The sequence below is a fragment of the Pleurodeles waltl genome, unplaced genomic scaffold (genome assembly GCF_031143425.1).
Source record: "Pleurodeles waltl isolate 20211129_DDA unplaced genomic scaffold, aPleWal1.hap1.20221129 scaffold_37, whole genome shotgun sequence".
Taxonomy (NCBI): domain Eukaryota; kingdom Metazoa; phylum Chordata; class Amphibia; order Caudata; family Salamandridae; genus Pleurodeles; species Pleurodeles waltl.
Window position 1 is genome coordinate 10,979,316 of NW_027150076.1, and position 72,089 is coordinate 11,051,404.

Sequence of the window (72,089 nt, forward strand, 5' to 3'; positions counted from 1 at the left end):
TATGGCCGATTGAGCTGTATATGCAGGAATCATATAGTCAACTTTCAAACTGAGTGCCATAAAAAAGATGAGAAGGCATATTATCTGAAGGAAAAACAAGATTACACTAATGACTTAGTGGAATGAAGAGATCAAGGACAGATTAGCTAAAAATGAATTCAGATTTCTTAAAACAGATTATCTGAAATTGCCTGTTTTTACCTTATCCCCAACGTTCACAAGGACAAGAGGTTGCCCCCAGGGAGGCCTAAGATAGCGGCACAGGAAGACCAATTTGGGTGCACATCAATCTATGTAGGTAGCTTTTTTAGGCCACTGGTAGTGACTGACCTTCCTATGTAAAGGATACCTCTGAGTTTCTGAGTTGTGACATCAACAGGGAGCGTGATATGCTCTTGATGACCTGGGATATGTCTTCTTTATACACCAGAATATGTCATGAAGATGGCATCCGAGAAGTAAAACATTTCCACAGACCTAGATGGATATGCTGTTAAAGATAATTCAATGGTGTCTTACTAAGAAAACCTTTGTGTTTATCAATGAATTGTATAAACAACAAAGGGGGACTTCTATGGCTACCTGCCCTGGGGTTACCCCTGCACGTCAATCAATCAGTATTTGTAAGGCGCAGCTACTCACCCGTGAGGGTCTCAAGGCACTGTGGGGGGGGGGTCTCATTCGAAGAGCCACGGCTTGAGGTTCTTCCTGAAGATGATGGTGAGAGACGGGCTTCGTCTGAGGTGCAGGGGGAGGTTGCTCAAGCTCTTCGCTGCAGTGTAGGTAAAAGATCGTCCTCCGGCAGTGGTTTTGCGGATGCGAGGGACGGTGGATAGGGCCATCCAGGTGGAGCGGAGGGATCTGGCGGGGGTCTGGAAGGAGACGCGGTGGTTCAAGTAGGCTGGTCCTGCGTTGTGTATGGCCTTGTACGTGTGGGTGAGAAGCTAGAAGGTGATTTGCTTCTCGACTGGTAGCCAGTGGAGGGTCCACAGGTGTTGGGAAATGTGTTCCCAGCGAGGGAGGTCCAGAATGAGTCTGGCGGCGGCGTTCTGGATGAGTTGAAGTTTTTTGATGTTCCTAGTTGAGGTGCCGGCGTAGCGGGCGTTGCTGTAGTTGAGCTTGCTTGTGACTAAGGCGTGGGTGACTGTCCTGCAACAGTCTGCTGGGATCCATCTGAAGATCTTTCGGAGTTTGCTGAGTGTTTGCCAGCAGGAGGAGGTGACAGAGTTTACCTGGCGGGTCGTGGATAGGGACGAGTCGAGGATGGTTCCTAAGTTGCGGGCATGCTCGGTCGGCGCAGGGGGGTGGCGCTGAAGGATGTGTGCCACCATTAGTCGTCCCAAGCTGAGGTGGTGTTTCCGAAGATGATGAGCTCCGTCTTGTCGGAGTTGAGCTTGAGGCAGCTTTCTCTCATCCAGGTGGCGACAGCTTGCATTCCTGCATGAAAGTTCCTTTTGGCCGTGTCCGGGTCTTCGGTGAGGGAAATCATGAGTTGTGTGTCATTGGCATATGACACGATGTTCATACTGTGGCTTCTGACGATGGCAGCAAGAGGGGCCATGTATACGTTAAACAGTGTAGGACTCAGTGAGGATTCTTGGGGGACTCCGCAGTTGACTCCTGTGGGTCTGGAGGTGTAGGGCAGGAGTCTGACCCTCTGCGTTCTCCCGGAGAGGAAGGAGTGGATCCATTCGAGGGCTATTCCATTGATTCTTATGTTGTGCAGTCTGGTTCGAAGAGTGCTGTGGGAGACCGTGTCCAAAACTGAAGAGAGGTGAAGGAGAATGAGTGCTGCGGTGTGGCCGCAGTCTAGGAGTAATCGGATGTCATCAGTGGCTGCCAGGAGTGCTGTCTCCTTGCTGGGATTGCTGCGGAAGCCAGACTGGGAGCTGTCCAGGGAGTTGTTGGCCTCAATGACATTCCGTAGTTGTGCATTTGTTTATTTCTCTAGTACTTTGGCGGGGTAGGGTAGCAGCGAGATGGGCCAGAAATTCTTTCGTTCGGATGGGTCGGCCAAAGGTTTCTTCAAGAGAGGGCGAATTTCTGCACGTTTCCAGTCAACAGGGAAGGTGCCCGTGCTGATGAAGCAGTTGATTGTGTTATGAAGCTCGGGGGCGATGGATGCACTGGCTCTGATGTATATGTGATGTGGGCAGAGGCCCGAGGGGGCTCCGGAGTGGGTGCTGTTCATCACGATGTTGACTGTTTCCTTTGTGGTGAGCATGGACCAGTTGTGGATGGTCTGTGCGGGTTCTGGGGGGGGTGGGTCGGGCGCAGGTTCCACTGTCAGGTGACAGAACTTCCACACGAATAAGGAGATGTGGGTTTCCCTGGTGGGCACTTACTTTTGAGAATCAAATGCCAGCTCCCACCATGGTGGTGGGTGGAGAGCCAGAGAGGCCCATGTGGGCCTTGGGGCCTCCCCCGGCATGCCTCCACAGTTTAAAAAAAGTGGGTGCCCCAGGCCAGGCCCTAAACCCAACCTCACATTGTACATGGTGATGGATATCTTCATATTAAAAAAACAGAAATTCACTGGAAAAAACAAACGTTAAAGTGACATTATAGTTAGCCTATGGCTACTTTATACATTGCAGATATAATATGCCTCATTCTAAATCTCACCGTTGCCCTAGACTGGCATATAAGAGCATATCCCATTCAGTCAGCCAATGCCCTATGCAAGATTTTTACAACACCCTGACCATGTATTTCAAATCGAGTGTCGACAAAGAACTGTTCATGGTTGATTGCCAGACTGCCGAAGCGAGGCCAAGACTGAAGGGTCCAGTATTTAGTAAAATCTACGTATGTTTAAGGAGGTTCTTCACTGTATGCTAAACCTATTTTGATCCCCATGTATCAAGTTTAGTTGTACTGAGAAAATGTACATGAAGTTAAACATACACCATAGCTGCTAGGCATCTGTTTATCTTTATTATGTTGCCATGTGCTCGACAAACCTCCTGAACTTTGATGATTGACCTTGTGTTCACAGCCTTGGGCTGCAATCTGTTTATCGCTGTAATTTACTTGTTCTAACCGTAGTTCCGAGAATGTTTGTGCTTAATCAGTAACTGCCAGAACAGGTTCGTACAGGTCGTTGCCACCTCCTGCCAGCTGCATCTGTACCTTCTCCCACCACATGTGTATCCCTGAAATATTCTGAAGGCCGCAGAGGACCTTGAATACGCTAGGGGTGGAGTTGTCCTCTGACTAAGCAGTTTTGTGTGTATATAAGGTTGGGTGCCCCAGAGTGAAGGGGCAGCCTCCATAGGATAGTCACTTGACTGTCCTGGGACTCTGTATTAGCTCGAGCTATAATCCATGTAATAAACTTCTCTTTATTCCTCCAGTTGGGGACTCCGCTTGATTTGTGTACTCTCTGCTAAACGTACCCCGAGGACTAGGGTGTCCCTCCACAGCTGGGAAGAAGACCCCGGGTGGGGATACTATCTTTCCTGGTTCCTCAGTACTTGCCATTGGTCTCTCCTCTAGTATTCCTCCCAGTATTTTATACTTTGCACTTAATATTGACAGATGGCGGTAAGGCTATTAGTGTCTCACTCATCGATAGAAGACAACCTCGATTCCTGGCAGATTTGTATAATTTATTTAATTGTGGTATCAACTGTGCTTCATAATCTGCAATAAATCTATTTGGGAGGCCATCGCTACTTGGCATTTTACCCCTTACTAAAGTGGAAATAGAGCTTCTTACCTCCTGAACCATGATGGCCTTATTTATTTATTATTTATTTCTTCAGTGTACACCTGGGGTGTCTGAGTAAGATCCACACCATTCTGGAATTCATTGCATCATTATAACCAGTTGGAATGGTGCATAGTGTTGCATTGTATTCTTCGAATGCTGTATTCATCTTGCCTTGTGTATGCATTAATTTGCCAGACCTATTTTTGACAGACTGCAGGTGGGTGTCCAATATATTTGATCAGGCTTATGTTTAGTTCCCTTGAGTTTCCACCTTCGTCCTGCAGTTATCGCCATCTCTCTCTAATTCTTGCACGGAGTCTTCCTCTCGTTTGACATACTCCTATCTTAGTTCATATACATATACCTCTAACCGCAACTTTAAACTCCACCCACTCCAGGAGGGGCGTGCAGGCAGTATTATTATTTTAATTAAAGTAATTAGTGATTGTGTCTCTTAAATGTTTCTGTAAATGCAGAGTCCTGTAGCCAGGAGGGTTGTATCTTGTAGGTGTATTTGGGAGTGTGGATTCTTCCCTGCTGTATGAGTAATTCGAGAGGGTTATAGTCTGACAGAATCTTGCCTCTGTAGGACACATTGTGTACATAAAGGAGTAACATAGTGGGATCAACAAAGCAGTCCAAGCATCCGTAGCATCTGGGGGACAGAACATGAATTCTTCCTCGAAGGAAGGGGTTTAAGAGGCAGGGAGTGAATGACAGTGCAGGAAGGAAGTGAGTGAGAGGCAGTGCAGGGAGTGAGTGACAGTGCAGGAAGGAAGTGAGTGAGAGGCAGTGCAGTGAGTGATTTAGAGGCAGTGCAAACAGTGAGAGGCAGCGCGGGGAGTGAGTGACAGTGCAGGAAGGAAGTGAGTGAGAGGCAGTGCAGGGAGTGAGAGACAGTGCAGGGGGTGAGTGACAGTGCAGTGAGTGAGTGGCAGTGCAGGGAGTGAGTGGCAGCGCAGGGAGTGAGAGGCAGCGCAGGGAGTGAGAGGCAGCGCAGGGAGTGAGTAACAGTGCAGTGAGTGAGTGGCAGTGCGTGAGAGGTAGTGCAAACAGTGAGTGAGTGACAGTGCAGTCAGTGAGTGAGTGACAGCGCAGGGAGTGACTGCACAGCAAGGAAGGCACTGATTTCCTCTCGGAATGTTCCTGCTCCCTTCGATTCTGCTCCAGTTTTTTATTTTGTATCGATAACAAATGTGTTGTATTCATGGTTTTTGCTTCTTTCTCTTTTCGTGAGTTTTCTGCCTCTTTTCCTTTTGGGGGCACCGGGTGCATCACCCCCGAGCCCCCCTCAGTCCTGTCTGTGGAGGGGCTGATGTCTGGTGTTTGTCTCTGACATGAAACGCAGGATGTAGATTCCTGGTAAGAAATGATTACCTTTTTAGTTTCCTGTGAGTTTCTGCCTCGTTTACATGAGGCCCAAACAAAGGATTCTTTTCAACTTGCGGCAACTGGAGCAGTCTGCGCATGTGTGGAAGAGTAGTGTCTGTTCACGTCTGGTGACTGGGGCAGTGTGCGCATGTGCGAAAGAGTAGTATTTGTCCACGTACGTTGACTGGGGCAGTCTGCGCATGTGTGAGAGAGTAGTGCCTGTCCACGTCCGGTGACTGGGGCAGTCTGCGCATGTGTGAGAGAGTAGTGTCTGTCCACGTCCCTTGACTTGGACAGTCTGCACATGTGCAGGAGAGATGTGCCTGTCCACGTCCGGTGGCTGGGGCAGTCTGCGCATGTGCGAAAGAGTAGTATTTGTCCACGTACGTTGACTGGGGCAGTCTGCGCATGCTGGGTGCAGTGTCTGTCCACCACCGAGTGATTGGGATAAAGCCTGCACATGTTCGAGAGATCAGTATCTGTCACTTATCGGCGACTGGTGCAGTCTGCACATGCGCGGGAACTGCCGAGTTCAACCAGTCACTTCCAGGTGTGAATTGTGTTTGAGCAGTGCTTCCAAGTCAACGGCGGCAGAGCCAGCACAAGCAGCAGATGCTGACATCACTTCCGGCTTCTCCCTCTTTGTCTAGCCTGCTGCAAGGGAGGAAGGATCCTCTGTCTGTGCAGTTATCCTAGTCTTCAGACCCTCACAGATCCCAACTCTGCACCTGCCCCCGCCCCCCCACCCCCCCCCCAGCCCCAGGAGGAGGAGAGAGCCTGGAAATGTCTGCACAGGTTTCTGCTCAGGTAGGAGATTGTCAGCACCTTCTGCTGTGTTTGTAGAAATAGACTGAATAATCCTGGAGGAAATCTCTGCCAGGAGCCGGGCTGAGCTGGGCTCTTCTATCCGGGGACCTCTGGGGGGCTTTCCTTCTGGGCCTGAGGGTGTTTGTGGACATCATTTGTGTTACAGAGGGGATCTGTGCACTGCACCCTACTGCACTGTGAGGAATGTGTGTCACTGCATACTATTTCACTGTGAGGAATGTGTGCACTGCATCTTCCTGCACTGTGAGGAATCTGTGCACTGTACTGCATCTTATTGTACTGCGAGAAATCTGTGCACTGCATCTTACTGCACCGTGAGGAACCTGTGCACTGCAGTGCATCTTACTGCACTGAGGAATCTGTGCACTGCCCTGCATCTTACTGCACTGTGAAGAATCTGTGCACTGCATCTTACTGCACTCTGAGGAAACTGCACTGCATCTTACTACACTCTGAGGAGTCTGCACACTGCACTTCATCTTACTGTACTGTGAGGAATCTGGGCACACTGCACTGCATCTTACTGCACTGCAAGGAATCTGTACACTATACTGCATCTAACTGCACTGTGAGGGATCTGTGCACTGCACTGCATCTTACCGCACTGTGAGAAGTCTGTGCATACTGCAGTGGATCTTTCTGCACGATGAGGAATCACTGCACTGCATCTTATGGCACTGAGAGGAATCTGTGCACACTGCACTGCATTTTACTGTACTGTGAGGAATCTGTGCACTGCACTGCATCTTACTGCACTGTGAGTAATCTGTGCACTGCATCTTACTGCACTGTGAGGAATCTGTACACTGCACTGCATCTTACTGCAATGTGAGGAATCTGTGCACTGCATCTTACTGCACTGTGAGCAATCTGGGAACTGAATCTTACTGCACTATGAGGAATCTCTGCCAGGAGCCTGGCTGAGTTGGGCTCTTCTATCCAGGGACCTCTGGGGGGCTTTCATTCCAAGCCTGGGGGTGTTTGTGATCATCATTTGTGTTAAAGAGGGGATCTGTGTGCTGCACTGCATCCTACAGCACTGAGGAATCTGTGCTCTACACTGCATCATATTGCACTGTGAGAAATCTGTGCACTGCGCTGCATCTTACTGCACTGAAGAATCTGTGCACTGCATTGCATCTTACTGCACTCTGAGGAAACTGCACTGCATCTTACTGCACTGTGAGGAATCTGCACACTGTACTGCATCTTACTGCACTGTGAGGAATCTCTACTGCACTGCATCTTACTGCTCTGTGAGGAATCTGTGCACTGCACTGCGTCTTACTGCACTGTGAGGAATTTGTGCTACTGCACTGCATCTTACTGTACTGTGAGGAATCTGCACACTGCACTGCATCCTACAGCAGTATGAGGAATTTGTGTCACTGTACTGCATATTACTGCGTTGTGAGGAATCTGTGCACTGCACTGCATCTTACTCTACTGTGAGGAGTCAGTGCACTACACTGTGAGGAATCTGTGCACACTGCATTCCATCTTACTGCACTATGAGGAATCTGTGCACTCTGCACTGCATGCTACTTCACTGTGAGAAATCTGTGCAATGCACTGCATCCTATTGCACTATGAAAAATCTGTACATGCTGCAATGCATCGTAGTGCATTTTGAGTGTGCGCACTGCACTACTTTTTTATCTGGGTCCCCGGAGCTGTAGACACGCTTTATCTGTCGATCATACTGTGACCACAAGTATCCTGGCAATAGTGGACCAAGGAAAGACACATGGACCTAAAACAGACAGGCAAAGCTCAAGCCAGTAGGACAGTGCATCAGCAGAATTGTGAAATTTTGTGTGGTTATCATAGTTGAGCGTTGGTAGGAATCTGCTTTCTGGGAACTGTCTGATGATCCGACAGACATCACCTATCAGAGGAGTTCAGTCTAGGGCGTATGGAAGTATTCTAGTAGCTACAACTGTGACACGCCCTGCGAGTCCATACCTATGATAAATACAGAAGACTAGACGGAGCTCTGCTAGTACATATGATGCTGTCACAGCAACTGATTGTGAAAGCAGTCAGTATGATTTATAGGACACTGATTAAATTACTTAGAATATAGGAACAGCACAGTATTAAAATATAACACAATGCTGTGTATTCTGGCACTTAGGACTGTCTGTAAGATATAGCCAGGTGCTGGGGAAGTCCAGAGATCTTGCACCTGACATTGGTAGTCGAATATTGATTGCTGTATGTTCGTGTAAACATTTCCCACTCTATTGGGATTAATGGCTTAATTAATTACAACTTCAGGGGTTTAATGAGGAGTGTAATGAATCCCTTGATATTTTTTTACTAATCAGAATCCTCCTCCTTTTTTTATCTACAAGTAAAATGTTGCTGAAGAAACCATTGGGATGAAGGGTAGAAGGTCGGATGTGAAAAAGAGAACAAATCTCCTGATCTAAGAAGATTTGGTTCTGCTCTGTGAAAGAGATCTTTTTGATAATCTGGTTCGGATAGGATCAATTAGAATTCGACATGTAAACCTAAATCCCATGCATCTTTTGTAATTATTTCCCAGTTTTGTAAAAATGATGAATCATACCGCCTAAACCTAGAGGGAAGAAGGTTGATAACTCACCTTGAAAGGAAGAGTTTGTTGAAATTCCACAGATGTTTCCATGTAGAAAGTGTCCTCTGTCACTCTGATCTCTGGAAGGAAAGAAGAGGGTGCTGCTTTGATTGTCGTTCCAGGTGGTCCTGCGACGGGTAAATCCTCAGTATAGTCTGGTAGGAGAGGTGGCCCCTCCCATCCCTAGTAAAAAGATTTGACTGGAAAACGCGGTTCAGGGTTGATTGGGCCTTATCCGAAGAAGTAAATATGTGGACAAACTTATTTACCTTTTCAACCAAAGGATCTGTGAACAGGAGGTCTCCAGCTGAAGAACCTAATTAATTATTTGCTAAATCTCAAAGTTTAGGATCGATACTTAAGAGTATGGATGTACGACATCCGGCCAGTAGGGCCCAGTTAGCATCGCCTAAGACACAAATTACTCTTTGAGCCCAACCAACTAGAATCTGAGAATCAATGGGGTACCTTGATCTTTTGCTGTGAAGGATAAATCTCGAATCTTGCACAGCGGACCAGACAAATTCAGTTTATGGTTCCAAAATCTATCAATACCCTTTTTGGGTCTTTTATAAATTCACCCAGGAGCACTGACAGCTTAGCATATATTTATGGAGTTTGTGAAAGTTGTCCTAGGAAGGTAAGTCTTGGGCATCCTGTGCAAAACCTATTACAGACTTCCTTTGGGGATGGTTTTCATAGTCTGTTCTGATTGTCTGCATCTCCTCTTGGAGAAGTACCACTTATATGATCTTGGATCACAATTTATTCTGAATCAAAAGTATCAAGCAGAAAAAAAGAAGGTGTTTGTGAGTTAGATCATTTTCCTGCGTCCTCATTCTCACCCTCATGAATTGTTTTTCAACATGTTCCTGTTAAAAGTATACTTTGAAAACATAGAGAAGTATCAATCCCTGCAAGGCAGGTATCCACACATGGTCCTCACAACCATATCATCCACCAAGTGCCAAAGCATCAAATCGATCAGTATGTAATCAATAAGGGTCATCCCATGAGGTCTATTAAAAGCAAAGGCACCCTGCTCATCAGACTTAGTTCTCCTATTAACAGTCCTTACTTCTACCCCAGATGACCTAAGTGCCCCTACTTCTGCCCTTAGATCACAAATACATTTAGACAACTCGGGTTGGGAAAGAGCAGGTTTGGCCATGTGTACAGTAGGGCGCCCCACCCCATCACAAAATAGGGTGCTACCAAGAGTACTCCGGAATGGAGAGTTTGTAGACAAACATTGGAGAGACAAAAAGTGATTGCTGCAGGGGATATAGGAATCAGGAGGCACTGTTGAAGACCGGGTAGCTGTCTCTAGGCCTGCCACTGGGCCATTATTGCTGCATGATGATGATTTATCTATGCTCTGAGCCTTTTTTCTACTTCTCAAAACATGCTAGGAATGCTGTCTTGCTTTTTAGCAACTGCATGGGACAAGGGGCTCTGAGAGGGGCTCTGGGAGGGCAAAGCGTCAACCCCTGGAGCTAAAATCTCCTCATAATCTACCAAAAGGTTGTGAATGCGATCAAGCACACTGCTTCCTCCAATTTTCTTCAAACTCTTTTTACACTTCTTTCCCACCACTTCAGCCCCTCCCTCAGTTGCCTTCCTTTTGCCCATCACTTTCCATGGGCGCTCCCAATAACGTTGTAGACTTGCACCAAAAAATGAACCAGCAATAGAATACATGACTCAATGACACCACAGGGGAACTCCAGATAGATGTGTCCTTTTACATGCATGTGTGTTCCTGCGTTTGCATGCCTCACTTGTGATTCAGAAATTGCAGGAAGCATGGTGGGTGCCCATTTGGGACAAAGTTTCTATGACTGCACAAGATGGTGGGTGTAGGAAGCTGGCTTTTAATGCAGTGGTGCCTTTGTAAAGGTCCACACAACCCTTATTGCTTTACATGGCTTACTTTAATTCCCCTGTGAATAAGTTTAAAATAAATATTTTTTTGCTTGGAAGCGAGGTTAAGGATATGATGAAATGTATGCACCTCAACGCTAGTATTACCAACACATTCTGAATCTGTTGCCGTCTCGCCCATGCAGCCTCCAGCAAACTGAGATAGATAGTCTAGCCAGAAGACATAAATACTTTCACCCCCTCCATTCTTTTAGAAATAGGTGGAATGCAAAATAATTTCAATGATCCACAGTTTGAGGATGAAATCAGAGGTCACAGTCAAATGTGCTGTTCAGGTTCTTAACTTCTTCAGCCCGACCGACGTGGGCCAAAGGTCTTGCTTCCCATTTGATGATGTGCCACCGAAGAAAATAATTTGTTTTATCTTTGTTCATCTTTAAGCATTTAGTATTCATTAGGACATGAGTGGGTGTCAAGCAGATCCTCAGACGAGCAATGGAATAGTCAGAATCCTGGTCCAGCCTTCAGTGATGCCACATCCAGAGTAAGAAAAAGGTTGAAAAATCACACAGATATCCATAAACTATCACCTGCATTGCTGAGGAGAAGGCCGGAAGAACAACAACCTGAACTGCGCTGCTATATAACATGGCTAAAAGAAATTGACAAAGCCAGTAGCTCTCAGACCTATTAGCTTTGCCAATGCTTGTTGTACCTCTTGATGAATTTATCTGTTGCCAGTGCTTATTGTACCGGTTGATTACCTGTTTTTGAAGCTGTAGGACTGTTAGGACATTTGTCTTATTGTGTGTGTTTTATTAAGTTGTGCTGTATCTGAATTCTCACCATTCACCAGAGGATGCAGTGACTGATTGTCTTTACTACTTCACCGCTCCTGGAGAGTGAATAACTCAAATGAATAACTTGCTCACCAGCTCTTTTACCTGACAGCTCCTACCTGAGAGTGCCCAGGTGGGATGTCCAGGAGAGTGTTTTTAGCTGCTGTGGTCAGCGCTTCTACCAGCTCTTCATCCTGAACGTTGTGCTAGGTGTGTTCAGCTGCTGTGGTCAGCGCTTCTTCCAGCTCTTCATCCTGAGCGTTTTGCTAGGCGTGTTCAGCTGCTGTGGCCAGCGCTTTTTCCAGCTCTTCATCCTGAGCGTTGTGCTAGATGTGTTCAGCTGCTGTGGCCAGTGCTTCTTCCAGCTCTTCATCCTGAATGTTGTGCTAGGTGTGTTCAGCTGCTGTGGTCAGCGCTTCTTCCAGCTCTTGATCCTGAGTGTTGTGCTAGGTGTGTTCAGCTACTGTGGTCAGCGCTTCTTCCAGCTCTTCATCCTGAGCGTTGTGCTAGATGTGTTCAGCTGCTGCGGCCAGCGCTTCCTCCAGCTCTTGATCCTGAGCGTTGTGCTAGGTGTGTTCAGCTGCTGTGGCCAGCGCTTCTTCCAGCTCTTCATCCTGAGCGTTGTGCTAGGCGTGTTCAGCTGCTGTGGTCAGCGCTTCTTCCAGCTCTAGATCCTGAGCGTTGTGCTAGGCGTGTTCAGCTGCTGCGACCAGCGCTTCTTCCAGCCCTTGATCCTGAGCGTTGTGCTAGGTGTGTTCAGGCGCTGCCCCAGCGCTTCTTCCAGCTCTTGATCCTGAGCGTCGTGCTAGGTGTGTTCAGCTGCTGCGGCCAGCGCTTCTTCCAGCTCTTGATCCTGAGCGTTGTGCTAGGTGTGTTCAGCTACTGCACCCTGCTAAACTGTCTACAGCAATGTCCAAACATCCACGCTTTAGTTTTATATCTATTGCTAAAAGTGGCTGCCACAAAGTCTTGCAAGAGGTTGATCTTCTTAAGAAATATCCAGTTCCTCACAAGATTTCCTCCAGGATGCTAGTGGTCTACCACACAAGTCCGTACATTACTGCATGCGCCCAATGGCAGCAATCCATCTCTTGTGCTGAGGTGTTTCCTTGTTTTCATTTAATGAGAAAACATGAGGTATGATCTGTCCATCAAAGAATGTGTATATCTATCCCTAAATAAAGTAATTGTTTTTTTTTCAGCTGCAGAATATCACAGCCATTTTACCACACACCACCTGCACAGTCATATGACAGAGGTTCGATCAGTAAATCTTCTGAGATGCAAACTCCACACGTCTTGCATCTGGTAAGTCATATTAGTATATAACTGGGAGTAGCTCTTAATATCAATAGAAATAGAGGATTGGATTGGACCACCACACTTCCTCCTAAGTCATAAGTCTACACAACAAGTTGTGATGTTCCAGAAAAAAGACATTAATTTTTAGGGCTACAATTATCCCTATTGCGATTTATCTCATTAGGCCCAGGGATTATCCTCATCACACGCTCAGACCCTCACCATCCAAGGAGGCATGCTTCATCGTCGGGTCACATTCCACATTTATTGTGGTGTACAGTACCTACTGGGCTACATCAGCAGCAAGATTTTAAAGATCTTTTTTATTTTTTATGTACAGAGGTCGAAAGATCGATGCTTTTAATCCCTTCAAAAGTGTCAAGAGTGGAAGCTTTTAGTTTGGGTGATATATATCTCTATAATTAAATAGTCTCTGCATCCTGATAAGAACAATCCCTGGACCTAATGAAGTAAATCATTACAGTGATAATTGTAGCCCTACAAATTGCTGTTTTCTCTGGGATGCTACACCTTGTTGTGCGTACCACTCAGAATACCCCCAGCTGATCGCCCTCCTAGGAAGACTGCTCCCTTTTCGAACCTTTTTCCCAGCTCTTTCTGCATAGATAAATATATGCATACAGAGGTCTGAACCGGGTAGTGGGAAACAAGGCATCATCTTGCCCCAGTATGTTGGTCTCGTGAGACATTTGGTTTGCTTACAGGGGGCTTAGAGACCATCCATTGCGTACTATTGGTTAGCTTTGTCTTCATTTTTATTTCCTTTCTTCTCTTCTAAGTACTGTTTCCTTGCCCACTGTGTGTCCTTCCATTGCTAGTTGTCAGAATTCAGAAGTAATATGTTTTCTTCCCATCATTGCTTGCCCTATCACTTGTGTGCTTTCCTCACCCCCCTCCCTCCTGCCTTGTTGCTTGCCCCTTCCTCCCAACATTTTATTGATTGTCCTGTCCTCCCACCCACCTTCCACATTGTTGTTGCTTGCCTGTCCAGTTTCTTGCTCTGTTGTTGTTGTTTGCCTGTCCAGTTTCTTGCTCTGTTGTTGCTTGCCCGTCCAGTTGCTTGCTCCATTGTTGTTGCTTGATTTTTTTTTTGTTGGTGCTTCCCCCTTTGTTCCTGTTTGCCCTGGGCCCCATGCTCCCCTTCTGGGTTGAATTGCTGTCCCATCCCCCACCATCCTCCCTCACTACGTTGCTTGCCTTGTTTCCTTCCTTGCATCCGCCCTTAGTTGTTGTTTGCCCCAACCCCCTGCCCACTTACATTGTTATTCTATTATATATGTTATTATATTGTTACTCCCCCTGTGTTGTAACTTGCCCTGCCCCCCCCTCCCATGTTATGTTGCTTGCCCTGTTCCTCCCGCCCAAAATAAAGCGCCATGATGTGGCCAGCGCTGTTCGCATCACAGCACTATTTTTCTAACTTTCAGCTATACTGTGAAGCACTAGGCTTCTGTACAACAACATTGACAAAGCCAATAGGTCTCACATAAGCAAGAACTATTGGCTTTTCTAATGCTTGTTCAAGATAAAGGCTAAAGCCTGATACTTCGCTAAAGCAGTTAATTTCTTTTATACGTGCTGGCAGAGACTTAGGTCCTGACTTAGAACTCAGCGGATGGGTTATTCCTTCACCATGGTGACAGATATCCCATCCGCTAAAATCTAAATCCCTCAAGATAATGGGATTTAGATTTTGGCGGAAGGGAAATCTGTCACAGTTGTGATGGAGTAACCCGTCCACGAGTTCTAAATCAGGGTGTTTGTTGGGTTGCTCAAGAACACCAACATGTTGCATGCATAGAGGGACAGATTGTGGTTATTCCTGGTGATTTTTATTCTTGTAAAGTTAGTGTTGCACTTCACTCTCTCAGCCGTCAGCTCTATATACAGAGTGGAATGGAGGGGAGAGAGAGGGCTATCATGTCATATGCCCGACTATGTTTAGTGGTGGTGACATAGCTCCATCTATGCTCACTATTTGTGGATTGGTATAGCTGTTAAAGACCCGGTTAACCAAGGTTGGGCCAAATTCAAACAAGTTTCTCTCATGGGCTAGTATGTTTGTGAATATGTTGGCATCCACATTCAGGAGATTGGCATGTACACAGAGCATTGTGTGCGGTATTTCCCCAGCTTGGGCAGCACTGTAATTAATGCCTTCTGAATGGAGGGAGGTATTGTCTCCGTCTCTGCAAAGGAAATTTCAAGGCAAGTTCAAATTGAGTTTAGTAAAAATCTAGAATGTCAACAAAACGTCCCAACCAGCCCCTGACCAGTCAAGGTGTGGGGAGCCCGGGTTTTAAGGCCTATTATAAGCCACACATCTGAGCTTCCTATTAGTATGGTCTAGGGCAAGATCAGAGCATCAGTTGTGCTTTATTGGCCGTCAATTGGCAGCAGCCTTCCTCCGGTAAATCCTGTGGCAAAAACCAAAGTCTAGGGCCACCAGCTTGACACATTCTCTCATAACTAGGACAACACTGCAAACATGGGGCACAATAGGAGAACAGTTAGGGCTCACGGAACATGCAGTCCTCTTTACACCCCTGTACTGGAATCCGGACTTTAGCCGGATCTGGACAGATAGTCTGTTAGGCAGGGAAGAGAGGAGAGATGCAATAAAATAGGTGATATACTCCATCATGCTGAAATAAAATCTTTTGAGCAAGTAAAGAGTGACTGCCTTTTGAGCGAACAATTGATATAAGTTGTAAGGAAATGCCTCCTTGGCATGGTTACCCCCTGACTTTTTGCCTTTGCTGGTGCCAAGTTATGATTTGAAAGTGTGCTGAGGCCTGCTAACCAAGCCCCAGCACCAGTGTTCTTTCCCTAAACTGTACCTTTGTCTCCACAATTGGCACAACCCTGGGTCCCAGGTAAGTCCCTTGTAACTGGTACCCCTGGTACCAAGGGCCCTGATGCCAGGGAAGGTCTCTAAGGGCTGCAGCATGCCTTATGCCACCCTAGGGACCCCTCACTCAGCACAGACACACTGCTTGCCAGCTGGTGTGTACTGGTGGGGAGAAAATGACTAAGTCGACATGGCACTCCCCTCAGGGTGCCATGCCAACCTCACACTGCCTGTGGCATAGGTAAGTCACCCCTCTAGCAGGCCTTACAGCCCTAAGGCAGGGTACACTATACCACAGGTGAGGGCATAGGTGCATGAGCACTATGCCCCTACTGTGTCTAAGCAAAACCTTAGACATTGTAAGTGCAGGGTAGCCATAAGAGTATATGGTCTGGGAGTCTGTCAAACACGAACTCCACAGCACCATAATGGCTACACTGAAAACTGTGAAGTTTGGTATCAAACTTCTCAGCACAATAAATGCACACTGATGCCAGTGTGCACTTTATTGTAAAAATACACCCTGAGGGCATCTTAGAGATGCCCCCTGAAAACATACCCGACTTCCAGTGTGGGCCGACTAGTTTTTCCAGCCTGCCACACACCAGACATGTTGCTGGCCACATGGGGAGAGTGCCTTTGTCACTCTGTGGCCAGTAACAAAGCCTGTACTGGGTGGAGGTGCTTCTAACCTCCCCCTGCAGGAACTGTAACACCTGGCGGTGAGCCTCAAAGGTCCACCCCCTTTGTTACAGCACCACAGGGCATCCCAGCTAGTGGAGATGCCCGCCCCTCCGGCCACTGCCCCCACTTTTGGCGGCAGGGCTGGAGGAGATAATGAGAAAAACAAGGAGGAGTCATCCCCCAGTTAGGACAGCCCCTAAGGTGTCCAGAGCTGAGATGACTCTGACTTTTAGAAATCCTCCATCTTGCAGATGGAGGATTCCCCCAATAGGATTAGGGATGTGCCACCCCTCCCCACAGGGAGGAGACACAAAGAGGGTATAGCCACCCTCAGGGCTAGTAGCCATTGGCTACTATCTTCCCAGACCTAAACACACCCCTAAATTGAGTATTTAGGGGCTCCCAGAACCGAGGAAGATAGATTCCTGCAACCTGAAGACGAAGAAGGACTGCTGACCTGAAGCCCTGCAGAGAAGACGGAGACACCAACTGCTTTGGCCCCAGCCCTACCGGCCTGTCTCCCCACTTCAAGGAGACTGCGAGCCCGTGAGTAGCCAGAGTTGACCCCCCTGAGCCCCCACAGCGACGCCTGCAGAGGGAATCCAGAGGCTCCCCCTGACTGCGACTGCCTGTTTCAAGGAACCCGACGCCTGGAAAACACTCTGCACCCGCAGACCCCAGGACCTGAAGGAACCGAACTCCAGTGCAGGAACGACCCCCAGGCGACCCTTTTCCTAGCCCAGGTGGTGGCTACCTCGAGGAGCCCCCCTGTGCCTGCCTGCATCGCTGAAGAGACCCCCGGGTCTCCCCATTGAATCCTATTGAAAACCCGACGCCTGTTTGCACTCTGCACCCGGCAGCCCCAGTTCCACTGAGGGTGTACTTTCTGTGCCTGCTTGTGTCCCCCCTGGTGCCCTACAAAACCCCCCTGGTCTGCCCTCCGAAGTCGCGGGTACTTACCTGCTGGCAGACTGGAACCGGGGCACCCCTATTTCCATTGAAGCCTATGTGTTTTGGGCACCACTTTGACCTCTGCACCTGACCGGCCCTGAGCTGCTGGTGAGGTAATTTTGGGGTTGCCTTGAACCCCCAACGGTGGGCTACCTTGGACCCAACTTTGAACCCTGTAAGTGTTGTATTTACCTGTGAACTTAACATTTACCTACCTCCCCCGGGAACTGTTGATTTTTGCACAGTGTCCACTTTTAAAATAGATTATTGCCATTTTTGCCAAAACTGTACATGCTATTGTGATAATTCAAAGTTCCTAAGATACCTGAGTGAAATACCTTTCATTTAAAGTACTGTTTGTAAATCTTGAACCTGTGGTTCTTAAAATAAACTAAGAAAATATATTTTTCTATATAAAAACCTATTGGCCTGGAATTGTCTTTGAGTGTGTGTTCCTCATTTATTGCCTGTGTGTGTACAACAAATGCTTAACACTACCCTCTGATAACCCTACTGCTCGACCACACTACCACAAAATGGAGCATTAGAATTATCTCTTTTAGCCACTATCTTACCTCTAAGGGGAACCCTTGGACTCTGTGCACACTATTTCTTACTTTGAAATAGTATATACAGAGCCAACTTCCTACATAAGTATACTCGGATTAGACGCTGGGATGTGGCACAGAGTAATTGCCAGTGTTTGAGATGAATTCAAGGATTCAGCCCATCACTTTTCTGTGCTGCGACCTGAGTACACGGGGTATACCCATACATGGGTCCCGAGCTCCCTGTGCCACTGGAATAAGCTGCACTAGACTGAAGAACTCCAACTATGGCAAACTGGTCTTTGGTTGCTTGTGTTCTGATTCGGGAGGACATGGTTTGGCAGTTCGACTGGACTGTCCCTGTGGCAGCAGGAGAAAGACTTATTTGTATGTGTCTGGGTCTAATCTGAGATGGCATGGTGGACAAAAAACAGTGGACTGGGATGTGGCCCAAACTAAATACCAGTGCCTAAGATTAATTCAGGGATTCCACCTGTCACATTTTCAATCTAAAATGTACCAGGAACACAAAGACTCTGGTGTAACAGACACAGGCAGATTTTGGGCATGGGAGAAGTCTTCTTTCCCAATAGTTGATGTCGATCAACTGTCTCAAGTTAAACAGGATAAATCAGAGGTCATGGTGATTGGAAATAACCCTTCCTTATGGGACTATTTCCTCTGACACCCGTGTTTGGGGACGCACCCCCTTGCCCCCAAGCCAGAAGTGAAGAACCTGGGGGGTCATACTAGATAAGGATCTGACTATGGCCTCCCAGGCAAAGAAAGTTGCAGGGACATATCTTATCTTTCAAGAGCCCTTAGAAAGACGCTCAAGTGGCTTCCTATGGAAACCAGAAGGACAGTTTATCTAGACAGTTCTTCTCCTGTCACCAAAATGCTGGAAGTCATCCGGAACCTAGCAGCCCGAGTACTGCTGGGTCTTCCCAAAATGCTATCAGCATGCTTGGCTCTTACCAAATTTCATTGGCTGCTGATAACCAAATGGAAAAATACACGCCTGGCCTAAATATCCTTCGGCGCCTCATTACCCCTTATAGGGAGCCCAGAGAGTTTAGTTCTAGTGGCCTCTCGTTGCTTGCCACTCCTGGAATTAGCAGAGAAAGAGGTGGAGGTCGCTCATTTGCATATTTGGGATCATATTCACAAGCCCCGTGGCGCAGGGCAGCCTTTGCTGACCTTGCTGCACTGCCCCGCGCCACAGGGAAAGGGCAGATATGCACCATATTTACAAGATACAGTGCATTTCTGTCCTGTCACCCTGTGCTGGTCCACAAATTGCTGCCGAGCGCCAACGCAGGCACCATTGCACAAAAACAATCCAGCGAGGCATTTTCCTTCTTCTATGTCTGCTGTAAAACGCAGCAGGCCTCGAAAACTCATAAAAATCTTACTAGACCTGCAGGTCAAGTAACTTGAATAATTTACTCCACCTAACTGTAATGTACTTGACCCATAAACAAGTCTCAAATTGTGTGATCCTAGGCAAATAGTTTACAGAGTCTCCTTTTTCTTTATCTTCACATATGATTGCACCTTCAAACATATGAGCTCAGCATTTCTGCAGTACAGAAAAACCTCTTTTGTTTGATTAAGTAGACTAAAGTTTGCTGCATGTATCACAAGAATCTAGCCTACATATAGAGGACACATGGCCGATAACTTGTTTATAGTTTAATAATAGCATTTCCATCAGGGCACGAGTGTTTCTCAGTTTGTTTAAACACTCACTCAAATATATTGCTAAACCATGATGTGGTAGCATATTGTCATCTCCACATAGTAAATTACCAAGAAATGTCCAAAAACCTTTTCACGAACTTGCAGCTTTACTGATAAAACTATATACTGTATTAACAATCTGTGAAAATTGGATTTCAGAAAACATATCCTTTGCACATCAACACGTAAAGTATTCTGATTTCTTTTCATCCTATGAAAATATTTTTTTCATCACACAGAAATACAAAAAATGGCCTTTTACAACAACTGATATATATTTTGAAATGTTTGTACAGGTGAAATAGTCATTTAAATGTTGTGTGTTAAGAAAAACCTAACACCCTGCAGCCTTTTATTTCACACTCTAAACAGCAGGTCAGACAGTTCACCTTACAAAATCCTGCTACTCTGCAGTCAGAAGGAAAATTAATTGCAAGACAAAGTGACTCTTGACCTCTGTCTGTGAACACAGAGCAGATGTGACATGCAAGAACAAGATATAAAAGCTTCTTGTGTTGCTCCTCCACTTTCTAACTGAACAGAACACCTGTTCTTTGTCAACTCGCCAGAAGGGGTGAGTAAGTCCTAAAAATAACTCGCCCTGATCAAATATGACTCTCCATAGAGTGGTCGAGTAGTTTTTTGAGTCCTATGCAGTACACATGAAAAGAGGAAACAACTAGAATAATTAAAATAAAGATAAAATATATTTCTCCTCATTGCGCCTGCTGCGCACTGGGGAGTACAGTTTTGACGCATTCCCAAGTTTACAGATTCTTGTAAATTTCGGAATGCGTCAATGCCCATGGGTCTTCAATCAATCAATTCCTATTTGTATAGCGCTGCACTGTCACCCCTAGGGGTATCTGGGCACTGAACACCCATGGTGCACCTCCCTTACACAGTGTTAGGCAGCGCAGCGACTTGCACTGCGATCCCTTTCACAATACCTACAAGGCAATGAGAAGCCACGCAAAGTGGCTTTGCGTGGCCTTGTAGATATGGATCTGCGCTATGTGCCTCTGGTGCGTCACCAAAAGTGATGTACCAGCGGCATACAGGGCTTGAAAATAAGCCCCTTGGTGTCCAAAATTTGGAACTTCCCTTTCCATTCATCTTAGGACAAATGGAAACTTATCAAGTTGTAGGAAGCAGCTGAAAACGTATCTCTTCAGTTAAACAGTGTATTTCCTGACCAATTCTGTCAGTGCTGGGATGCCCGACTTGGGTAGCCAAGCGCTCTACTAAACCCTGTTAATAATTTTAATTCACGACACTGCAATGATCATAGTTTGCGATAACCCGGGGCCTGGTATTGCAATAAAGAACTGAGAGCATTTACATGCCTCAGATCTCGTGGAGACGTACAGATAGTCACAGTGTGAATAGAATCTAGACCTAAGGAATGATACATAAAGGCAGAGCATCTGACAGGAGAACATGAGACTGCGTCTGTCAAGCGGGGATAATCCTTGGGTAAATAATGCTGTTATTGTGTTAATTGTTTTGAAGTGCAATTTTTTAAAAACTAAACCATAACATTGGGGCTGTAGGGCGATAAAGTGTTCTGTATAACCGTATGGAGGAGCTATCCGAGCCTGGTGCATTATTTATTTATTTGGAGCTTGGCTATACTTGCTATGACTTCCTCTGTCCGTATAGAGCAGTCAGGCTCTTCTGCATGTGACACACTGAGTGATGTTAAATTGGTTGGTGCTCGACAGTTGCGTATAAGTTCCAGGGGCTTGGCCTCAGCTGTATACAGCATATGATAGTTCCTGAACGCATTTGAGATGCCCGACCCAGCTGTTATTTTGAGTCCTCTCGTCTCCTTCACCCTAGATTTGTAAGGTATAATCTTGCCTGCTTTATTCCCACCCATTCTTTGGTGCTTCATAATTCGTATTCTGGTCCATGTTGGCTCTGAGACTAGAACTGTGGGCATGTTTTGAAGCTGCTGGTTCTCTTATGAATTACCTATAATTCTTCCATTTTTAGTTCCAGTTTCTCTCTTTTGTTCTTGTATAATCTTATTTCGCCTGGTTGCTATTGCAGCCAAGTCGTCCTTTATAACCTCACAATATGGGTTTTCCAGAGAGTGGAGATGTCCTCGGAGCCACTGTCCCTGATATAAAGGCTGTCTGTTCTTGGGTCTCTTCTCATATAGGTTTGCTTTGTACCCTTTTATCCTGTAGTCGCTACTGTTCTTGAATGCAGTTTTTTAGTGGGATGTTGACGTTATGGGTACTTGCTCTGCCAGAGACATTGGGCCTATCTCTGAGAAGGCCATTGGTGCTGATGTAATAGTCTAGTCATGTGTAGGTTGGATGTAACGCAGAGAAGAAAGTATAATCTCTCTTGGCAGGTGTAATGCTTGATGTAAGTCCAGTTCAACAAACCTTTGTGCCCCTTCTTGTGTAAACGTGTGTTGAAAACTGACTTCTTTGCAGATGTCTTCCCACTTTTTGCACCTATTTGAAATGCTAGATGTTGGTTTTCGACTCTGGCAGTGCACTGAAGCCTGCTAAACCAGCTCCTGTGCCAGCGTTCTTTGCCCTAAAACCAACCTACTCAATTATGAAACAATTGGCAGGACTTTAGTACTCCCGTAAGTCCCTAGTAAATGGTGCCCCTGGTACCTAGGGCATGGGTACTAAAGAGGGTCCCTAAGGGCTGCAGCATGTATTGTGCCACCCTAAGCGGCCTCCATACAAATTACACACAGCCAGCTATTGCCAGCTGCATGTCATGGTGCAAGCCAAGAGTGAAAACACAGCATGGCACGCTCATTGTGTGCCATGCCAAACGCCATGCATTTTTATATGTAAGTCACCCCTACAGCAGGCCGTAGGAGCCCTAGGGCAGGGTGCATTATAATATACGTGAAGGCTTGTCTGTGCGAGCAGATATGCCCCTGTGATGTCTAGTTAAATTGCTTGATATTCCAAGTGAAAAAGGAAGCCATCTTAAGGTATCTACTGAGCATTGGTCATAATGAGTTACCCAACTATATAATGGCTTCACTGAAACCTATGGTGTTTAGTATCAAATACCTCATCTTAATAAATCCTGACTGATGCCAGTATTGGATTTATTATGACATGCACCCAGAGGGCACTTTAGAGGTACCTTGTGAAACATACTAGTCCTCTAATGTGCTGGTTTTAATCAGCCTGCCACCACTGATGACTTTCTGACCCCCCCTGGAGGTGAGAGCCCACATTCTCCGAGGGCAGAAACAATGCCTGCTCCATAGGAAGGTGCTATCACCTCCTCCAGCAGGATGGCTGTTAAAGCTGCATACCAAGGCCAGGGACTTTAAAGTACCTGCCGCCATCGCTATGTGATCCCGACTTCCTGCAGACCTGGGAGAGGCAACCCTCTTCCCTGAAGGCCATTTGGCACCAGGACAGGCAGTAAATTAGCTCTGCAGGTAGGTGTGTTGCTCTACCAGGCTAGTCACACCCCTAGGTGGGCTGCCTGATGTGGTCCACGAAGGAAGGGTTCCACCAACTTGTTTTTGGTGGAACTAGGAATACTGGGACAGTTCTGTAGTGTAGGGAATACCCACACACAGTTCCCTAGTATCTGAATCTCTAATTAGAATGGTAGACATGCATTTAGTTGTTGGTAGGGAACCAGACCATTGTTTTCTGTACTTCCCCCTCCTTTTGTTTTTAACCTTGGCAGGGGTGCCAGGCTGTATTAAATATAGTTATCTTGGGCACCTTATGCCAATTTTAGCAGTTTTCCCTGCCCCTCTCACATCCACTCACTACCAGCATTCTTTCTTAAAAAGATCTCCGACAAAGAACCCTCTAGTAGGACCCGTCAGGCATTGCAGTGCCGGCCTGATGAGGAGCAAGGTCCGATAATGAAGCATGTCACCCAGTGATGATTGAGGGCTACTGTTCCTGTAAGACTAATGCATGTGGTCCATGAAAAGACCCCCAACCTTAACTGGCGGAATGGAGTCCGTTCTTTTGGAACACTGTACCTCATAAGCACCACCTGTGCACCGCCCATGTTTGTACCTCATAAGCACCTACCCATGCACCGCCTATGTTTGTATTTCTCAGGCGAGCTTCTAAAAATTAAGCTTGTGATCCTCGAACTGCCAACCATGGCCATTTGATTATCAGGCTGTTACCTGTTTTCTGCTTTGTACAGGTTTCGAGTTGGTCCCCATGTTTTGATGAACAGTGAGCCCTGTAGAGTGAGTATGCAGATACAGGGGCGTGGGATGCAGGCGGTAGAATGGAAATGAAGTTAATCTGGCAATAAGAAATGCGGAAAGGTAGAAATGCTCCATTGACCTGCGGCCAACAGACACCTCCTCCAGCTCTGCCAAAGGCAGATCTGGCTGCAAAGTAGCCTCCTCTGCACCAAATAGACAACACTGAGTCAGATAGCTTTGAAAGGAACAAAAAGCAACAGTAGTTTAATATGAATACATCTCTTGGCTGCGGGGATATGTCAGGTCAATTATTGATTGTGATGGATTCCCTCTGTTAAGAGCTAAATGACTGATATTGCTGTTGTGTCTGCGCCTTGTCTGCACTCATGATGTAAAGGTAGGTATTCCAATGAACCCCTCGTTCTGGAAGGAGCTGCAGCTTAAAGTGCATCAGGATCTGAACTTTATCTGCTTTAGGTGAAATTAAAGAATCTCTTGTTAGTATAAAGTGTAAGGGCCAGAGCTAGGCTGTGTGCTGCACTAGTTTCAGGAAGATGGAGGGATATTCTGGTGATAGAAAATCCACCTCAACTCACGATAATGCTTTAATCTTCCAGGTTTGAAGAAACCAGAAATGCTTGACCCACCCCCAGGGGGCTGTGGAAGTGGCAAAGATACTTTAACAAACAACAAGGTAAGGACCAGAGTTGGCACTTCAGCTGATCCAATGTGAACAAGAAAGAATTGTGAAGAAGAGTGTGAATGGAGTTACCTTTGTTATCTACTTCTTGAAGATTTACCTTTGTTACATAATTCCTCTAACTTTCGTAACAGTATCATGTCCTGATCCAGCTCTGTTTCCACAATCTGTTCGTGTTTAAATTAAATACTGCCCATTTGCATCTACCTAAAGTTGTATCTCTGCAGCACCTTGGTGCTCCATGAGGGCCCTTTCCTTACTAAGTTACTCTGTAAACACTGGTAAATCTCCATCGTTTATGAAGTAAAGAAGATGTGACGTAATCAATCACATAAAATAACTGTGTATGGTGAAATGTCCTTTGATAAGTTTCAAACATGGCAAAGAACAGATGACCTTTACAACCAGATAAACACTGTGTATTCACATTCCAGTATGTGTCCATTTAGTGATTTTCAATCTTTTTACATCCAACAGGAAACAATCCTTAAATGCACAAAATCAGTGCAGTCAGAGACAGAGGAACCTGAACATAAACTGACCGATCCTGGAAGAAGCAGTCAAGGGCAGTTCTGTGACTGTAGGAGTCTGAGCTGTGCACCTCCCCACGCCACAAGATGAAAAAACAACCTCTGGAAAATTAAGACAACAACACTGACGAACCACCTCCTGTGTAAACAAGTGCCCTACACCAGCGTTGATCGTGGGATCGGTATGATGTGATTACAGCAGTGCTGTGCTTTCTAAAATGATAACAGATCCTCATTCCACGCTCTGGGTGTATTGTAAACTCTTTCTGGCCAAACCACATCAACCAGAGAAAGGCACAGGAAGTGGAGCCAGAGACGTGATGGATAAAGGAAAGAGGGGCTCTGCCGTCTAAAATACAGAGTACTTCCCAGTTTGCATCAACCAGGAGAAGGAAGGATCTTCACCCACAAGTGAGCAAAACCATTATCGATCTAAAGACACAATCCCCCCAAAAAAGAAGCCTTATACACATTATGAGTGTGACAAGTATTTAGTTACCATTGTACATTATTGTTAAATTCAAAATCAGATGTGCAAAAGACCACACAAATACATGGAGTGTGAGAATAACATTAGGGTTTTATCAGCCATGTTGGCTTTTGAGGTAACACAGTCATCGGATGTAGAAAAATATATACGTGACCCAGAGACTCTAACCAAGAGAGAAAAATCATCCACATGCAGTGAGAGCTTCAGCTCGTCCTCAGAACTAAAGCGCCATCAGCAGACGCACACAGGAGAAAGACAATTCAAATGCACTGAATGTGTGAAGAGCTTCATGCAGTTTTCAACACTTCAAAAGCATCAGCAAACACACAAGGGGGTAAAACCACACAAGTGCAGTGAATGTGTGAAGAGCTTTAGTTGGTTATATCAACTACAAGAACATCAGCGAACGCACACAGGGGAAAAACCATACCATTGCAGTGAATGTGTGAAGAGCTTTAGTTATTCTTCAGCATTAAGGATTCATCAGCGAACACACACTGGGGAAAAACCATACCATTGCAATGAATGTGGAAGTAGCTTCAGTGAATCATCAGTCTTAAGGATTCATCAGCGTAGACACACAGGGGAAAAACCATTCAAATGTAGTGAATGTGTGAAGTGCTTTATCGATTTATCAAACCTAAAACGTCATCAGCGCAAACACACAGGGGAAAAACCATACCATTGCAGTGAATGTGTGAAGAAATATAGTCAGTTATCACACCTCCAAGTCCATCAGCGGACACACACAGGGGAACAACCGTACCATTGTAATGAATGCAGAAGTAGTTTTAATTGTTCCTCAACATTAAGGAACCATCAAAGAACACACACAGGGGACAAACCTTTCAAGTGCAGTGAATGTGGGAAGCGCTTTAGTTTGTTATCAAAACTAAAAAGACATCAGCGCAAACACACACGGGAAAAACCATTCAAGTGCAGTGAACGTGGGAAGCGCTTTAGTCTTTTATCAAAACTAGAACGACATCAGCACAAACACACAGGGAAAAAACTATTCAAGTGCAGTGAATGTATGAAGAGCTTTAGTTTTTCATCAAAACTAAAACGACATCAGCGCAAACACACAGGCGAAAAGCCATACCATTGCAGTGAATGCACAAGTAGTTTTAGTCTTTCCTCAACATTAAGGAACCATCAAAGAACACACACAGGGGAAAAACCATTCAAGTGCAGTGAATGTGGGAAGAGCTTTAGTTTTTTATCAAAACTAAAACGACATCAGCGCAAACACACAGGCGAAAAGCCATACCATTGCAGTGAATGCACAAGTAGTTTTAGTCTTTCCTCAACATTAAGGAACCATCAAAGAACACACACAGGGGAAAAACCATTCAAATGTAGTGAATGTGTGAAGAGCTTTAGTCAGTTCTCAAACCTACAAACACATCATCGAACACACACAGGGGAAAAACCATTTAGCTGCAGTGACTGTGTGAAGAGCTTTAGTCAGTTATCAGCCCTAAAAACACATCAGCGAAGACACACAGGGGAAAAACCATTAGAATGTAGTGCATGTGTGAAGAGCTTTAGTCAATTCTCCAACCTACAAACACATCAGCAAACACACACCAACACTGGTCAAACATAGAAATAATTATAGAAATGCAACACATTTGATAATAATTTAAGTATGTCAACAATAATACTGACCCATCTGTGGACAAACACAGGAGGAAAAAAGTGCAGTTATTGTGAGATGAAGGAATTACAGAAAATGATAAAATTACAAATATGTGGAACATTCAAATGCCAGATGATAAGCAGATGATGGAAAACCTGACTAGTCTGAGTAAAGAAAAGAAGAGATATTTGTAGCATTATAAAAGTGTCTGTATGAAACTGGATTATTGGTTGAAGGGAGTGAGAACCCTGTTCTAATAATAATCACAGTCCTTGTCAGGGTGAACTACAAATGTCACTAAATAAACTTGAAATTAACCCTCTGGTTAAGCAGTCAGGCTTAACGTATGGGCAACGTGTAAAGTATTCCAGTTGCACTGTATAAGTAATAAAGTGAAACACAACACAAAAGGAATAAGAGTGTCAAACCAATTAGAAAAATAGAAGATATTTCAATAAATAAACTGGCACCATGACAACAAAAATCCAATCAGTAGAATCGGTTTTATGTTTTTACAGTTTTAGTAAAAATAGCATCAAACGGCGCGAAGCACCAATTATGGGTATCTGATTGCACAGGAACAGCACACCCTCACCAGTTCAGGTGACCGCAGTGAAGCACCAATTATGGGTATCTGATTGCACAGGAACAGCACACCCTCACCAGTCCAGGTGACCGCAGTGAAGCACGGGCTGGATCATGGACCAGGTTTAATTAGTGCCTTTGGTGCGAAGACACTGTGTTGGACCTGTTGAAGCCAACGTTAAAGGGTTGTGTGGTGCTGTCATGTGAGATTGCATCACCCCGCACCGGGTCTGGTGAAGCGCCGATCGGGAGTGGCGTGGTGCTGCTACATGAAGCTCTGCGTCTGGCCCGGTGGAGCTGAAGATTGGGAGCTGCAGGATTCTGCAATGCAAGTCTCTGCATCAGGTCCGATAAATCCAATGAACAGGAGCTGGGTGTGCTGTTCGGTGAGGCGCTGTGCCATTGTGCGCTGCATTCAGTGAAACCTTCAGTTGAGCAGTTAGAAGTACACTCTGGCTCTAGCCAAGGGTCCATGATGTGCAGGACAGCACTTGGGGGAGGTCATGACTCACAGAGGCCAGCAGAGTTTAAACTCTGGTTAGTGGGGGTATTGTTTCTTTTCTACTTTTGATACTTGATCCTTCCCTAATGAGTCTGAACAGGCTCATATCCCAAATATGGTAAAAACCTTCTCAAGTTGGCATTTTCATAATAGTAAATTAAAATCTGACTGTGCTATTAAAGAGGATTTAAAATTACAATTCAGATAAGTGACAGAAGTATTTTTCTAGCTGTTCTCAAACTTTTATCACTAATTAAATATAATAAGGTCACCCATTTTTAATATAGGGAAGGCTAGCCTTGCCACATTGAAGAACAACTTTAGGGATTTTTACTGACAAGACATAGAAAACTTAAGTACACATGCCCTACTATTAAGTACCATTCTGCTTCCCCTATGAAACTTTAGGGCCTGCCTTAAGGGTAACTTTTAAGTATTGATAAAGAAGGTTTCAGCCTGGCAAAAAGTTTATGCTGCAGCTCACTAGTAGTATAGACCCAGTATATAAGAAGCATCATTTACCAGGGGTTTGTAAGTAATTTAAATGTGCCAATTAAGTGTATACCAGTTTTACCATATAGCACAAGCACTTTATCCATGGTTTGCACAAATAAAGTGTGCAGAGTACTGAAGCCACCAAAACGTGTTCAGCAAAAATCTGGGGGATGCCTGGCAAAAGATGGTAATTTCCAAAGGTGTCTTTTCCCAGCAGTTGTTCATGTCTCTACATGTTGCAGGAAGAAACATGAAAACCAGGAAACACATTGTGAGTTTAGCACAACGTGGAATAAAAGAAATGAAGCCTTTGGCGAAATAGACGTATAAAGAAAAACATCCAAGCACGCTTGATCATGCGAACTGTAGAATTGACACTAGAAGCAATTGTGTGACGAAGAAGAAAGGGTTATCTGCCTGTAGTTCTGATTCTACATCGTTAGCTCTTGATTGATGGCGCTAAATGCAAGAATAATTTTCCGCAGTATTTGCAGATCTCCAAACACCTATTTATATGGTTGGTTCTTCCATATAAAGAAAAGCACCTGAAGAAAGTGTTTGTCCAGAGGCTTCATGTTTCCTGAATGTTGTCAATCATTGTCAGAATGAAAGTCTTGCAGCATAGTTTCCTCCACCTTTGTGACGGCACGCAGTCACTGCGAATTGAAAAGTTTCCAGTCAGTTCTGTACCTCAGGCCTTCTCCTTCAGTGCAGTGCTGGTGGTGTATAGCTATTTTAGCCATATTTTATATATGCTATTTTAGCTAACTAGGCCTGCAGCTGTGCACGTTCACCTAGGTACATTTTATTCAGCATTGCTTTATTTTTCTAGCAATAGCCATATTTGCGGTGCTGCTTTATTTTCCTCTATCACATTGTCCTTTCGCCTAGGAAAGCATTAGGGTCTTAGTAGGCACTCTGTGCTTTCTTCAAGGGTACAGTCAGATAGGGTTGCCGACAAACGTGGTATGCTGTGTCTCCAACATTCAGAGAAAACACGCACTTATACATGGGGCCATTTCTTAGAATGTCAGCTGTTTATTATAAAAACACTCCTTTGTCCTAAACACGTTAGAGGAAGATTCCAGCCAGATGACCAAGACTGTATACTGACTGCTGATTGCTTCCGTACAGCTGCTTACTTAGACAGCCGAACCCCTAATCCACACGGGGACAGTGTCCCTCTAGACTACAGGCTTCTTTCTCCAGGTATGAGGCATGATGTTCTCCCAGGGGGAAACCTGAAGGGTGGATTAGGTTTATTATGCTGTACTCACACATAGCGTAGGCAGGAAGATTATAGATCACTCCTCTTTTGACAGTTTGGTAGGACTGTATTTGTGTTTTACTCTTTTAGTCACATGTTTGCTTTTATTGTGTTTTATCATCCTAGCTATTGCTATTCATGCTATTTTATCCACGATGCAGTTATTTCAATAAATCTTTATTGAACTATATTCTGCCTCTGTTGTCTTTGACTTTGGTAGCTGAGAGAAAGGGATGAGATCTGATTTACCACGATTCCCCTGAGAAGTCTTTCTTGTCACGCGCCCGGTTGCCACAATCATTTTGGCCAGAGATGAGGCGCTGCTAGTTAGCCGGAAAACCCGGATTAGGCTGACAGGTGCCACCTGGTGTAGAATTGTACTCAGTACCCATAACCCATGTGAGTCTGCTGCCCATTAGCATAATGAGAACCTACGTGACATGGCACCGCCGTTTGGTCGGGCACTAATATTCGGATCGTCCTAAGTATCTCTGTCCCACTAAAGGCTAAAGACACCTCAATACTATATACGGAGACATCCGTGGTATTGAGGATTTCCTCCTCAGCTAAGTAGGTAGGTGTAGGAGGCTGGCCTGGCTTGTAGTGGGTACCAAGGGGTACTTACACTCTGTACCAGGTCCAGTTATCCCTTATTAGTGTAGAAGAGGTGTTTCTAGCAGCTTAGGCTGATAGAAGGTAGCTATGGCAAAGCAGCTTAGGCTGAACTAGGAGACATGTAAAGCTCCTACTATACCACTGGGGTCATATGCACAATATCATAAGAAAACAGAATACACAGATATACTAAAAATAAAGGTACTTTATTTTAATGACAATATGCCAAAAGTATCTCAGTGAGAAATAGCCCACCCCTAGACCCTGAAAAGTAGGTGTGAAGTGCACCTATATCCCCCAGAGAGCAGAGAAGTCGTGATAGGGGAATTCTGCAAGGAAGACCAACACCAGCAATGCAACCAAAGTGGATTTCCGGATGAGAGTACCTGTGGAACAAGGGGACCAAGTCCAAGAGTCGCGACAAAGTCGAGAGTGGGCAGATGCCCAGGAAATGCCAGCTGATGGTGCAAAGAAGCTGCCACCGGATGGTAGAAGCTGTGGATTCTGCAAGAACGAAGAGGGCTAGAAACTTCCTCTTTGGAGGATGGATGTCCCACGTCGTGAAGAAGCTTGCAGAGGTGTTCCCACGCAGAAAGACCGCAAACAAGCCTTGCTAGCTGCAAGGGTCGCGGTTAGGGTTTTTGGATGCTGCTGTGGCCCAGGAGGGACCAGGATGTCGCCACTTGGGTGAGGAGACAAAGGGGGCGCCCAGCAAGTCAGGGAGCCCTCACAGAAGCAGGCAGCACATGCAGAGGTGCACTACAAAGAGGAGTGAACCAGAGCTCACCCGAAGACACAAAAGGGAGTCCCACAACGCCCGAGGACAACTCAGGAGGTTGTGCACTGCAGGTTAGAGTGTCGGGGACCCAGGCTTGGCTGTCCACGAAGGAAATCCTGGAAGAGTGCACAGGAGCCGGAGCAGCTGCAAATCACGCGGTACCCAGCAATGCAGTCTAGCGTGGGGAGCCAAGGACTTACCTCCACTAAACTTGGACTGAAGAGTCACTGGACTGTGGGAGTCACTTGGACAGAGTTGCTGAGTTCCAGGGACCACGCTCGACGTGCTGAGAGGGGACCCAGAGGACCGGTGATGCAGTCTTTTGTTGCCTGCGGTTGCAGGGGGAAGATTCCGTCGACCCACGGGAGATTTCTTCAGAGCTCCTAGTGCAGAGAGGAGGCAGGCTACCCCAAGAGCATGCACCACCAGGAAAACAGTCGAGAAGGCGGCAGGATCAGCGATACAAGGTTGCAGTAGTCGTCTTTGCTACTTTGTTGTGGTTTTGCAGGCGTCCTGAGCAGTCAGCGGTCGATCCTTTGGCAGAAGGTGAAGAGAGAGATGCAGAGGAACTCGGATGAGCACTTGCATTCGTTATCTACAGAATTCCCCAAAGCAGAGACCCTAAATAGCCAGAAAAGGAGGTTTGGCTACCTAGGAAGGAGGATAAGCTAGCAACACAGGTAAGAGCCTATCAGAAGGAGTCTCTGACGTCACCTGCTGGCACTGGCCACTCAGAGCAGTCCAGTGTGCCAGCAGCACCTCTGTTATCAAGATGGCAGAGGTCTGGAGCACACTGGAGGAGCTCTGGGCACCTCCCCTGGGAGGTGCAGGTCAGGGGAGTGGTTACTCCCCTTTCCTTTGTCCAGTTTCACGCCAGAGCAGGGCTGGGGGATCCCTGAACCGGTGTAGACTGGCTTATGCAGAGATGGGCACCATCTGTGCCCATCAAAGCATTTCCAGAGGCTGGGGGACGCTACTCCTCCCCAGCCCTGACACCTTTTTTCAAAGGGAGAGGGTGTAACACCCTCTCTCTGAGGAAGTCCTTTGTTCTGCCTTCCTGGGCCAAGCCTGGCTGGACCCCAGGAGGGCAGAAACCTGTCTGAGGGGTTGGCAGCAGCAGCAGCTGCAGTGAAACCCCGGGAAAGGTAGTTTGGCGGTACCCGGGTCTGTGCTAGAGAATCGGGGGATCATGGAATTGTCTACCCAATGCCAGGATGGCATTGGGGTGACAATTCCATGATCTTAGACATGTTACATGGCCATGTTCGGAGTTACCATTGTGACGCTGTACATAGGTAGTGACCTATGTCCAGTGCACACGTGTAATGGTGTCCCCGCACTCACAAAGTCCGGAGAATTTGCCCTGAACGATGTGGGGGCACCTTGGCTAGTGCCAGGGTGCCCACACACTAAGGCCCGTATTTATACTTTTTTTTGCGCCGCGTTTGCGCCGCTTTTTGACGCAAAAGCGGCGCAAACTAACAAAATCCAATTGGATTTTGTAAGTTTGCGTTGCTTTTGCGTAAAAAAGCGGCGCAAATGCGGCGCTAAAAAAGTATAAATACGGGCCTAAGTAACTTAGCACCCAACCTTTACCAGGTAAAGGTTAGACGTATAGGTGACTTATCAGTTACTTAAGTGGAGTTGTAAATGGCTGTGAAATAACGTGGATGTTATTTCACTCAGGCTGCAGTGGCAGGCCTGTGTAAGAATTGTCAGAGCTCCCTATGGGTGGCAAAAGAAATGCTGCAGCCCATAGGGATCTCCTGGAACCCCAATACCCTGGGTACCTCAGTACCATATTCTAGGGAATTATAAGGGTGTTCCAGTATGCCAATGTGAATTGGTGAAATTGGTCATTAGCCTGTTAGTGACAATTTGGAAAGCAGAGAGAGCATAACCACTGAGGTTCTGGTTAGCAGAGCCTCAGTGAGACAGTTAGTCATCACACAGGGAACACATACAGGGCACACTTATGAGCACTGGGGCCCTGGCTGGCAGGGTCCCAGTGACACATACACTAAAACAACATATATACAGTGAAATATGGGGGTAACATGCCAGGCAAGATGGTACTTTCCTACACAACCCCCCCAAACGAAGGACAATAAGACTAGCCATGACCTGATGAGTCTTCATTGTCTAAGTGGAAATATCTGGAGAGTCCATCTGCATTGGAGTGGGTACTCCCAGGTCTATGTTCCACTGTATAGTCCATTCCCTGTAGAGATATGGACCACCTCAACAATTTAGGGTTTTCACCTTTCATTTGTTTTAGCCAAAGTAGAGGTTTGTGGTCTGTCTGAACAATGAAGTGAGTGCCAAACAGGTATGGCCTCAACTTCTTCAGTGCCCAGAACACAGCAAAGGCCTCCCTCTCCATGGCAGACCAACGCTTTTCTCTAGGGGTCAACCTCCTGCTGATAAAAGCAACAGGTTGATCCTGGCCCTCAGAATTGAGTTGTGATAAGACTGCCCCTACCCCTAATTCAGATGCATCAGTTTGAACAATGAATTTCTTGGAGTAACATGGGCTTTTTAGGACAGGTGCAGTGTACATGGCCTGTTTCAGCTCCTCAAAAGCTTTCTGACAGCTAGCTGTCCACAATACCTTTTTAGGCATTTTCTTAGAAGTGAGGTCATTAAGAGGGGCTGCTATGGAGCCATAGTTCTTTATGAACCTCCTGTAATACCCAGTGAGGCCTCAGAAGGCTCTCACCTGGGTCTGAGTTGTAGGGGGAACCCAATCTATGATAGTTTGGATTTTACCCTGAAGTGGTGCAATCTGTTCTTTACCTACAAGGTGTCCCAGATAAACCACTTTCCCCTGCCCTATCTGGCATTTTGAAGCCTTGATAGTGAGGCCTGCCTTTTGCAGGGCCTCCAAAACTTTCCATAGGTGGACCATCCCAGGTGGAGCTAAAGACAGCTATATCATCTAGATATGCTGCACTAAAAGCCTCCAACCCTTGCAGGACTGTATTCACCAACCTCTGAAAAGTGGCAGGTGCATTTTTCAAACCAAAGGGCATTACTGTGAATTGGTAGTGCCCTCCAATAGTCGAAAATGCAGTTTTTGCTTTAGCATCCTCTGATAACTTGATCTGCCAATACCCTGCAGTCAAATCAAAGGTGCTTAGATACTTGGCAGATGACAGTGTATCTATTAGCTCATCTGCCCTGGGTATAGGGTGAGCATCAGTTTTAGTTACCTGGTTGAGACCTCTGTAATCTACACAAAACCTCATTTCTCTTTTCCCATCTTTGGAGTGAGGCTTTGGTACAAGCACCACAGGAGAGGCCCATGGGCTTTCAGAGTGTTCAACCACTCCCAGTTCAAGCATTTTCTGAACCTCTTGTTTTATGCAGTCCCTGGCATGGTCAGGCTGCCTATAGATCTTACTTTTGACAGGCATGCTGTCTCCAGTATCTATAGTGTGCTCACACCAAGGAGTGGTGCCTGGCACAGTAGAAAAGAGTTCAGAAAACTGACCCAGGAGATTTATGCAGTGGTCTTTCTGCTCAGCAGTAAGACAGTCTGCTAAAACTACACCTTCCACTAGAGCATCTTGTTCTGTGGAAGAGAAGAGATCAGGGAGAGGGTCACTCTCTTCTTCCTGTCCTTCATCTGTTGCCATGAGCAGGGTAAGATCAGCCCTGTCATAGTAGGGTTTTAGGCGATTGACATGGAGCACCCTAAGGGGACGCCTGGCAGTGCCCAAGTCGACCAAGTAGGTGACTTCTCCCTTCTTTTCAACAATAATGTGGGGTCCACTCCATTTGTCTTGGAGTGCTCTTGGGGCCACAGGCTCCAAGACCCACACCTTCGGTCCTGGTTGGTACTGAATCAGAACAGCCTTCTGGTCATGCCATTGCTTTTGGAGCTCTTGGCTGGCCTGAAGGTTTTTACTGGCCTTTTTCATATACTCAGCCATTCTGGATCTTAGGCCAAGTAGATAGTCCACTATGTCTTGCTTAGGAGCTTTTAAAGGTTGTTCCCAACCCTCCTTTACAAGTGTTAGAGGACCTCTTACAGGGTGCCCAAATCGGAGTTCAAAGGGGCTGAAGCCCACTCCTTTCTGGGGTACCTCCCTGTAAGCAAAAAGGAGGCAAGGTAACAGGACACCCCATCTCCTCCTGAGTTTTTCAGGGAGTCCCATTATCATTCCCTTGAGAGTTTTTTTAAACCTCTCTACCAGTCCATTCGTTTCTGGATGATAAGGTGTGGTGAATTTGTATGTTACACCACATTCCTTCAACATGGCCTTCAAGTATGCAGACATAAAGTTGCTACCCCTGTCTGATACCACCTCTTTTGGGAAACCCACCCTGGAAAAGATTCCCAGGAGGGCTTTTGCCACTGCAGGAGCTGTAGTGGTCCTTGGAGGAATTGCTTCAGGATATCTTGTGGCATGGTCCACTACCACCAAGATAAACCTATTGCCTGAAGCAGTAGGTGGGTCAAGGGGGCCAACTATGTCAACCCCTACCCTTTCAAAGGTAACCCCAACCACAGGCAGTGGAATAAGGGGGGTCTTTGGGGTGCCACCAGTCTTGCCACTGGCTTGAAAGGTGACACAGGACTTACAAAAATCTTTTGTGTCCTCTGACATTCTAGGCCAATGAAACAGGGGGACAAGCCTTTCCCATGTTTTAATTTGCCCTAAATGTCCAGCCAAGGGAATGTCGTGGGCTAGAATTAGGAGGAACTCTCTGTATTGCAGGGGAATGACCAATCTCCTGGCTGCTCCAGGTTTTGGGTCCCTTGCATCTGTATACAAGAGGGTGTCCTCCCAGTAAACTCTATGTGAGTCACTGACATCCCCATTTTGCTGTTTGACAGCTTGCTGTCTTAGACCCTCTAATGTGGGACAGGTTTGCTGTGGCACACTCAGCTCCACCCTGGCAGGCCCCCCTCCACCCAAAACCTCAGCAGTGTCTGCTTTCAGCTCCTCTGGTGAAGGTTCTGCACAGGGGGGAAATTCTTCTTCCTCAGAAGTTGAATCATCTGTAGAGGGAAGGATAGTGGGTAGGGATTTACCCTTACTAACCCTAGCTTTAGGGAGCACTTGGTCCATTGTTCCAGGATCCAAGTCACCCTGTCCTTTTTGCTTTTTGGCCTGAGCTCTTGTCAAAGCAAAAATATGCCCAGGAATGCCCAGCATTGCTGCATGAGCCTCCAACTCTACTTCTGCCCAAGCTGATGTCTCTAAATCATTCCCTAGTAGACAGTCCACAGGTAAACCTGAGGCAACCACAACTTTCTTTGGACCAGTAACCCCCCCCAGTTGAGATTCACAACAGCCATGGGGTGGCTAAGAGTGTTGTTATGAGCGTCTGTCACTTGGTACTGGTGACCAAGTAGGTGTTGTTCAGGGTGTACCAGTTTCTCTATTACCATGGTAACACTGGCACCTGTGTCCCTGTAGGCCTGAACCTCAACACCATTGATTAGGGGAAGTTGCTTGTACTTATCCATATTAAGGGGACAAGCAACTAAGGTGGCCAAATCAATGGCACCTTCAGAGACTAGCACAGCCTCTGTGGTCTCCCTAACAAGACCAACCCCAACTAAATTACCAAAAGTGAGCCCAGCTACTCCCTTGGATTGGCTATTAGTAGGTTTGCTCCCACCACCACTGCTATTACTAGGGGCACTAGGTGTAGCAGTAGGGGTTGTGGTAGTGGGAGGCTTGGTGCTTTTCTTTTGACAACTGGCATCAGTTGTCCAATGGCCTTTTACTTTACATAAATAGCACCATGGTTTCTTTACTTGATTAGAAGAGGATTTGGACCCACCACCCCCACCAAAGTGTTTTTGAGGGCCTGATGAAGACTCATTTTTAGATTTGTAACCAACCCTTGTCTGAAGACTTACCATCCTTCTTCTTGCCATCCTTGTCACCCCCTGTATGAACTTTTCTGTTCACTCTTGTTCTGACCCATTTGTCTGCCTTCTTTCCCAATTCTTGGGGAGAGGTCAGATCTGAGTCCACTAGATATTGGTGTAACAAATCAGACACACAGTTATTCAGAATATGCTCTCTCAGGATCAGATTATACAGGCTTTCATAGTCAGAAACTTTACTGCCATGTAACCACCCCTCGAAGGCCTTCACTGAATAGTCAACAAAGTCTACCCAGTCTTGTGAGGACTATTTTCTGGTTTCTCTGAACTTAATCCTGTATTGTTCAGTGTTTAAGCCAAATCCATCCAAGAGTGCATTCTTCAAAACTGTAAAATTATTGGCATCACTTTCCTTCACAGTAAGGAGCCTATCCCTACCCTTTCCAGTGAAAGATAGCCATAGGATAGCAGCCCACTATCTTTGAGGGACCCCCTGTACAACACAGGCCCTCTCAAGTCCAGCAAACCACTTGTTAATGTCATCCCCCTCCTTGTAAGGGGGAACTATCTTATGCAGATTCCTAAAGTCATGCTCTTTCACAGGATTACTATCTGGAATACTGCTGCTGCCACCATGGGGTCCTAACCCCAACCTCTGTCTTTCTTTTTCTAAGTCTAAAGATTCCCTGTCTAGAGCCAGCTGTTGCTGTTTAAGCTTCAGCCTGGACTCTTCCACTCCACTCCAATCTATTCAGTTCCCTTTCTAACATTCTGTCATCAGGATGGGTGGGTTGGGAATGCTTTGACACAGAAGAATGATGTGAATGAACAGAGGGAGACCTGTCCCTAACAGTTGGCACCCTAACAACCTGGCCTGCAGGAATAACATCCCTACTGTGATGAGAGCTCACATTAGTGCCAGTTATGCTAGGTGGTCTGCTAAGGGGCAGGTTGGGAAGGATACCATCTAACACTCTTCCTAGGGGTGCCCCAGAGTCAGAGTGTGAACCATCTCCTAACTTCTCAATGGATGTGCCAGCTAAGGCCTTATCATTCTCAATAGGCATGTTAGATAACAATTCTCTAGAGGGATTCTTCCCTACCCCTAAACCTCTATCAATGCAGAGACTCCTCAAACCCTTCCAGTTAAGGTGGTCATAAGCTGAGCTGACCAGATCAAGAGAAGGTCCTACATCAGACATGATAGAAAAAGGTTTAGGGACAGATAAAAGAAAGAAAAAGTTTCAGGTCTTTTTAAGGAAACAGAACAACAACTTTTTCAACTTTTTAGAAACTTTTTGAAATTTTAGAGGTAATTTTCAGCACTTAGCAAATAGAGTAAGAGAAGAAAAGCAAAACTTTTTGGTTAGGTGTACATACACAGAACTTGTTTTGTATATTATTCTCTTATGAAAAGTACAAAATGACAAAGTGTTAAGTAGTTGCAAGTACTTATCCCACCGCTGCACAACCAATGTAGGAGGCTGGCCTGGCTTGTAGTGGGTACCAAGGGGTACTTACACTCTGTACCAGGTCCAGTTATCCCTTATTAGTGTAGAATAGGTGTTTCTAGCAGCTTAGGCTGATAGAAGGTAGCTATAGCAGAGCAGCTTAGGCTGAACTAGGAGACATGCAAAGCTCCTACTATACCACTGGTGTCATATGCACAATATAAAAAACACAATACACAGATATACTAAAAATAAAGGTACTTTAATTTTATGACAATATGCCAAAAATATCTCAGTGAGTACCCTCAATATGAGGATGCCAAATATACACCAGATATATGTACACAATACCAAAAATATGCAGTAATAGCAAAAGGAAGTAATGCAAGCAATGTAAAGTTACAATAGATTGCTATAGGAGCACATAAGTATAGGGGCAACACAAACCATATACTCCAAAAGTGGAATGCGAACCACGAATGGACCCCCAACCTATGTGAGCTTGTAGAGGGTCACTGGGACTGTAAGAAAACAATGAGGGTTGGAAAAATAGCCCACCCCAAGACCCTGAAAAGTAGGTGTAAAGTGCACCTATATCCCCCAGAGAGCACAGAAGTCGTGATAGGGGAATTCTGCAAGGAAGACCAACACCAGCAATGCAACCAAAGTGGATTTCCAGACGAGAGTACCTGTGGAACAAGGGGACCAAGTCCAAGAGTCGCGACAAAGTCGAGAGTGGGCAGATGCCCAGGAAATGCCAGCTGAGGGTGCAAAGAAGCTGCCACCGGATGGTAGAAGCTGTGGATTCTGCAAGAACGAAGAGGGCTAGAAACTTCCCCTTTGGAGGATGGATGTCCTACGTCGTGAAGAAGATTGCAGAGGTGTTCCCACGCAGAAAGACCACAAACAAGCCTTGCTAGCTGCAAGGGTCGCGGTTAGGGTTTTTGGATGCTGCTGTGGCCCAGGAGGGACCAGGATCTCGCCACTTGGGTGAGGAGACAGAGGGGGTGCCCAGCAAGTCAGGGAGCCCTCACAGAAGCAGGCAGCACCCGCAGAGGTGCCGGAACAGGCACTACGAAGAGGAGTGAACCGGAGCTCACCCGAAGACACAAAAGGGAGTCCCACGACGCCGGAGGACAACTCAGGAGGTTGAGCACTGCAGGTTAGAGTGTCGGGGAACTAGGCTTGGCTGTGCACGAAGGAAATCCTGGAAGAGTGCACAGGAGCCGGAGCAGCTGCAAATCACGCGGTACCCGGCAATGCAGTCTAGCGTGGGGAGGCAAGGACTTACCTCCACCAAACGTGGACTGAAGAGTCACTGGACTGTGTGAGTCACTTGGACAGAGTTGCTGAGTTCCAGGGACCACGCTCGTCTTGCTGAGAGGGGACCCAGAGGACCGGTGATGCAGTCTTTTGTTGCCTGCGGTTGCAGGGGGAAGATTCTGTCGACCCACAGGAGATTTCTTCAGAGCTCCTAGTGCAGAGAGGAGGCAGGCTACCCCCAGAGCATGCACCACCAGGAAAACAGTCGAGAAGGCGGCAGGATCAGCGATACAAGGTTGCAGTAGTCGTCTTTGCTACTTTGTTGCGGGTTTGCAGGCGTCCTGAGCAGTCAGCGGTCGATCCTTTGGCAGAAGGTGAAGAGAGAGATGCAGAGGAACTCGGATGAGCACTTGCATTCGTTATCTACAGAATTCCCCAAAGCAGAGACCCTAAATAGCCAGAAAAGGAGGTTTGGCTACCTAGAAAGGAGGATAGGCTAGCAACAAAGGTAAGAGCCTATCAGAAGGAGTCTCTGACGTCACCTGCTTGCACTGGCCACTCAGAGCAGTCCAGTGTGCCAGCAGCACCTCTGTTTCCAAGATGGCAGAGGTCTGGAACACACTGGAGGAGCTCTGGGCACCTCCCCTGGGAGGTGCAGGTTAGGGGAGTGGTCACTCCACTTTCCCTTGTCCAGTTTCGTGCCAGAGCAGGGCTGGGGGATCCCTGAACCGGTGTATACTGGCTTATGCAGAGATGGGCACCATCTGTGCCCATCAAAGCTTTTCCAGAGGCTGGGGGAGGCTACTCCTCCCCAGCCCTGACACCTTTTTCCAATGGGAGAGGGTGTAACACCCTCTCTCTGAGGAAGTCCTTTGTTCTGCCTTCCTGGGCCAAGCCTGGCTGGACCCCAGGAGGGCAGAAACCTGTCTGAGGGGTTGGCAGCAGCTGCAGTGAAACCCCGGGAAAGGTAGTTTGGCGGTACCCGGGTCTGTGCTAGAGACTCGGGGGATCATGGAATTGTCTCCCCAATGCCAGGATGGCATTGGGGTGACAATTCCATGATCTTAGACATGTTACATGGCTATGTTCGGAGTTACCATTGTGACGCTGTACATAGGTAGTAACCTACGTCCAGTGCACCTGTACAAAGTCCGGGGAATTGGCCCTGAACGATGTGGGGGCACCTTGGCTAGTGCCAGGGTGCCCACACACTAAGTAACTTAGCACCCAACCTTTACCAGGTAAAGGTTAGACATATAGGTGACTTATAAGTTACTTAAGTGCAGTGGTAAATGGCTGTGAAATAACGTGGACGTTATTTCACTCAGGCTGCAGTGGCAGGCCTGTGTAAGAATTGTCAGAGCTCCCTATGGGTGGCAAAAGAAATGCTGCAGCCCATAGGGATCTCCTGGAACCCCAATACCCTGGGTACCTCAGTACCATATACTAGGGAATTATAAGGGTGTTCCAGTTTGCCAATGTGAATTGGTGAAATTGGTCACTAGCCTGTTAGTGACAATTTGGAAAGCAGAGAGAGCATAACCACTGAGGTTCTGATTAGCAGAGCCTCAGTGAGCCTCAGTGAGACAGTCATCACACAGGAAACACATACAGGGCACACTTATGAGCACTGGGGCCCTGGCTGGCAGGGTCCCAGTGACACATACACTAAAACAACATATATACAGTGAAAAATGGGGGTAACATGCCAGGCAAGATGGTACTTTCCTACAGTAGGACCTATCTTGAGCTGTAGGTTGTTCAAGCTCGAACCTTAAAAGGACTGAACCCCAGTTGGCATTCTTATCTCTGAACAAATAAATACCATTAATATGGCGAACCCACAGAGGGTAGCAATTGCAGTAAATATGAGACCTCCATTTACTGCACATTTGTTAGCAAACGGCCTAACTGCCCAGGAGAGTCGAGTTGCATTTGTTGTTGAGGCAAATCCAACCTACAGGACATAATTATTTTATTGTAGGGTCACTTTTCCAGCAGCAGATGGGCACACAAATACATTTCATTTCTATACACCTGCAAACACACCTGCACAATAGAGAGCTGATGCATAATCAGAAATACCTTTATCTTATCAAAACCATTATAACTGGTTTGATGTTGCCCTACCACATACAGTACTACATGTTAGGTTAGGTTCTCTGAGGAATGATGGACAGACCTGGCCTTTATTAGCCACATATACACCACACCCTGATGCAGCAAACTTAGCGGTAGCTGAGGTCCGCCGCTTACATATAGAGCTTACAACAATACACAGACTATTAGTACAGTTTGTTATGCAAACATTGAATACAAACCCAGCACGTGCTGCCCCAGCGCAACCACATGCAGTAACGCCAGGCCTTAACCCTGCTACTGTGCATTCAATCATGGGTAAGGCACCCGCCAAACAGGAGGAAATTCAATTTTGGTTGACTCAAAAAATAAATGCGCTAAAATCAGTCTTTCCCCATACAGGACCACAGGATAAACATAGAATTCTCACAATGTGCTTGCCATTCGGGATGGTTCCCACAATTGATAACTGCAATTCATGGGATGCGGTGTTTGCCACGCTCTATACTACCACACACGGTACACCAACACTTACCAATCTTCCAGAGGTGTTAAAACAAATTCAAGACGAATACGGAGATGTCCCGGCCCTGTATTTGGGAATGCAATTAATGGGCAATTTTGCCACAGTGTCTTCAATCATATTAAGTAACCTTGAGGGGGAAGCAGTAGCACTAGCAGTGCGCCTGCAGCTCCGGGATATTCCTGCACAGGATCAAGAACGTGAGCTGCCCAAGATTATCACTGAGACCTACTCTATTATTGGTCGAAATAGTCTGGCAGCCAGACCACCAGTTCACCAGGATCTTCGAGAGCATCTGGAGGTGTAAGCAACGGATGAATTCTTGCAAGTTGAGACTGCCGGCATGAGTGTCTCTACACCCTATAGGATGTATAAAGTTACTATTCAGTTAGAAAGGGATAATGAACATATGACAGACACCATCTTTTAGGACCGAGCCGTCTCCATTTATGATATCTTGCTGGCTGAAAAAGATTGGCCATCAGTATTTGTCTGTGATCTCCCTACGAAGAGGACGTTATTGAAAAGTCCTTTTCACCCCTTGTTCCTAGAAAGCTCATTGAAATGTACGCCATTGATTGGGTGCCTGCTTGATAGCGCAATCATGTAGTGTGGGACAAAGATTCCCCCTACCACGTAATACCAATAAAATCTCAACCCCGACCTCAACCTCAATATCCAATAAAGTATGATGCAAAAGCACCTGTGAGAGAAATCCTCAATCAATTAGAGTACCAGGGTGTTCTTAAACCCTCAAATTCATCTATGAATAAGCCATTATTTCCAGTCGCTAAACCCAACCACTCATATAGAATAGTCTTAGATTACAGACATTTAAACAGTCACACACACACATTTGCTATGCAAAATGCACACAGCACTGCACTCATCGTGCGCAAAAAATACAAAACACCCTGGACATATCCAATGGGTTCTTCTGCCAAAGCATAGTGCCTGAAAGTAGGGACTTACCAAGTTTCAGCGCCTTAGGCTCTCAGAAGTTTTTTTGCTGACTCACAAGGCTACAAGAAGAGTCCAGCTTGTCATACATCAATTTTACAGGACATAGACCCTGAGGCGTTGTCATATGTGGATGACATCTATCTCACAGACGACGACCTCAATCAACATTTAAGACGGGTAGCACACATTGTTGTAGGATTTACCGAAATCAGCTACAAATTCAATTAAAAAAAACAATAATAGCTTTTCTTAGTGTCCTGTTTCTGGGATACGAACTGTCGGATGAAGGCAAGAGCCTTGACCCCCAATTTTTGGAAAAATGCGTACAAATACAACCACCAAATACAATAAAAAAGCTCCAATCTGTGCTGGGCTTTTTACATTTTGGTAGAACTTACATTCCAGATTATACACAATGCATTAAACCTTTATAGGACTTAATTTGTCCTGACTTTACCAGCGAATTCTGGACAGTCGAACACACACGCATCCTGAGAGCATTACAAAATGACATGCTTGAAGCAAAACACTTACATACAAGGGACAATAAAAAATATTTGGTCATCAGAGTAATTGCTGGCACCATTAGTTTCACCTACATGACATTCAATGAGGGTGAGACCGTCCCGATTGCATACAAATCACACTTATATTCCACAGCTGAACAACGTTTTGCTCCCACTGAGAAGATTCTCACTGCTGTCCAGATGGCGGTCCTTAAGGAGACACCTCTGGCCCAGGGGAAATGCATCATTGTCGTATCCCCATTCCAGCCCTTGAGGCTGTTACCAAAGCGAGTGTTCCAAACGCTAAAGCATTATATCCATGTTGGATTCAATGTGCAACGTCTCTGACAGCCACTGATGTTGATTATGTTTTTGACTCTAAATTACAAACCCAAGAATTCTTACAATATGAACTTTAGTATCCAGTCCCAGCAAATACATTGCCCATTTAACAATACCAGAACATTTTGTAAACTGATGGTTCAGCTCAACCAGCAATAAGCACCAAACATCAATACTCAGCTGCTTGCACAGCCGTGAGTGGATACATGAAGGATGGCAAGTTCCATCTAGGGGACTGCACTGCACAACTTGCAGTGCTCAAGGCTCTGGTGATGGCACTGGAACATTCAGATCCTGAACAGATGACGTTGATTGTCTGTGATCCGTACTATTGTGTCCAGTCCTTCAATGAATATCTGCATTACTGGCGCCAAAATGGGTTCAGAGATTTAAAAGGAAATACCATTAAACAGACTTCTGTGGGGGAAAGTAGTGGATCTGAAAGAATTGCTACCTAATGTCCATGTTGTACATACACTAGGACATCAGCGTGTTGGAATACACGTGGAAGGCAACACCTTGGCTGATGAAGCAGTAAAATCTGCAGTAGCTTTGGCTTGTGCTACAGCAGTAACTTGTTCTAAATTGAAATTGGATGATGAAACACTAGCAGCTGTGAAAGCTTCCGCAGATGGCACGCTTTTTCCTAAAGCATATCCTGCTAAATATTCCTACCGGATGGCAGGCATGATTACAGCACAAGTTACAAAACCAGGTGTGGTAGATCGAGTGATTCCCAATAAGGACCTAAGACTTGAATTAATAAAAGCAGCGCACAAGGGAGACAGGGGCAGCCCTTGTCCCTGTCTCTAGCCTCCCCGCTCCAACTTCCTCCACCCAGACCCAATCTCCTGTACCCCAGCCCATCCCAAGCACACCTACAGACCAGCATGCACGCAAGTCAGCACACACAAGTAGCGCAAGCAAACATAGGCACCACACACACCACAGGCACTCACGCAAGCCTCACCCACATACAGACCCAGCAACATCCACTGTCTCCACTGTGTACCCCTCCTCCTCTTCTCCCTCCTCCCTCCCAGTGTCGTCTACACACACACCTGCATGCACCACATCTACAGGCACTAGGACTCGCACCAGGACACCCAGCACCACAAGCCGCTCACCTGCACTCACCACCTCCACTGCCATTTACACGTCCCCTTTGTCCTCTCCCAGTGTGTCTGTGATGCCCCCTCCCAAAGTACACAAACGCCGGCAATCACTCACCCAACATCCATCCACCTCACGACAGCCTCCAGTACCTGCACCTGCACCCAAAACACCTAAAGTGACACCTCCTACAACCACCTCCTCTTCCTCCACTCCCAGACCCCCTCCAGCTACCCATCCCAGTGTCCGTCAGAAACTGTCCCTATGTCAAATTGACCTTTTTGCCCCCACCCCCCCTCCAATTCATCAGTCTCGTCGTATCGCCTCAGCCAAAAAGCCTCCAGTACCAGTGGTGCATGTTCCAGGTTTTTGGAGTGCACCGGCCACCAGGGCAGGCAGTAGGACCCGGAGCCAAGGCACTGGCAGCCCACCCCCTGTAAAGGCTCTGAAATTGGAGAGTGGACGACGGGACCGTCTTAAGACTCCTGGTGGGACAACAAGTGACATGGGATCGAAGGCGATTGCTGACTCAGCTGTAACTCCAAAAAAGGGGGGGAAGGTCCAGAGGAAGTCTGCCCAGCCTGTTGTGTGTCACGGCGGAGAAGTGCGCCATCATTTCCGGCGGTCCAGACACAACCACCAGCACCGTCGTCACTGGTCCAGAGACCACCGCCAGAGTCACAGCCCAGGAGGGCACAAGTATTGTCACTGGTCCAGAGACCACAGGCCAGGAGGGCACAAGTATCGTCACTGGTCCAGAGACCACCGCCGGAGTTACAGCCCAGGAGGGCACAAGTATCGTCACTGGTCCAGAGACCACCGCCAGAGTCACAGCCCAGGAGTGCCCAAGTATCGTCACTGGTCCAGAGACCACCGCCAGAGTCACAGCCCAGGAGGGCACAAGTATCGCCACTGGTCCAGAAACCACCGCCGGAGTCACAGCCCATGAGGGGCCAGGATGCCATAGCCCCGCTGGGCAATGATGGAACGTCATGCCACACAACAATGCCCATTGTAGGGATCGTCATGCCACACACCAATGCCCAGTGTAGAGATCGTCATGCCACACACCAATGTCCGTATCAGAACCGCCATGGCAAAGCACCGCTGAACAGTCCAGAACCGCCATGTCAAAGCACCGCTGAACAGGGCAAAGACCACCATGGCAAAGCACCGCTGAACAGGGCAAAGACCGCCATGTCAAAGCACCGCTGAAAAGGGCAAAGACCGCCATGGCAAAGCACCGCAGAACAGGGGAAAGACCGCCATGGCAAAGCACCGCAGAACAGTCCAGAACCGCCATGTCAAAGCACCGCTGAACAGGGCAAAGACCGCCATGTCAAAGCACCGCTGAACAGGGCAAAGACCACCATAGCAAAGCACCGCTGAACAGTCCAGAACCGCCATGTCAAAGCACCGCTGAACAGGGCAAAGACCGCCATGTCAAAGCACCGCTGAACAGGGCAAAGACCGCCATGGCAAAGCACCGCTGAACAGTCCAGAACCGCCATGTCAAAGCACCGCTGAACAGGGCAAAGACCGCCATGTCAAAGCACCGCTGAACAGGGCAAAGACCGCCATGGCAAAGCACCGCTGAACAGGGCATGCACCGTGTAGGAATGAATGGACCCCCACATCAGGCATCCTTATCCCATGTGCAGCTGGGACAGTCACAGGACAGGTACTTTCACTGGGATTCTCATCCAGTCTGGGCACCAGTCCCCCTCCAGAACCAGTGAAGACCTGCATCTACTTGAGAGACTGTGGCTTTGCACTCCCCAGGATGGCACAGTGGGCAAACCACCCACTGTAGAGACTTGTGAGACTGTGGCTTTGCACTCCCCAGGATGGCACAGTGGGCAAACCACCCACTGTAGAGACTTGAGAGACTGTGGCTTTGCACTCCCCAGGATGGTACAGTGGGCAATCCACCCACTGTAGAGACTTGAGAGACTGTGGCTTTGCACTCCCCAGGATGGCACAGTGGGCAAACCACCCACTGTAGAGACTTGAGAGACTGTGGCTTTGCACTCCCCAGGATGGCAAAGAGGGCAAACCACCCACTGTAGAGACTTGAGAGACTGTGGCTTTGCACTCCCCAGGATGGTACAGTCGGCAATCCACCCACTGTAGAGACTTGAGAGACTGTGGCTTTGCACTCCCCAGGATGGCACAGTGGGCAAACCACCCACTGTAGAGACTTGAGAGACTGTGGCTTTGCACTCCCCAGGATGGTACAGTGGGCAATCCATCCACTGTAGAGACTTGAGAGACTGTGGCTTTGCACTCCCCAGGATGGCACAGTGGGCAAACAACCCACTGTAGAGACTTGAGAGACTGTGGCTTTGCACTCCCCAGGATACATCAATGGGCATGGAGCCCCGTCGTGGATCTGGCTTCGCATTCATCTGGCTGAGGTGCCCCCCCCTTCCCTTCCCCCTGAGGTGCCTGTAGTGTTTCTATCTGATGCCCCGGCAGTGTTCTCTCCGATTTTGGTCAGGTATCTATTGTGGGCCTCGTCCATGCATTTTTGGACTGTTGGTGCACGGACATTGTTGTGTACATATCTGCACTACTTCTCGGATTGGATGTGTAAATAAGAGTGATTTTGAGATATATGTCTGTATATTTTTGTATGACATGTATATTGGCACATTACAATGTTTGTCCGAATTTCGCATTGTCTTTGCATTCTTCCGGGAGATTGTGGGTTGTTAGTGTGACTTTTGTGACTGCATTGGTGTGTATGTTGTATAATGCGAGGGTGGGGGTGGGGGTGTTTGGTGGGTGTCCCCCTGACTTTTGCCTCCCCCCTCCCCGTGTCGTAGATGCAGTACTCACCGGTATCTTCTGCGCCTACGTAGCTGTTGGTCGTAAAGGAGAAGAAAAACAAGGGCAGGTATGATTTGTAATTCCGGCTCCATGGTGTCCTCCTTCCCCGTGGGATGTGCTAAGGTGAGCGTTTTCCCTTTGCAGAAACTGTTTCCGCCGTGTTTTTATTAACGGTGAATCCACCCCGGAAAAGGTTGCGGATTGGCGGGTTGTAATAGTGTGGGCGGTACATTGTCTTCCGCCTGTCTGTTGGCGGTAACCGCTGCGCTGCTTGTCTGTACCGCCGTGGCGGGCGGTGTGTTAAAGTGGCTGTCTTTGTTGGCGGTTTCCGCCAGGGTCATAATTACCTTTTTTTGTCCGCCGGCCTGTTTGCGGTATTACTGCACCTTTAATACCGTCCGCCAGGGTTGTAATGACCACCTCCGCGCTTTCTCCAAGGCTACAGTCAGATAGGGTTGCTGACAAATGTGGTATGCTGTGTCTCCAACATCCACAGATGTCCTAAACACATTAGGGGAGATTCCAGCCAGATGACCACGACTGTATGCTGATTGCTTCACTACAGCTGCTTGCTTAGACTGCCAAACCCCTGATCCTCATGGGGACGGTGTCTCTCTAGACTACAGGCTTCTTTCTCCAGGTATGAGGGATGATGTCTTCCCAGGGGGGAAACCTGAAGGACGGATTAGGCTTATTATGCTGTGCTCACACATAGCGTAGGTAACTATTCTATTCACTATATTCTGACTCTGTTGCCTTTGCCCATGTGTGACTTTGGTAACTGAGAGAAAGGGATGAGATCTGATTTACCACAATTCCCCTGAGGAGTCTTTCTTGTCATGCGCCCCGTTGCCAGAATCATCTAGGCCAGACATGGGGCGCTGCTAGTTAGCCGGAAAACCTGGATTAGGCCGACAGGTGTCACCTGGTGTGAAATCGTACTCAGTACCCATAACCCATGTGATTCTGCCACCCGAATCCAGTAGCTTTCTTTTTATAATGAGAACCTACGCAACACTGGAAGGCATCAGTCGGAGCGGCAGAGAATATCATGCAATGCATAATATCACAGCGTGGGTGCTAGTACACATCCTTGCTTTATGCCATTGACGATTGGGAAGGCCACAATTGTTTCACCGTCATCCAGGGCACAGCCAAACATACTGCATGAAGCTGCTGTACCATTAGTATAAATCTGTCAGGAAAGCCGAATTTCGACATGATCCGCCACAGTCCCTGGCGACTGACAGAGTCAGATGCTTTTGTGAGGTCTAAAAAAGTTTTCTTTCTCTCTTCCTCAGCCCTCATAGCTTCTAACAAGATTCTCTGTCTTATTCCTTCTCTGTCCTTTGTTTTTTTTTTTTACATCTTTTAACAGATTTTACATTCCCGGATAGAATGAGAGGCAAGCAAACAAACTACGCTCACTTTAAGTGCATCAGTTACAGCCTTCTGCCTTCCACATGAGGCCACTTTAAGAAAAGAGAAGGCATTAAGACTGGAAAACCAGACAGAATCTCAGAAAAAATGAGTTCACTAAGCATTAGTTGATAATAGACGTTGATTGAAGATTGAAAATTCAATTTCTAACCAGAAAATATCTGGTTTTAAAGGCAAAATAGCCCCAGCGATGTGCTGAGATCCTACTCTCAAAGTAGGAAAAATTAACTTGGTCAGAAAGACAACTGCCAGTAGAGTGTGTTGTGAAGGTGTGTTTCTCAGCGTCTTAGAAGGACACACTTTTTTTTTCAGCTTTTCTCTCTGTGGTTTATGTAAGCAAAGAGGCTGCATTTTACCTTCATGTTTCCTTTTTAAGTAACATGTTTTTTTCTCTGCTAATGTATTCAGCAAAGCGGGTCTATGAATATGGATTAAAACGTTTTATCAGAACCTTCAGGACTAATGAACCCTTTAATGGCCGCTATCCTACAGATACCTGTGTAAGACTTATGGTCAAAGACTTTATTCCTGGAAAGAACCATATTAAATGGTATTCCAGGATTCACACATGCTGCTGGGAATTATTTCAGTGTTTATGAACATCAATGAAAATCCTACCATGCAGAAGCGTATTTTCCCGCTAATTTTGGGATAGTGATAAAGCCCATAAACTCAACGCTCTCTGACTGAAGCAGGAAGCTTGTTATGGTCGTCCACACAAATACAGCTAACTTTGAGACAGTAACCTTGCAAGAAAAGCTAGTTTAACAATTACACACTGGAGAATATTCACAGCTGATTGTGGTGTTTCATCATTTTATAACACATTGATAATTCAGTGACAGCGGCCATAGAACAGATTCCAAGAGCACGAGAAGTGACAGCAGGAAACTGTGACCTGTGACTCTGTGTTAATGCTTGCAGTGCACAAAAGTTACCCCTCCAAGCACTGATGCGGGAAGTGATGCTCCTTTACGTCATCACATGTATCTGTAGATGAACTCACCATAGAGGCACTTCCTCTGAAGCGCCCAACATCAAGCTGGATCCTTGGGAGATTTGCTGGCTCACCAATGACTATGTAAATGATTCTTGGTTAGATTAAATGTATGTAAACGTATCTTTGAATTTTATTTTTGTAGAACATCATTCAACCAAGTCCTTATCTGTGGCAGGTCTAAGTTGGTGCATGATGGAGAAATTATTGATTGAAGAAACAGCTATTGAAAAGGTTAGGTTTTAATAGATTTCTGAAGGCTTGATGATTAGGTATAGACTGAGGGGCTCATGATGACTTCGGCAGGCGGCAGAGACTGCCCGCCAAACTCCTGCATCGGGATGACTGACTATGCGGCCATCCCTCCGAGGGCGAAACAGTTTTCCACCTGCTGGCCTAGCGGGAAACTCACAACATCATTGACAGCGGCTCGTAATCGAGCCGGTGGCAATGTTGCAGTGCATCGAGTGCAATAGCACCGGTCGTGTTTTTCACTGCCCGTAATTTGGGTAGCGAAATGCACAACTGGGCTGTCTATGGGGACCCGTGCACAGTCCATGGCAAGTGCATGGGCAGTGCAGGGGCCCTCATGGGGCCTCCAACACCCTATTTCCGCCAGACTTTGCAGTGCTGCCCTGGCGGATTACGAGGACAGATACCGCCAGGCTGTCGACTGGCCGCAACCTGGCAGTGCTGCCAGTTGGACCGTGCCGTCTCCTCCACGGTCATAATATGGAGGCTGGACCGCTGCTTTCATGGCGGTCCGACTGCCATTGCGATTCTGGTGGTCCCAGAACCACCAGATTCGTAATGAAGCCCTGAGTTTTGAGCAGTAAACAATTCCAGTTCTTAGGAGCTAGACTTGAACATCGACGACCTGTTTTATGTTTTTGGAACATTAGCACTGAAAAAACAGATCTGGATTCAAAAGAGAAGGGACACAAATGAAACTGGGGCTTGTCTATGCCAAAAAAAGGAAACCACATTTCAGGACGTGAATGCATAGATAGAAAAAGAATACACTGTTTAGTGAGCACAGAGTTCACATTTAAGATGGAGTTCAGACTTCTTTAAAAATGTCTCATGTGTTAATACAATCACAAAACCAAGGGCATTCTCAAAGGCCAGTGTTACGCATAAAGCAGTCCAAAAATGTATTTGCATTGATGGTATTTGGCTGGTGATTACATAGAAAGAGATGTTAAATGAGATTGCTCCATTAAACTATAATTTAGGCTGTCAGCAAGGAGCCTCACATACCTGGCATCAGAGGGCCCCACTCTTGATGGTATGGCTGACCTCTCTCTGGAAACCTTGAAATAGGTCGATTTAGAGTGGTCCAGTATCCACGGCAAGACCGTTCTCACTTGGGAACCTGATTCTAGTTTCCTTAGAAGGGTTCCAGTCTCAATAGCATGACTGCTCTCTGCAGGGTTTCTGGGACAGGTGGGTTTAGAAGCATCTTGGATGTTTGTTTCTGTACACCCGAATCTGTATTTTGATCTGGATGGGGCCTGGCACAGGTGGTATTAAGGAGGGTTTCAGTCTCAATAGTGTGACTGTTCTCACCGGGAAGAAGCATTGTCCTCATCTAGTCTGACAACTGAAATAATTAATTTCATCCATGTCTCCCCGTAGAGTTAATGGGGAACATAGATATATCTGTCACAATATGTAGTGGTTAAATTCCTACAAAACAGGTTCAGGCATATTTTGAATCTTGTTTTCAAAGTTCCATTTCTTTGTGTCAACCTACAATGCACCTTTCATAGTCCTTGTAGAGGCTGGATAGAAAAATGCCGACTTCACTAGGGACATAGCTGTCAAGAGCCCGCGATAACTGTCAAGAGCAAGCATGATATGTATTAAACCTTAAGTCAGTTATAGTGAACAACATGCATGGTGGGATCTTTAAGTCTAAACATATAATAGTAAAAAGTGAAACTACAACTCCCAGAATGTAAGCTGCTTCTGCAAATACATCTAAGACTGGCAGACAAAGGGCCTGATTTAGATCTTAGGGGCGGGGTTACTTCATCAGAAACATGACAGATAACTCACCTACCATTTTATTACGATTCCATTTTATCTTAAGGAATTCGTTATACGCAGACTCAAAGTCACATGACATGACACCTCATGTGTCTTGTGCAACTCACGCACTGAAATGATTAACTCAAGACTAATTTATAAAAATACTTCTGGTTTTTATAGAAATGCTAATACCAAGATAATCAAAATTGGTTAAGTACTTTTTGAGATATGATTGAGAAATATCCTAGCTATCGAGAAGGAAATTTCGAATTCTATTAAGGTTACAGAGATGAGAATTATGCATTTCTTTCTTCACTCTTTTTTAATAGCCAGTTCAAAGTTTAACAAGAAAAAAACATACACACTACATATCCCATTAGTCCAGTGCATCTCTGTAAGGAAATGCCTCCTTGGCATGGTTATCCTCTGACTTTTTGCCTTTGCTGATGCCAAGTTAAGATTTGAAAGTGTGCTGAGGCCTGCTAACCAGGCCCCAGCACCAGTGTTCTTTCCCTAACCTGTACTGTTGTTTCCACAATTGGCACACGCTGGCATCCAGGTAAGTCCCTTGTTACTGGTACCCCTGGTACCAAGGGCCCTGATGCCAGGGAAGGTCTCTAAGGGCTGCAGCATGTCTTATGCCACCGTGGAGACCCCTCACTCAGCACAGACACACTGCTTCCCATCTTGTGTGTGCTGGTGGGGATAAAATGACTAAGTCGACATGGCACTCCCCTCAGGGTGCCATGCCAACCTCACACTGCCTATAGGCATAGATAAGTCACCCCTCTAGCAGGCCTTACAGCCCTAAGGCAGGGTGCACTATACCATAGGTGAGGGCATAAGTGCATGAGCACTATGCCCCTGCAGTGTCTAAGCAAAACCTTAGACATTGTAAGTGCAGGGTAGCCATAAGAGTATATGCTCTGGGAGTCTGTCATGCACGAACTCCACAGCACCATAATGGCTACACTGAAAACTGGGAAGTTTGGTATCAAACTTCTCAGCACAATAAATGCACACTGATGCCAGTGTACATGTTATTGTAAAATACACCCCAGAGGGCATCTAAGAGATGCCCCCTGAAACCATACCCGACTACCAGTGTGGGCTGACTAGTTTTAGCAGCCTGCCACACACCAGACATGTTGCTGGCCACATGGGGAGAGTGCATTTGTCACTCTGTGGCTAGTAACAAAGCCTGTACTGGGTGGAGGTGTCTCTCACCTCCCCCTGCAGGAACTGTAACACCTGGCGGTGAGCCTCAAAGGCTCACCCCCTTTGTTACAGCACCCCAGGGCACTCCAGCTAGTGGAGTTGCCCGCCCCCTCCGGCCACGGCCCCACTTTTGGCGGCAAGGCCGGAGGAGATAATGAGAAAAACAAGGAGGAGTCACTGGCCAGTCAGGACAGCCCCTAAGGTGTCCTGAGCTGAGGAGACTCTGACTTTTAGAAATCCTCCATCTTGCAGATGGAGGATTCCCCCAATAGGATTAGGGATGTGCCCCCCTCCCCTCAGGGAGGAGGCACAAAGAGGGTGTAGCCACTCTCAGGGCTAGTAGCCATTGGATACTAACCCCCCAGACCTAAACACACCCCTAAAGACAAAGAAGGACTGCTGAGCTGAAAATCCTGCAGAGGAGACGGAGCCACCAACTGCTTTTGGCCCCAGCTCTACCGGCCTGTCTCCCCACTTCAAGAAAAACTGCAACAGTGACGCGTTCCACAGGGTCCAGCGACCTCTGAAGCCTCAGAGGACTACCGTGCATCTAAAAGGACCAAGAACTCCAGAGGACAGCGGCTCTGCTCCAAAGAAGAAACATCTCTTACAACAAAGAAGCAACTTTGAAAGAATACACGTTTCCCACCGGAAGCGTGAGACTTTGCACTCTGCACCCGACACCCCCGGCTCGACTTGTGGAGAACCAACACTACAGGGAGGACTCCCCGGCGACTGCCAGCCCGTGAGTAGCCAGTGTTGACCCCCCTGAGCCCCCACAGCGACGCCTGAAGAGGGAATCCAGAGGATGCCCCTGACCGCGACTGCCTGCTTCTAAGAACCCGACGCCTGGTAAGGACACTGCACCCGCAGCCCCCAGGACCTGAAGGATCCGACCTCCAGTGCAGGAGCGACCCCCAGGTGGCCCTCTCCCCTGCCCAGGTCGTGGCTACCCCGAGGAGCCCCCCCCTTGCCTGCCTGCTTCGCTGAAGAGACCCCTGGGTCTCCCATTGAACTACATTGCAAACCCGACACCTGTTTGCACTCTGCACCCGGCCGCCAACCATGCCGCTGAGGGTGTACTTTTTGTGCTGACTTGTGTCCCCCCCGGTGCCCTACAAAATCCCCCTGGTCTGCCCTCCAAAGATGCGGGTACTTACCTGCTGGCAGACTGGAACCGGGGCACCCCCCTTCTCCATTGAAGCCTATGTGTTTTGGGCACCACTTTGACCTCTGCACCTGACCGGCCCTGAGCTGCTGGTGTGGTAACTTTGGGGTTGCTCTGAACCCCCAACGGTGGGCTACCTTGGACCCAACTTTGAACCCTGTAGGTGGTTTACTTACCTGCAAATCTAACAAACACTTACCTCCCCTAGGAACTGTTGAAAATTGCAGTGTCCAGTTTTAAAATAGCTTATTGCCATTTGTGTGAAAACTGTATATGCTATTTTGCTAATTCAAGGTTCCCAAAGTTCCTAAGTGAAATACCTTTCGTTTAAAGTATTGTTTGTAAATCTTGAACCTGTGGTTCTTAAAATAAACTAAGAAAATATATTTTTCTATATAAAAACCTATTGGCCTGGAATTGTCTTTGAGTGTGTGTTCCCCATTTATTGCCTGTGTGTGTACAACAAATGCTTAACACTACCCTCTGATAAGCCTACTGCTCGACCACACTACCACAAAATAGAGCATTAGAATTATCTCTTTTTGCCACTATCTTACCTCTAAGGGGAACCCTTGGACTCTGTGCATGCTATTTCCTACTTTGAAATAGTACATACAGAGGCAACTTCCTACATTGGTGGATCAGCGGTGGGGTACAAGACTTTGCATTTGCTGGACTACTCAGCCAATACCAGATCACACGACTAAATTCCAAAAATTGTCATTAGAAACAGATTTTTGAAATTTGAGGTATTTTTTCTAAATTTTTAAGAGTCCTGCTAGGGCCTTGTGTTAGTCCCTGTTAGCATTTCTTTTAGAGTTTAAAAGTTTTGTAAAAGTTTGAATTAAGTTCTAGAGATAGTTTTAGATTCTTAAAAAGTATTCCAACTTATAGAAACATAATGTCTGCTGCAGAAGAGATTGTGATGGAACTCAACCTCACCCCTTACCTGCATCTTAGGGTGTCAGAGTTAAGGTCTCTCTGCAAAATCAAAAAGATAAAAACTGGTTCAAACCCTACCAAAGTACTTTTGGCAGAGTTTGCTAAGAACAACCCCTCTGAGGATACCTTCCCAGAGGGGGAAGCTAGTGATGTGGAGGATTTCCCACCCCCACTCCTAGTTAGGGGGAACAGGGTCCCTCAAACCCTGTCTCCACAAGTGATAGTCAGGGATGCTGCTTCTCTCACAGGAGAGTCCAGCAACTCTGGAAGCATTGAGGGTAGCCTCAATGAAGATGACCTCCAGTTAGCCAGGATGGTCAAAAGATTGGCTTTGGAAAGACAGATCCTAGCCATAGAAAGGGAAAGACAAGAGATGGGCCTAGGTCCCATCAATGGTGGCAGCAACATAAATAGGGTCAGAGATTCTCCTGACATGTTGAAAATCCCAAAAGGGATTGTAACTAAATATGAAGATGGTGATGACATCACCAAATGGTTCACAGCTTTTGAGAGGGCTTGTGCAACCAGAAAAGTAAACAGATCTCACTGGGGTGCTCTCCTTTGGGTAATATTCACTGGAAAGTGTAGGGATAGACTCCTCACACTCTCTGGCAAAGATTCAGAATCCTATGACCTCATGAAGGCTACCCTGATTGAAGGCTTTGGATTCTCCACTGAGGAGTATAGAATTAGGTTCAGGGGGGCTCAAAAATCCTCGAGCCAGACCTGGGTTGATTTTGTAGACTACTCAGTAAAAACACTGGATGGTTGGGTTCAAGGCAGTGGTGTAAATGATTATGATGGGCTGTACAATTTATTTTTGAAAGAACACCTGTTAAGTAATTGTTTCAATGATAAACTGCATCTGGTAGACCTAGGACCAATTTCTCCCCAAGAATTGGGAAAGAAGGCGGACCATTGGGTCAAGACTAAGGTGACCAAGACTTCCACAGGGGGTGACCAAAAGAAAGGGGTCACAAAGACTCCCCAGGGGAAGAATGTTGAGACATCCAAGGGAAAAAGTAAAGAGTCTTCTATAGGGCCCCAAAAACCTGCTCAGAAGTGAGGGTCCAGAACCTCTTCACAAACCAACTTTGGGCACAAGGGTAAAAACTTTGATCCCAAAAAAGGCCTGGTGTCGTAGCTGTAATCAGCAAGGACACCAAACTGGAGACAAGGCCTGTCCCAAGAAAGGTTCCACTTCTAACTCTACTCCAGCTAACACTGGAATGGCCAGTCTCCAAGTGGGATCAACAGTGTGCCCAGAGCAAATCAGGGTCCACACTGAAGCTACATTAGTCTCTGAGGATGGGGTGGATTTAACCACACTGGCTGCCTGGCCCCCTAATATGCAAAAATACAGGCAGCAACTCTTAATTAATGGGACAAGTGTAGAAGGCCTGAGGGATACAGGTGCCAGTGTCACCATGGTGACAGAGAAACTGGTTTACCCTGGTCAATACCTGGCTGGACAAACTTATCCAGTCACCAACTCTGACAATCAGACTAAAGTAAATCCCATGGCTATGGTAACTTTAGAGTGGGGAGGGGTCAATGGCCTGAAACAGGTGGTGGTCTCCACAAATATCCCTGTAGACTGTTTGCTTGGAAATGACCTGGAGTCCTCAGCATGGGCTGAGGTAGAACTCAAAACCCATGTGTGAGAAAGTAAAAGGTGGTGCTGGAGCCTGGAAAAAGGGCCCAACCCTCCAAGAGAAAAGGAAAGAAGACTGGGGAACCAGCTTCAACACAACAAGAGAAAGAGAACCTCTCTTCCCAGGAAGAAGTTCTGCCCGCTGAGGGAACTGGGCCCATGGAGTTAGAACCTTATCAGGTTGAGCTCCTAGGCCCAGGGGGACCCTCAAGGGAACAGTTGTGTAAGGGGCAAGAAACATGTCCCTCTCTTGAAGGCCTTAGGCAGCAAGCTGCTAAAGAGTCCAAAGGAAAAATAACAGGAACACATAGAGTCTGTTGGGAAGATGGACTCCTCTACACTGAGGCAAGAGATCCCAAACCTGGTGCCACTAGGAGAGTGGTAGTGCCTCAGGTGTTTAGGGAGTTCATTCTAACCTTAGCTCATGATATTCCTCTTGCTGGGCATTTGGGACAGACCAAGACGTGGGAGAGATTAGTCAACCACTTCTATTGGCCCAACATGTCCCAGAAGGTCAAGGAGTTTTGCGTCTCCTGTACCACCGGTCAAGCCAGTGGTAAGACAGGTGGACACCCAAAGGCCCCCCTCATTCCACTTCCAGTGGTGGGGGTCCACTTTGAAAGAGTGGGTGTGGACATAGTGGGTCCACTTGAACCTCCCACAGCTTCAGGGAACCAATACATACTAGTAGTAGTGGATCATGCTACTATATACCCTGAAGCAATTCCCCTTAGGTTGACTACTGCCCCTGCAGTAGCCAAAGCACTCATTGGTATTTTTACCAGAGTGGGATTTCCTAAGGAGGTGTTGTCTGACAGAGGTACCAACTTCATGTCATCATACCTGACACATATGTGGAATGAGTGTGGGGTGACTTACAAATTCACCACACCATACCATCCACAAACCAGTGGTCTTATTGAGAGATTTAACAAGACATTGAAAGGCATGATCATGGGGCTCCCTGAAAAACTCAAAAGGAGATGGGATGTCCTCTTGCCATGTCTGCTTTTCGCCTACAAAGAGGTGCCTCAGAAGGGAGTAGGGTTTTCCCCCTTTGAACTTCTGTTTGGCCATCCTGTAAGGGGACCACTGTAGGAAAGTACCATCTTGCCTGGCATGTTACCCCCATCTTTCACTGTATATATGTTGTTTTAGTTGTATGTGTCACTGGGACCCTGGTAACCCAGGGCCCCAGTGCTCATAAGTGTGCCTGAATGTGTTACCTGTGTAGTGACTAACTGTCTCACTGAGGCTCTGCTAATCAGAACCTCAGTGGTTATGCTCTCTCATTTCTTTCCAAATTGTCACTGACAGGCTAGTGACCATTTTTACCAATTTACATTGGCTTACTGGAACACCCTTATAATTCCCTAGTATATGGTACTGAGGTACCCAGGGTATTGGGGTTCCAGGAGATCCCTATGGGCTGCAGCATTTCTTTTGCCACCCATAGGGAGCTCTGACAATTCTTACACAGGCCTGCCACTGCAGCCTGAGTGAAATAACGTCCACGTTATTTCACAGCCATTTTACACTGCACTTAAGTAACTTATAAGTCACCTATATGTCTAACCTTTACCTGGTAAAGGTTAGGTGCAAAGTTACTTAGTGTGAGGGCACCCTGGCACTAGCCAAGGTGCCCCCACATTGTTCAGAGCCAATTCACTGAACTTTGTGAGTGCGGGGACACCATTACACGCGTGCACTACATATAGGTCACTACCTATATGTAGCTTCACCATGGTAACTCCGAATATGGCCATGTAACATGTCTATGATCATGGAATTGCCCCCTCTATGCCATCCTGGCATTGTTGGTACAATTCCATGATCCCAGTGGTCTGTAGCACAGACCCTGGTACTGCCAGACTGCCCTTCCTGGGGTTTCTCTGCAGCTGCTGCTGCTGCCAACCCCTCAGACAGGCAGCTGCCCTCCTGGGGTCCAGCCAGGCCTGGCCCAGGATGGCAGAACAAAGAACTTCCTCTGAGAGAGGGTGTGACACCCTCTCCCTTTGGAAAATGGTGTGAAGGCAGGGGAGGAGTAGCCTCCCCCAGCCTCTGGAAATGCTTTGTTGGGCACAGATGTGCCCAATTCTGCATAAGCCAGTCTACACCGGTTCAGGGACCCCTTAGCCCCTGCTCTGGCGTGAAACTGGACAAAGGAAAGGGGAGTGACCACTCCCCTGACCTGCACCTCCCCTGGGAGGTGTCCAGAGCTCCTCCAGTGTGCTCCAGACCTCTGCCATCTTGGAAACAGAGGTGCTGCTGGCACACTGGACTGCTCTGAGTGGCCAGTGCCACCAGGTGACGTCAGAGACTCCTTGTGATAGGCTCCTTCAGGTGTTAGTAGCCTTTCCTCTCTCCTAGGTAGCCAAACCCTCTTTTCTGGCTATTTAGGGTCTCTGTCTCTGGGGAAATTTTAGATAACGAATGCATGAGCTCAGCCGAGTTCCTCTGCATCTCCCTCTTCACCTTCTGATAAGGAATCGACCGCTGACCGCGCTGGAAGCCTGCAAACCTGCAACATAGTAGCAAAGACGACTACTGCAACTCTGTAACGCTGATCCTGCCGCCTTCTCAACTGTTTTCCTGCTTGTGCATGCTGTGGGGGTAGTCTGCCTCCTCTCTGCACCAGAAGCTCCGAAGAAATCTCCCGTGGGTCGACGGAATCTTCCCCCTGCAACCGCAGGCACCAAAAAGCTGCATTGCTGGGAACCGCGACTTTGCAGCTACTCCGGCCCCTGTGCACTTCCGGCGGAAATCCTTCGTGCACAGCCAAGCCTGGGTCCACGGCACTCTAACCTGCATTGCACGACTTTCTAAGTTGGTCTCCGGCGACGTGGGACTCCTTTGTGCAACTTCGGCGAGCACCGTTTCACGCATCCTCGTAGTGCCTGTTTCTGGCACTTCTCCGGGTGCTACCTGCTTCAGTGAGGGCTCTTTGTCTTGCTCGACGTCCCCTCTCTCTTCAGGTCCAATTTGCGACCTCCTGGTCCCTCCTGGGCCCCGGCAGCGTCCAAAAACGCCAAACGCACGATTTGCGGCTAGCAAGGCTTGTTGGCGTCCTTTCAGCGGGAAAACACTTCTGCACGACTCTCCAAGGCGAGAGGGATCCGTCCACCAAAGGGGAAGTCTCTAGCCCTTTTCGTTCCTGCAGAAACCTCAGCTTCTTCTGTCCAGTCGAAGCTTCTTTGCACCCGCAGCTGGCATTTCCTGGGCATCTGCCCATCTCCGACTTGCTTGTGACTTTTGGACTTGGTCCCCTTGTTCCACAGGTACCCTAGATTGGAAATCCACAGTTGTTGCATTGCTGGTTTGTGTCTTTCCTGCATTATTCCTCTAACACGACTATTTTGTCCTTAGGGGAACTTTAGTGCACTTTGCACTCACTTTTCAGGGTCTTGGGGAGGGTTATTTTTCAAACTCTCACTATTTTCTAATAGTCCCAGCGACCCTCTACAAGGTCACATAGGTTTGGGGTCCATTCGTGGTTCGCATTCCACTTTTGGAGTATATGGTTTGTGTTGCCCCTATCCCTATGTTTCCCCATTGCATCCTATTGTAACTATACATTGTTTGCACTGTTTTCTAAGACTATACTGCATATTTTTGCTATTGTGTATATATATCTTGTGTATATTTCCTATCCTCTCACTGAGGGTACACTCTAAGATACTTTGGCATATTGTCATAAAAATAAAGTACCTTTATTTTTAGTATAACTGTGTATTGTGTTTTCTTATGATATTGTGCATATGACACTAAGTGGTACTGTAGTAGCTTCACACGTCTCCTAGTTCAGCCTAAGCTGCTCTGCTAAGCTACCATTATCTATCAGCCTAAGCTGCTAGACACCCTATACACTAATAAGGGATAACTGGGCCTGGTGCAAGGTGCAAGTACCCCTTGGTACTCACTACAAGCCAGTCCAGCCTCCTACAACCACTAGCTCTTGTAAAAGAAGGCTGGGAGAGACCTCTTCATGAGCCTAAACAAGATATAGTGGACTATGTACTAGGCCTACGTTCAAGGATGGCAGAGTACATGGAAAAGGCAAGTAAAAACCTTGAGGCCAGCCATCAACTCCAGAAGATGTGGTATGACCAAAAGGCTGCTATGGTTGTTTCAGCCAGGGCAGAAAGTCTGGGTTCTAGAGCCTGTGGCTCCCAGGGCACTTCAGGACAGATGGGGTGGCTCTTACCCAGTGCTAGAGAAGAAGAGTCAGGTCACCTACCTGGTAGACCTAGGCACTAGCAGGACCCCCAAAAGGGTGATCCATCTGAACTGCCTCAAACTCTTCCATGACAGGGCAGATGTGAATCTGTTGATGGTAACAGATGAGGACCAGGAAGATAAGAGTGAACCTCTCCCTGATCTCCACAGACCCTAAAGATGGTTCAGTTGATGGAGTGATCTATTCAGACACCCTCGCTGGCCAACAGTAATCTGACTGTAGGAAGGTCCTGCTACAGTTTGCTGAGCTCTTTTCCCTACCCCCTGTTCAGACACACCTGTGTACCCATGATGTGGACACAGGAGACAGCATGCCTGTCAAAAACAACATTTTCAGACAGTCTGACCAAGTTAAGGAAAGCATCAAGGTGGAAGTCCACAAGATGCTGGAATTGGGAGTCATTGAGCAATCTGACAGCCCCTGGTCTAGCCCAGTGGTCTTAGTCCCCAAACCTCACACCAAAGATGGAAAGAGAGAGATCAGGTTCTGTGTGGACTACAGAGGACTTAATTCTGTCACCAAGACAGGTGCCCATCCCATTCCAAGGGCAGACGAATTGATTGATAAGCTAGGTGCTGCCAGATACTTAAGTACCTTTGACTTGACAGCAGGGTACTGGCAAATCAAAATGGCACCAGGAGCAAAAGAAAAGACAGCATTCTCCACACCTGATGGGCATTATCAGTTCACTGTGATGCCCTTTGGTTTAAAGAATGCCCCTGCCACCTTCCAAAGGTTGGTGAATCAAGTCCTTGCTGGCTTGGAGTCCTTTAGTGCAGCTTATCTTGACGATATTGCTGTCTTTAGCTCCAGCTGGCAGGATCACCTGGTCCACCTGAAGAAGGTTTTGAGGGCCCTGCAAGCAGCAGGCCTCTCTATCAAGGCATCCAAATGCCAGATAGGGCAGGGAACTGTGGTTTACTTGGGATACCTTGTAGGTGGAGGCCAAGTTCAGCCACTCCAGCCCAAGATCCAGACTATTCTGGACTGGTCAGCTCCAAAAACCCAGACTCAAGTCAGGGCATTCCTTGGCTTGACTGGGTACTACAGGAGGTTTGTGAAGGGATATGGATCCATAGTAACACCCCTCACAGAACTTACCTCCAAGAAAATGCCCAAGAAGGTAAACTGGACTGTAGAATGCCAACAGGCCTTTGACACCCTGAAACAAGCTATGTGCACAGCACCAGTTCTCAAAGCTCCAGATTACTTCAAGCAGTTCATTGTGCAGACTGATGCCTCTGAACATGGGATAGGGGCAGTTTTGTCCCAATAAATGATGATGGCCTTGACCAGCCTGTTGCTTTCATTAGCAGGTGGTTACTCCCCTGGGAGCAGCGTTGGAGTGCCATTGAGAGGGAGGCCTTTCCTGTGGTTTGGTCCCTGAAGAAGCTGAGACCATACCTCTTTGGTACTCACTTTGTATTTAAGACTGACCACAGACCTCTCAGATGGCTAATGCAAATGAAAGGTGAAAATCCAAAACTGTTGAGGTGGTCCATCTCCCTACACGGAATGGACTTTATAGTGGAACACAGACCTGGGACTGCCCATGCCAATGCAGATGGCCTTTCCAGGTTCTTCCACTTAGAAAATGAAGACTCTCTTGGGAAAGATTAGTCTCATCCTCTTTCGTTTGGTGGGGGGGGGGGTTGTGTAAGTAAATGCCTCCTTGGCATGGTTACCCCCTGACTTTTTGCCTTTGCTGATGCCAAGTTATGATTTGAAAGTGTGCTGAGGCCTGCTAACCAGGCCCCACCACCAGTATTCTTTCCCTAACCTGTACTGTTGTTTCCACAATTGGCACACGCTGGCATCCAGGTAAGTCCCTTGTAACTGGTACCCCTGGTAGCAAGGGCCCTGATGCCAGGGAAGGTCTCTAAGGGCTGCAGCATGTCTTATGCCACCCTGGAGACCCCTCCCTCAGCACAGACACACTGCTTGCCAGCTTGTGTGTGCTGGTGGGGATAAAATGACTAAGTCGACATGGCACTCCCCTCAGGGTGCCATGCCAACCTCACACTGCCTATAGGCATAGATAAGTCACCCCTCTAGCAGGCCTTACAGCCCTAAGGCAGGGTGCACTGTACCATAGGTGAGGGCATAAGTGCATGAGCACTATGCCCCTACAGTGTCTAAGCAAAACTTTAGACATTGTAAGTGCAGGGTAGCCATAAGAGTATATGGTCTGGGAGTCTGTCATGCACGAACTCCACAGCACCATAATGGCTACACTGAAAACTGTGAAGTTTGGTATCAAAATTCTCAGCACAATAAATGCACACTGATGCCAGTGTACATGTTATTGTAAAATACACCCCAGAGGGCATCTTAGAGATGCCCCCTGAAATCATACCCGACTACCAGTGTGGGCTGACTAGTTTTAGCAGCCTCCCACACACCAGACATGTTGCTGGCCACATGGGGAGAGTGCCTTTGTCACTCTGTGGCTTGTAACAAAGCCTGTACTGGGTGGAGGTGCCTCTCACCTCCCCCTGCAGGAACTGTAACACCTAGCGGTGAGCCTCAAAGGCTCACCCCCTTTGTTACAGCACCCCAGGGCACTCCAGCTAGTGGAGTTGCCCGCCCCCTCCGGCCACGGCCCCACTTTTGGCGGCAAGGCCGGAGGAGATAATGAGAAAAACAAGTAGTCACTGGCCAGTCAGGACAGCCCCTAAGGTGTCCTGAGCTGAGGTGACTCTAACTTTTAGAAATCCTCCATCTTGCAGATGGAGGATTCCCCCAATAGGATTAGGGATGTGCCCCCCTCCCCTCAGGGAGGAGGCACAAAGAGGGTGTAGCCACCCTCAGGGCTAGTAGCCATTGGATACTAACCCCCCAGACCTAAACACACCCCTAAATCGAGTATTTAGGGGCTCCCAGAACGTAGGTAACGAGATTCCTGCAACCTAAGACGAAGAAGGACTGCTGAGCTGAAAATCCTGCAGAGAAGACGGAGACACCAACTGCTTTGGCCCCAGCTCTACCAGCCTGTCTCCCCACTTCAAGAAAAACTGCAACAGCGACGCGTTCCACAAAGTCCAGCGACCTCTGAAGCCTCAGAGGACGACCCTGCATCTAAAAGGATTATGAACTCCCGAGGACAGCGGCTCTGCTCCAAAGAACGCCTCCAAAGCGACGCCTGCAGAGGGAATCCAGAGGCTCCCCCTGACCGCGACTGCCTGCTTCTAAGAACCCGACGCCTGGTAAGGACACTGCACCCGCAGCCCCCAGGACCTGAAGGATCCGACCTCCAGTGCAGGAGCGACCCCCAGGTGGCCCTCTCCCCTGCCCAGGTGGTGGCTACCCCGAGAAGCCCCCCCCCCTTGCCTGCCTGCTTCGCTGAAGAGACCCCTGGGTCTCCCATTGAACTGCACTGCAAACCCGACGCCTGTTTGCACTCTGCACCCAGCCGCCCCATGCCGCTGAGGGTGTACTTTTTGTGCTGACTTGTGTCCCCCCCAGTGCCCTACAAAACCCCCCTGGTCTGCCCTCCGAAGATGTGGGTACTTACCTGCTGGCAGACTGGAACGGGGACACCCCCCTTCTCCATTGAAGCCTATGTGTTTTGGGCACCACTTTGACCTCTGCACCTGACCGGCCCTGAGCTGCTGGTGTGGTAACTCTGGGGTTGCTCTGAACCCCCAACGGTGGACTACCTTGGACCCAACTTTGAACCCTGTAGGTGGTTTACTTACCTGCAAATATAACAAACACTTACCTCCCCCAGGAACTGTTGAAAATTGCAGTGTCCAGTTTTAAAATAGCTTATTGCCATTTGTGTGAAAACTGTATATGCTATTTTGCTAATTCAAAGTTCCTAAAGTTCCTAAGTGAAATACCTTTCATTTAAAGTATTGTTTGTAAATCTTGAATCTGTGGTTCTTAAAATAAACTAAGAAAATATATTTTTCTATATTAAAATCTATTGGCCTGGAATTGTCTTTGAGTGTGTGTTCCCCATTTATTGCCTGTGTGTGTACAACAAATGCTTAACACTACCCTCTGATAAGCCTACTACTCGACCACACTACCACAAAATAGAGCATTAGAATTATCTCTTTTTGCCACTATCTTACCTCTAAGGGGAACCCTAGAACTCTGTGCATGCTATTTCTTACTTTGAAATAGTACATACAGAGCCAACTTCCTACAATCTCCATTCATGCTCTGTGTGTCCATATATATTTCCTCCGTATGCCCGGGTCCTTCCGCGACTTCACTGCGGTCAGAAGTTAAGGCATGCTCAAATCTTCATCGCCTCCAATTCTTTAAAAGCAATGCAATGTATGAGAAAAGAACCATCGCCTCTATATGAATTCTTAGTCAGAGAGAGGAAAAAACCTACTAACATCACATGTCCTAATTAGACCCAAAAAACAATTCCTGAACTGAATCAATTGAGCTTTCACAAGTAAACAGTATGCACATTATCATATAACCTCTCAAAAGGTGTATTTTAAACCTGAATACTACCTCATATCAATCTTGGTTCCGATATCCAAACGGGCGGGAGACACGAGAACCGTGTTTATTGGGATAATCCTCACCTCCATGTCCTTAATGAAATTGAAACTTTCCTTCTCGTTAGCTAGGAAATTTCTCGTTCCATGTCAGGACCGGAGGCGAGGATTATGCGTGTTCAAAGCTTACTTACTACCAGCAAAGCCACCTCGTGAATTGGTTTGAAGTAGAACCTTTTGAAGGTAGACTCTGATGACCAATCGGCCACATTCATGATATCCTCCAGTGTACCACCTACCTGGATGGCCTTGCAGGTCATGGCACCTCTAGCTGAGTGTGCCCCGAAAGTTCTGACATTGATACCGCTTCCATCATAATCCATTTTACCCAACTTGCTATAGATGGAGAAGATACTGCTTGAAAGGTTTTTTTTAATCGCAATTAAAAGTTGTCTCTTCCCTGGGGAGCGATATTCTGATGTCATTTCCTCGTATGTTTTTAAGCATCTGACACACAGCTTAGGGGCACTCTCAAAAGCATGATAGGTTACTGACCTGGTATTGCACTTTGTTCCCCGGGATACTATGAAAATTTCTCCTTCAGGGGAGAAGGTCCTCACCAAGATGTCTAGGGCTCCCACATCTGATACCCTTTTACAAGATATGAGGCAAAGCAACATGGCTAAAATCGCTGACAGTTCTTTTCTTGAAAGGTACTGATTGTCTTGCCAAGATGACAGAAGGCGTAAAATTAGATTGACATCCCAAAGCTCCGAGTATCGAGGTTCTGGGGGTCTGGAGACCCTGATACCCTTAAGTAACCTGCAAACCCCAGGATGTTCCCCCACCAGAGTGTTCTTAAGCAGGGGATTCCCCGCTGAGATTGCCAATCTAAATGAATTGACCGAGCTATAGGAAAGCCTAGACTCCACCAACTCTGCGAGGATGTTTACGATATCTGTAATTTGGTCCCCCATGGGATAGATAAGCCTCTCCACACACCAATGGACCCACCATTTCCACGCTGATCGATATTGCTTACATGTGCTGGGAGCCCAGGCCTGCCGGATGAACTTCTCAGCCTCTCTCAAAAGTCTACTGTCTTCCCAACGACTCCTAAAATTCTCTAAGCCATGAGATTGAGATGACCCTGAACTGGGTGTGGCTGGCCCGAGGGTCTAAGAGTAACCGCGGGAAAATCGGGATGAGGATCAGGTCGTGAGAGGGTTCCAGCAGTGCTGGGAACCCCACTTGTGTCCTCCACAATGGGGTTATCAACACTACTGATGTACCCTGACGACGCACCTGAGCAGAGACTCTAGGTATCAACAGGAATGGCATAAACCTCATCCATCCCCCAATCTTGCAGGAATGCATCTACTACCGACACCCCCGGGTCCGGTCACCAGCTGAAGTACCTCAGCAGTTTGGTGTTCAGTCGGGATGCAAAGAGATCTACTGAGCAAGGACCCCAGTGCTCTATGAACACCAAAAAGACTTTCCTGTCCAGTTGCCAGTCACTGGTATCCTCCAGATATCTGGAGTTCCAGTCCGCTAGATTATTCTGAGTGCCTGGAGGGTACTCTGCTGTCACCAAGATTTGGTGCTGGAGGCAATAATGCCAAAAATCCTTCATCAACTCCGCCAAGACCTTCGATTGAGTGACGCCCAGGCGGTTTATATATCGGACCGCGGACACATTGTCCACCCTCAGGAGGATGCATCAAAAGACCTTGTCACGTGTCGGAGACTTGATCGCGAATGATCCCACCAGGAGCTCCAAGCAATTGATGTGGAGACTGAGCTCCTGCTGAGCCCATCGGCCTCCCATCTAAATCTCTCCACATCTGGCCCCTCAGCCCTGACAGCTAGCATCTTATTCTATAATCAGATCCAGCAAGGACTCGAAGATCACTCTGCCCGTTCCATGCCTCCATGTGATCCAGCTACCAGTGGGGTTCCGTCCGGGCCTCCTGAGAGAGGGAGATCGGTTTGGAGTAAGTCACACCGCACCTGAGATGTTGCGATTTCAGGCTTTGCAAAGCCCTGTAATGTAGGGGTCCTGGCAAAATGGCCTGCATTGAGGACGAGAGAAGCCCCACAATTCTGGCCAGCTGTCTGAAGGAAATCCTGTCTTGTCTCATAGCCTTTCGCAGTTCTTTTTTGATCTTGGCCACCCTCTAGGTCGGAAGACTGAGGGTTGCTGTATTGGAATCTATGAGAAAACCCAGAAAGGTCATAGTCTTTGAGGGAAGAAGTTCTGACTTCTGCCGATTTATTATGGACCCCAATTCCTGTAGCCGAACAATAGTCATGTTCGCGTGGGAATGAAGCTGAGAGCAAGACTGATCCATCAGCAGGATGTTGTCCAGATAAATTGTCAGACACACCCCTTGAGTCCTGAGGTGTTCTACCACTGGTTTGAGCAGTTTGGTGAAACACCAGGGTGCCAACGATAACCCAAATGGAAGGGAATTGAACTCGAACACCTGTTGTCTCCAAATAAACTCAAGAAACATGCAGTGGGGGGGCGTGGCTTGGCCGTTGGGCAAGATGACCGCCACTGTGTGAGGCTCCGCCGGGCCGCAGGCCGTTTCTCCGAATATTTATTCGGACAGGCGGTGCAGACGGAGGCGGACTGGTGTGCGGGCTCATTGGAACCCCCGGCGCCGCGCTGGATTTGCTGCTGGTGCTCCCCAGTCGGGGGGGGGGGGAGGTCCGGCCGCGCAGAGCAGCCAAGTGCAAAGCGCGCGCCCTAGTGGTCGGAGCACTCTGTGGCGCAGCGCTCCCGGCCGTCTGTCTGTGCCGGGGGCGGGCTGATCTGCTGGGGGGTCTGCCTCCACTGGTGGATGGGGCCCTCGGCGGTCAGATCAGACGATGGCCCTCGCGTCTCTCTCCACCCTGGGGGCGCGGGTGAGTGTTGGTGACGGCGGTGCGGAACCTGGCGATTGGGGTGCCTGTGAAGGGCTGTCTGCGGGGAGGGGCTGGGCCTGCCCTCCGGCGAGCCAGGTGATTTTGGCTGGTGCTAGTGCCCGCTGCTGGTGAAAAGCTGGTGGAGGAAGAGTGTGGAGGAACGGCGCTGCACTGGGCCTCGAGGAGCGAGGCGTTGGTGAATTGCTGGGTCGGCCTGGGTGGCCTACTGATGTGTGGCGGAGCTTACCGGGTGCGTCTGGCACTGCTCTGTGACGGGACACCAGACAGAAGGAGAAGGTGACTGCCGCGAGAGAAGACTGGGCGGGGTTGGCATTGGCCTGGCGGGAGCCTGAAGTTTGAAGGAGACGGCTCTGCACTGCTGTGTTGGTCTTGGGCCGGGCTCCGGTGTTGGACTGCGGCTGGGGGGACTGCTGTATTGGACAGTGGAGCTGGTGCCAGGGGTGGCTGCTGTTGGTAGCTGGTGCTGCTTGGACTGACATACATGAGGCTTCGATGCTTGCCTGATGCCCCTTGTCTTGCTTGGCCGGTTGGCGAGGTGAGACCTGAGTTACTGCGGCGGGGCTCTTTGTCAGTGGAGACTCTTGGCTTGGACTTCCTCTTGCTTCGCCTCTTTGACTCGGAGTTGGCTGCAGACGGAGCTGAGATCATGGGTAAGGCTGACCAGCGTCAGGCTAAGCTCACCTTTGACGGTGGGAAAAAGAGAAGTGGAGCTCCTGTCTTGACGTCCAGTTGCGACAGAGCTGAGGAAGGGAGCTCGGAGGCGTCAGTGCGGTCCATGTTCTTAGAGCTCAAGAATAGCCTGCCCGGTATTGACGCGAAGCTGGACCATGTGACTGAACAGTTGGACCACATTAAAGCTCGGGTTGACGACCAAGATTCCAGATTTGAGGTCCTGGAGACGCAGACATCGATGGGGGGACAGAGATCAGATCACGCAGATGGAGCGGATCTTGGAGGTGATCCGGAATAAGAATGAGGACTTAGAGGCACGGTCGCGACGCAACAACGTTCGCATCGTTGGGCTGCCGGAGGCCACTGACATGGGTCACATGGAGGACTTTGTGGAGGGCATGCTGTCTGACCTGTTTGCGGGCGAGCTCTCCCGGATGCTGGTGGTCGAAAGGGACCACAGGTCTTTGGGACCGCGGCCCCCGCCGGGTACTCCTCAACCAATAATTGCCCGACTGCTGAACTACCAGGATCGGGACACTGTTCTACGCTTGGCACGGGAGAGAAAGCCGGTGATATATAAAAACTCTGAACTTAGCTTCTTTCCTGATTATACCCCAGGCGTGCAGGCGTTGCGACGTGCTTTCTTGCCAACTAAGCGACTGTTGAATCAAGCGGGCGTCAGATGCACCCTGCTGTACCCTGCTAAGCTGAGGGTGCGGCACGAAGGAAAGGTACTGTACTTTACGGATCCAAAACAAGCTGCCAAATTTGCTAGACGTCTGCCTCGGCGGTCGGAGGTTGCGGGCCCGGACGGTTCCGGATCTGAGAGAGCTGCCTTGAGTGACAATGATTAGTTGGCGTGTGCGACTATGCTGGTTCGCTTTTGTCCGTTGGATGGCTTTGTTGTTTAACCTGCTGTTAGGCCCTGTGACTCCTTTCCGCTAGATATTGCTGGGTGGGGAGCTGGTAGGCCGGCTATCGCCCCTAGGATGAGTCCTGTTTATTGTGCCTATGTTCTAATGGGGTGGTTTTGGGGCTCAGGAGGGTGGGTTTCTGTCATGACCCAATTGGGGGGTCTGCGTGGGAGGGGGGCAGGGTGGGCTCAGTTGTGTTGTATGTTCTCTGTCCTATATGCTATCTCTACTGTTTTTTTCAGATTTTCGGCAGGTGGGGCGCGCTTCATGGTGACGGGTTGTATGCATGCTGTGGGAGGGATGGGAATGAAAGATGTGACGACGGTTCGTTGCTTGACCTGGAATGTGCGTGGGTTAAATGACAAACGGAAGGCACGTCTGGTGGCAGCGTACATTAAACGACATGACATAGATATTTGTATGCTTCAGGAGACCCACTTGGTGGCGTCCACGCTGGGTAGGTTGAAGGCTGGCTGGGTTGGCGAGTCTCACTGTTTGACTTATTCGAGTTACGCTCGTGGAGTGGCGATTCTGCTGTGCAAAGGTTTACAGTGGCACACGTGCCAGGTTGTGGCTGACCCGAATGGCAGGTATGTTTTGCTGAGTGGCACGCTGTTGGACAGGGCCTGCCGGCTCGTCGCTGTTTATGGTCCCAATGTGGACGACTCAGAGTTTTTCCGAGAGGTGTGGCATCTAGTGGAGTCGCTGGGTGCTGGTGCAGTAATCTGGGGTGGCGACTTCAACGTGGTCCTGGATTCCAGGATGGATTGCGAAAGTGCAGCCAGGGTGCAGCATGTTGCAGTGCCGAAGGCATTGGTGGCGGTGATGCAGGGGGGGGGTTTAGCGGATTTGTGGAGGCAGAGGCACGGTGATGTTCGAGAGGGTACGTGTGTGAACTACGCCCACTGTAGCTAGTCTCGTATTGATCGTTGGTTGTGTACTAGAGACGTGGAGGCTTGGATGAGCTCCGTGGATCATCTGCCTCGCACGCTGTCTGATCAATCGCCGGTTCGGTTGGTGCTGGAGATACCCTGTGAGGTGGGACGTTCGTTCATGTGGAGGCTACCTTGCCGGGCGCTTCGAGATGCGGCCTTCCGTGCGGAAGTGCGAGAGGCTATAGTGCTGTTTTTTGCTAAAAGTGGTGGTTCTGTAAGTGCGGCGAGCACCTTGTGGGAGGCATTCAAGGTGGTCATTCAGGGTATATGCCTTTCAAAACAACATGGAATGTTGCGGACCCTGCGGCGTGAACTGACTGATCTGGAGGGGAGGATTGCGGAGCTGGAGAGGCACTTGTTGGAGAGCTGGTCGGGTGAGGTACTGGCGGTGCTGCGTAGGGAGGTGACTTCATATGAGGAGGCCTCCCTTAGAGAAGTCTG

The 72,089-nt window shown here is 47.6% G+C and overlaps 1 protein-coding gene across 2 annotated transcripts; it reads left to right on the forward strand.

The window, feature by feature from the left end:
* The first annotated feature begins 5,473 nt into the window (after positions 1-5,473).
* On the forward strand, positions 5,474-29,917 carry LOC138276094 (zinc finger protein 271-like). 2 transcript variants are annotated; one of them, XM_069219151.1, is made up of 4 exons: positions 5,474-5,893; positions 12,442-12,547; positions 24,134-24,210; positions 24,694-29,917. In XM_069219151.1, exon 4 carries the CDS (start codon positions 25,277-25,279, stop codon positions 26,843-26,845), a length of 1,569 nt encoding a protein of 522 aa, XP_069075252.1. In that variant the 5' UTR covers positions 5,474-5,893; positions 12,442-12,547; positions 24,134-24,210; positions 24,694-25,276; the 3' UTR covers positions 26,846-29,917. The 2 variants fall into 2 exon arrangements, with proteins under 2 accessions (XP_069075252.1, XP_069075251.1); XM_069219150.1 differs by lacking the exon at positions 12,442-12,547 and having other exon boundaries at positions 5,475-5,893.
* Positions 29,918-72,089: the final 42,172 nt, after the last annotated feature.

Excerpts from the sequence above, each read along its gene's own strand:
- LOC138276094 (XM_069219151.1), top strand. The coding sequence starts at position 25,277 with ATGTGCAAAAGACCACACAAATACATGGAGTGTGAGAATAACATTAGG.